Source organism: Neomonachus schauinslandi, chromosome 4 (genome assembly GCF_002201575.2).
Source record: "Neomonachus schauinslandi chromosome 4, ASM220157v2, whole genome shotgun sequence".
NCBI lineage: Eukaryota > Metazoa > Chordata > Mammalia > Carnivora > Phocidae > Neomonachus > Neomonachus schauinslandi.
Window position 1 is genome coordinate 35,948,242 of NC_058406.1, and position 69,552 is coordinate 36,017,793.

Here is a 69,552-nt window from a genome sequence, read left to right on the forward strand (position 1 = left end):
GTTCCAGAGCTGCTCAGAGCTGAGAGAGCACTTCCCCCGCTAACACGACCCCCCACGCCACCCTGCCCACTTGGCCCAACATCACCTTCCAAAGCATGGGTGTGGAGAAGGCGTGAGCTCCACATGGACCACTCCTGTGACCAGGTTGAGGGGGCGGGGGGGTTGGGGTGGAGATACACTTGGGAGGATGCATCTGGACATTCACTTAGGCTGGAGGGAAGGAGGTCTCAGGGGTCTAGTTCCAAGGGCCTTTTGAACCCCTACCTAGTTCTTCCCCAGTGGACATAGCCCTTGCCTTTTTATGTGTTCATGCCTCAGGTTATTCTGCTCTGATCCCCTACACCATTCTGTGCTGGGCTCTGCCAGTCAGTGAAGATACCAAAGCCCTGCCTTGGGGAGATCACGCTGGGGGAGGGTTGGTGGTAGGCCAAGGGGTCCCACCCTCCCCACAGCTCAGACCCCACTTCCCCCATTCCCACCCCTTCCATCCTTGGGCATCGTTCTGGGGTGCTTCAGGTGAGGATTGAAGATGGGCAGGAGGAAGGGTTTCCTTACTGATCAAGGGGGGCCCCCAGGCCCGAGTTATGCACTGATAACGCTGCTGAGGGAACGGAGAAGGGGCAGCGAGCAGGCGGGATGGGGGGCGGAGAGGAGGGAAGTGCAAGGGGGGGGTACTTCCCTCAGGCTGGAGGAACCACAGGCTTCATGACTAGCCAGCATTCATGAGTGGAGGACTGTCGCACTGTGGCCAGGGGCTTGGTCCCTGTGCAGAGCACAGCAGCGGATAGGGGCTCTGGTGGGGAGACAGAGGAGCCCTGGATACAAGGCCTGTCCCTCCAACCTCTCACCGCAGGACTCGATGAGTCCCTTTCTCTGGAGGGCCTCAGCTTTCCCATCTGTACAATGACATGGTCTCTGCCACTTTTGGTTTGGTTTTACAACATTCACTGGGTACCTGTGGGCCTGGTCCTCTGGCCCGGGCTCTCGAGAGGAGGAAGTAGACAGGGACCACTCAGAGTGATGTGAGCTCTAATGGACAGAAGCACTGGGGCTGGGGGAGCACAGCGAAGTCAGGGGAGGCTTCTGAGAGGAGGTGTCATCTGCACTGATCCTTGAAGAATGAGACTCTTCCCAGCTTGTCCTCTGCTCAGAAACCAGGACAGAAGCCTCATGGAGCAGATGGTTCTGTGGAGGTCAGACCCTGCTCCACCCTGAGGGTGTAGGTGAGTGAGGAGGGGCGTGGAGGGCGTAGCCACGTCTTCTGCACAGCCACACACACCTGGGCCAGGTCCTCCTTGCCCCAAACCCTGTGGGTACATGGGTCTTGACGTGGATCTCCAGGGAAAGATTGGGGATTGTCTTTCCATTAAATTTAAGCCACTAACAGCTTTTTAAAAGAATTTTTTTGACACAGAGAGAGAGTGAGAGAGCGAGCACAAGCAGGGGGAAGGGGCAGAGGGAGAAGCAGGCTTCCCGCGAAGCAGGGAGCCCAATGCGGGGCTCGATCCCAGGACCCCAGGATCATGACCTGAGCTGAAGGCAGACGCTTAACCGACTGAGCCACCCAGGCGCCCCTAAGCCGCTGACATTTATTGAGCACCTACTGTGTGCCCTGACAGTGACCAGAAAAGGGCAACGTACAGTAGGTTTTAGTAGGATTAGTAATTGTTCTGTGAAAAAGAAGCCTTCAGCTTGCCTGGCCACTGTGGAGAGAGGGAGGCACAGACAAAGGAAGGGGATGAGGAGGGTGTTGTGTTAAGGGGATCCTTGGAACTGCGCCTTTCAAGGTGGGGGCTTTTTTTTTTTTTTAAGATTTTATTTATTCATTTTTGAGAGAGAGAGAGCACGGAAAGGGTAAGGGGCAGAGGGAGAAGCTGGCTCCCCGCTGAGCAGGGAGCCCGATGCGGAGCTTGATCACCGGGATCATGACCTGAACTGAAGATGGACACTTAACCAACTGAGCCCCTGAGGTGGGCAGAGAGGAATGGGAGGCCTCCAAGAGAACACAAGCCAAAGCTTGGAGGCTGGAATGTTTGAGATTGTTCAGGAGCAGTGAGAGGGCGGGGGTGAAGAGGGAAGGCTGGCGTCTTGTCTGGAGTCAGATCACCAAAAGCCTTGAAGAGTGGAGTCACATACAAGAGTCAGGACAGGACTCAGCTCAGGAGCCACCTCCTCCTGGAAGCCTCTGGGTCGGTGCCTCAACTGGCCTCTGCGTCATGGCAGTGACCATTTTGTCTGTCCAGGCCATGCTCCTATCCGGTTCACTGCTGCCAAGAGCCTGTCCCTGAGGAGTTGCCCAGAGTTTTTACGAACCTGAAAAAATCTGGTCCAGCCCCTCCACCTAGCCAGTGAGCTCTAGAGGCCCAGGGCCAGGCCTTAAGGGCTGAGGGATCCCATCTGTGGTTGCTGTGGGCCTGTGGTTCATTTCTGTGGCCAGCCTGGAGCAAGAGACTGAGATATCTCTGGCCCCAAATTCCAGAGAAACCAGTCAGTAGATCAAAAAGGGAAGGACGCTGAGCTGCAGTCCAGAGAGAAAAAAACAGGTCAAAATCCTGATACAAGGCCCCCCTGTGGAACGTCCAGCGGTACCCCGCTTCAGGCCCTGCCCAATGCTGCTGCATGGAATCCATTTGCAAGAGCTTTGCCCAAGCGAATGCAGGGCTGGTGTCTCCAGGGCCCGGTTCACCTCTGGTTTGGACCCAGGAGGGCTGTGAGATCAGGGCAGCAGGCAGGGAGGGCAGGGTGTAGCCCCTCAGCCCCTGCCTCAGCCCTCCCCAGTCCCCCGGGCCCCTGGCTTTAGCTTCTCCAGTGTTCTGCTCACCGTGGACAGGCTGCTGCGGGTTCCTGGGGGAGAGACCAGGACAGGGCCGCCTGAGCAGACAGACTCCGGAGCAGAGCAACCCAGGGGGACCACGGGGGAGAGAGGGGCATCCCAGGGGACCGTTTCTGCTGAATTTAAAGAGGCACAGATGGTCAGAATGGCCCTTCAAGAGGACAGCAGCATGGTGGGGGTGGTTAGAGAGAGGACTCTGGGGCCAAATACCTGGTTTCAGGTCTGGCCCCACCACTTCCTAGTTGCCTTACTTAATCTCCCTGTGCCTCAGTTGCCCCACATATAAAGTGGGCCTAATTACAGTACCTTCCTTATGTGGTTGTTTTGAGAATGGAACAAACTAACATACGTAAGTGTTTGGAGCAGGGTCTGGAAGGGGACCTTTTGCTGGGATTAGGCATCCTCCACAGGTGGTAGACGCTGTGGGCTGGGGCCATCTTTGAGAAACTCCTGCCCTAGAATTTTCCGGTGTGTGGAGATGGGAGAGGAGGAAGATGTTCCATTTCAGGTACCAGCTCTGAGAGTTGGATTCTGTCATTGGAGAAGAGAGTGAAAACGTAAACTGGGGCATGGGACCTAGGGACGGTCCCAGTGTCCATGGTGGGCATGATGGAGAAGGCCTGAAGTCAAACAAGAGGAGCCCGGCTCAGCTTGGAGCAAGAGGGGTTTTGACCAAACACATGGCAGAACTGCCTGATATGCTGGCTCCCAGTGACTGGGGACGTCCCTTCTGCGTGCCCCTCAAGGCTTCTCCCAGGGTCTCACAGAGCTGCTCAGCCAAAGAGCAAAGATGGAAGATGGACTGGAATTTTTAGAACTTACCCTCTTTATTGCCATTGGCACTGGATCTTCCCTCCGCATGGTCTGGCCCTGGGTGGGGGTGGATTCTCAGGCTCCCTGTGGGATAAGACCACCCCAGGCCCCATGGTTACTAAGCCATTCTCAGATCAAGTCTTGCTTTGGGAAGGGAAGTCCTTCCTGCTGTCTCATCTCCATCCCTGCTGCTGTCTTTGCTCCACCACATTCCTTGAGGTGTCCCACATGATTAGGGAGTGGAGTTGGAAGAAACGGGCCCTTGAAGGGGAGGAGGGCAGACTTTTTAAGGAGGTGGGCGTCATGGGGAGAACTAGGAATATATAAAGCCCCCCAGGATTGATGGAGATGGTAGCATGTATGTGGGGGGCAGAGATGAGTTAAGGAGCTATACAGGGGTCCTGAGGTCTTAGGAGTGGTAGAGGGTGTTTATGGGGGCTCACAGAATGAAATGGGCTTATCTGGAGATCTTGGAGGCTTTGGGGGAGTTGGAAACTCTCTCGGGGGGAGATGGGAGTTCTGGGTGCTCTGAGCTGGCTGAGGCACATTTGTAGCAACAGGCTGGAGTCCGCTGCACGGTAGTCATGGCAACGCCCGCACACCGCACCTTGTGCGCCCGCGCGCGCGCGTGCACACACACACACACACACACAGAGCCAGGAGCAGTCACACACATGGGCTCGGCTCCACCGCACAGTGTGCCACAGACTTACACACAATGGGTCTCACCCAGCGGTCCCTGGAAGAGGGCTCTGCTGGGGGCTGGGGGGAGGACTCACCTATGGTGGGCAGAATGTGGTCCAGGTTGAACCGAGCCTTTAGGAACGGGTAGGCCAAGATGAGGAGCCCTGAGAAGAGAGACAGAGGGGTTCTGTGATGGGGAAGGGGCCTGGTTAGTGCCGGCTGCATGAAGCTGTGGGTAGGCTGTGAGCCTGGGGGTGTTTTCTGAGGGGGATATGGGTGTGCGTGGGAGGAGCATGAGTGTGTAGGTTGGGACTGTGGGTGCGTAAATGTGAGCCTGTGAGTGTTGGGAGGGGGCGGCCCCCCAACACCCAGCCCTAAGGGGGGGCAGGGAGTCGTGCCTATCTGGGGAAGGGGCTCCAGGCTGTGAAGGCCCAGGCTCCTGGCTCCAGCCTGCCCAGGTGATTAGCATGGTTGGCTTCCTTCCTTCTCGGCCGGCTGGAAGTAGGCCCAGTGGACATCACCACCGACTCTCCTTTGCCCCACCCTCCCGTAGGGCAGGACTGGGAGCTCCTGAGCAGGCTCCTTCCCACCCAGACCTGGGGAGGGCTTAGCAGAAGAGTGGATGGTGCCCTACCCACCCCCATTTTATCCCCAGACCAAGTATTTGTGGCCTGTGGCAGGAGTTTGCAGGTCCAGATGCCAAGAACCCACCAGCTGGGTGCTTCTGGCTCTGCTTTTGCCCCAGTGTGGTGGAGTGGGGAGAGGGATGGTACTCAGCATCATTGTGGGGATATCAGTGGCACTGGCCCAGATAGACAGATGGTCAGATGCCTGGAGAGACAGACAGAAGCCCTGCCAAGGTATACCAGGAAAGTTGGATCTTATCTTGGCTCACAGAGTGTCCCGTTGGGACCTCTGAACTCTTTTACCTGCCCCCTGTCAACCCACCCCCAACAGGCTGATGAATTCCACCAAAAACCCAAGGGCCCAGAGCTTGGACCTAGAGGACCAGAGGGGGAGCAGCCAAAGAGGAGTGTGGCAGCCAGCTCCCTTCTCCACAGTGTCCTTATCCCTGGCAGAAGGAACCTCACCCCAACCCTCCTCTGCCTCCCCGCGCCCCGACAGCTGCCTTGCTCACACCTCTAGCTTCCGTCCTCCCCAACCAATTCCTGTTGAACCAGCCCTTCCCTCCATTTCTCATTCACCGCACCATGCCCCTGCTCCCTCTCTGGGCCCGGCACCTGCTCACCCAGACCGGCGGCGCCAATAAAGATGCCACCCACGGCAGCTGCAGCTTGGGACACGGACACACCAATGATGATGCTGCCGGCCACCAGGCCGAGGGCCACACAGGCCAGCTGTAGGCAGCGGAAGTCTCTGCTGCTGATGGGGATGTCCATGCAGGCCTGCCCAGGGTACTGTCTGCAGCCGGTGGCGCCTGTCCCCAGGAAAGCCCTGGAGGGCTCGGTTCTCTTGGATGTGTCGTTGTTGGAGCTCCACCTTCAGAGTGGGAATTTCTGGGCAGGAAGATTCGGGGCTAGTAACCCTATCCCACCGCTCCCCTAGGGACCCCCAGCCGCACCTTGACCTAGAATCCCTGCCAGGTCACGCCAGCCTACTCTTCCTCTCGTGAAGGCCCCTGAATCTGGAGGCCACTCTTGGGACTTTTGCCTGATCACATCCTGCCTTGGCTGTCAGAGTCCTGGGGAGCCTTCCTGCCCCACCGGGTCCCCCCTGTTAGCTTCCTCTCAGGAGGGCTTAGCCTGAGCTCCTCTGCCCAGGACATCCTGCCCTTGCTGTCTGGAGCCTGCTCGGCTGCCACTGGGCCTTGGCCTATTAAAGTTTAAAGCAGTGGAGGAGGTTGGTCCAGGGGCCACGGGTTCCTCGGAGATGCAGGCAGCTGGGAGGTCCTGAGTTATTCATGAGGCTGCAATGTGAGCTGCTGCCTGCCCCAGAGGCCAGCTGGGGCTCTCAGCCCAGGTTCCGCTGCTGGTTCCTGAGGGGTCAGGATAGACTGGCGGCTTCCCGTGCGGCTTCGCAGCCAGGGATGTGAGGAGACTCCCTGGCCACATGCTCAGGGCCCACTCTGCGCTCTTCTGCCATTTGGCACACGGGGCTTCTGCTAGGGACTCAGAGGCGGGCAGGGGAGGGGACCTGGAGGAGGCTCAGTGACTGGAACAGGAGAGACAGGAACAGTGACTGGGACAGGAGGAGAGAAAGAGGTATTCCACTGAGTTCGTGCTCTTCCCCTTGCCCCTCTGCCAGCCTGTCAACCTCCGGTCTCCTACAGGGAGCAGGGCTGAGGGGTCCTGGTTTGAGGCTGATTTCAGGGGACCTCCTTCTCCTCGGGTAGGCTTGGTATCCACCCCCTTAGTTGCCAGTGGGCTGAGAGGGCGAGCCCCCCAGCCCTCCTGGGATCCCTGGCAGGGGGCTGAGAAGGAAGAGCAGGAAGCAGATGGGAGACGGGGAGGAGATGGGGTAGGAGGAAACAAATATGGGGAGAAGGATTGGCAGGGACTGAGTGCCAGTGGCCAGGGGACATGGCTAGCACCTCCCGTCTAACGTACTTGCAGGACCCACCAATTCAAGGCTGGGCAGTGGTAGCCCAGCCCAGCCCTAACCCATCCCCAGACCCGGCCCTCGCCACCTACTGCATTCTCTGGCCCTTGAAGGATAAGGGCCTCCCTGATCCCCGAATCTGGACCTGGTCCTATGCCTGCACTTAGGCATCTGGGCCCTCTTCCCAGGGTCCCATCACCAGCCCCACTGGCCTCTGTGCGTGCCTCTGTCTCCCCACGATGTCTGCCACCCAACATAGCCAGGCCACGGCCCTCCGCCTCCACAGGGACCCCTGCCCCTCGCTCCGCCCCTTCTCTGCTGCCGCCCTTCTGCTGAGTGTCTGCTCGGCCAGCCCCAAGTCTGTAAAGCCATTCCTGATGGTGCCTGAGTGGGTGGGCTGCCTACCACTGCTCCCCCATCATCTGTCCTGTTCTCTGTCTCCTCTGTAGACTGTGAGCCCCTCATGGGCCGGTTCAGGGAGTGAGCCCCACAGAATGCCCCGAGAGGACCTGGCTTCTGAACACAAGGCAGAGCTCAGGGAGCGCCTGGGCCCGCAGGACCACCTCAGGCCAGCAGGGAGGAGGACCATGGGCCCCGTGGGACCTCTGTCTCTAACAAGGGGCTTTCCTTGGGCAGGGGTGGGGGCCTGAGAAGGCCAGGGTCACTGGACTGAGCTTCAGCGGAGGTAAGGCACTGCCGGGAGGCTGGAGAGGGGCCTGGGCAAGGACAGGTGTGAACTCAAAGGTACACAGAGAGGAGGGGGACTGCAGAGCGCCAGTGGCCCCCTGGCTGTGTTCTGGGCCCCCATAAGAGGAAGCCCCCGGAGGTGGGGATTCCCCAGCTACAGCGGCTGCGGTCAACGTCCCCTGTGCCACTCTCCAGGATGAGGTCTGATTATTCCTCTAATTAGGCATCAAATGACAGCCCATGTTTCTGTCACACGTAATTGATCCCCCACTGACTAGTTTTAGAAGGAGCTGTCAAAATAATTGTCTATGACAATGTGTTCCTGAGATGTTGAGCTCTGGGAATCTCAACACCTCACCCCCAGTAAGTGTTTGCATAACTAGCTGGGCAGGGGCGTAAGGCTGAGGGCGGCCCCCACACCGTCAGCAGGACAGGGCACCTCACACTGTGGGACCTGGGCCAGCCGCTCACCTCCTGAACCTCACTTTGCCCACCTGGTGAAGGCGGATGCCGATGGCAGAGGCTGGAGGCAGGGAGGCCTGTGCATTGTGAGTTTCAGATCCCAGAAGAACACTCTAACCTCTAAAAACGAGACCAAATTCGAAATTAGAGGGTTTTGTTTTTGGTTTTGGTTTTGTTTTGACCTTGTAAATCCCTCAGGGCCCAGAGACATAAGAGGAAGTATGGAGGAGAGACACAGTAAAGCATTATCAGTTACAAGATCACAGAACTACAAACCCATCCAAGCTCCTTATGGAATAGATGGGGAAAATGAGACATGGGGAGTGGAAGGATGGCCCCAGAGTCCTTGAGAGAACTTCGGTGTCCAGATTCCATGCTCAGCTGGGAAGTAGCATTTCTCTGTCCCTGAATTTCTAACTTGTCCTATTTGAGGTGGGAGGAATTGGCAACCATACCGTCAGAGGGAGACATTGTGTTCAGTCAAGGCCTCCATCTTTTCCCTCTTGACAGGGGAGTGTCATTAAAGGCTACTTGAAACCTTTGTGATGCCTGCTCTCCTGTTGATTGGAAATGTAGAGAGGGAGGCTTGCTTATTCTTTCCTTAATACAGGCTGTTTCATCTGCGAGAAAGAAAACACAAGCTTGTCCTTGGGTGATGTGCTTCCTATCATAGGTAAAGGAGGTGGAAGCCCGAGTCACTAGAGGATGATTGCCCCACCTGTTCCCCACCTCGCAAGCCTCAGAGCCCTCCTCGCTGAAGCCTGGGTCCCCAAGGCCTCTGGATCCGGGACGGCGCGTTGGAGGTGCGTAGGCCCCAGGTCACAGCTGAGTTCTGCCACAGAATCTGTTTCCCGGCGAGGTCCGGGCCGGAGTGCGTGCCTATGCTCTTTCCTCCCCAGAGGTGCCGAGTCCAAGGCTGGCATGGGCTGGGGAGGAGGAGGGGGTGAAAAGGCCTCGGTGTGGTTTAGTTCCGTTTATTTTCCTTGAGGGGTGAGGACCCTGGAAAAGAGCGTGATTAATGCCCCGGTCCCCTGGGGGACGGGCCGCTTTCCCAGACTGTTCAGATTCTGAACTCGGGGAAGTGGCTTCCAAGGCAACTGCTACCATGGCAACAAGAGTGCCAGCTGAGGGGGGACCTGGCTCCTGGCTCCGGGGAGCTGGCACGGGACCAGGGCACTGCTGTTCGGGAGCGGGGCCTGGTGAGAGGCATTCGGCTGGCAGGGAGAAGCGGCCCCCAAGAGCTCAGGCGGGTGGACATCTGGAGGGAGGAAGGCTTGGCTCCTGTGCCCAGGCCCCCAGACAGGGGTTAGACAGGAGTCCTGCTAACTGGGTTAGAGGCAGGAGGCCTGAGGTCTGGAACACGCCGGCTGGCTGGGACCAGCTTCCTCCTAAGGCCCGGTCCACACCTGAGCCCTAGAGCCAAGGGACTGGCCGCCACAGTTCCAGGCCCCAGAGCCTCCCTCAGTGGGTCTGCCATACCTCCCCCTGCCTAGTAGAGCCAGGCACATGGCCTGGGCCTCAAAAAGGGCAGGGGACTTCCCAAGGTCACCCAGTGAAGAGTGGCAGGACTAGAACCCAGGACCCCCGATCCCCAAACGCAGACAGCTGCCCCTTGGGGACAGGGACCGCAGCCCAGAGGGGCAGAGCACCCTGTCGGCAGGAGAACCCCACAAAGGGCCAGAGGCCGGGCCCATCTGGAAAGCGCAGATCCATCTCCACACACGCCAAGGAAAGGGGGGGAAACTGGTCTCCGTCGCTGGCTCCGAGTAGAGGGACTGTGCCCTGTGCTGAGGAGACGGCAGTAGGAAGGACCATAACTGCCGGAGCCAACCCTGGCCCGCGCGCTGGCCGTGCGCGCCCGGAACTGCTCTAACCACTCGACATTTAATCCTCATTTCACAACAGGACCAGGAGGTAAGCCCTAGCAGCCCCAATTTTTGGTTGAAGGAACTGCCGCCCTCAGAGACTGAGTCGCTTGCCCAGGGCTCACAGCTAGTTAAGTGGCAGAGCTGGCATCTGAAGCTGGGCAGCACGGCTGTGTCCCACGTCTCTCTGCGGAGAATCCCAGTCTGTCTTCCTACCTGTACATCAAGGTCTTTCTTTCTCCGATCAGTTCTAAGTGGGGTGACGTAATGGTACCTCACCTCACACGACGGCTCTGAAAATTAAAGGAGATAATGCCTGGACATTTCTCCGCCAGCGGCTGTTGCTTAGCGCATGACAACACGAACAAAACCGAAGGAGGCGCCGTAGCATTGAAGCGGAGCCAGGAAGGATGACAGGGGCCTCGCCAGGTGGACCAGGGTGGGGAGGCGGGCTGGTAGAGGGCAGCGCCTGAGCAAAGGCACGGAGGCCTGAGAGCTGGCTGGAGCTCTACCCAGAACGAGCCCAGGAAGCCCCTGGAAATCACCTCTCAGCTGGCCAACCCGAAGGACTGATGGGCTGGGGCTGGAGTCGGGACAAAACTCATACCCTGGTTCTGAGTCCCCAGGGACTGGGAGACTTTGGGCCAAAAGGCTTAGATTCTGCAGGCCTGTTTTTCCAGCCCATCCGCCTCCAGCGAAAAGCAGGGATGTGAGGGTGCTGACAGTTGCTGCAAAGGGAAGACTGTCAGCAGAAAGGATGTCAGCGTCAAGACGGAGGCACTGATGCTGTCGGATGGCCCCTAGACTGAGGAGCCGCTGACCCCATCTCCCCTCTCCCCAGGGAGAGAAGCTGCCGCAGCACCTTGTCCGCTGCCCTGGCATTCAGACCTCCCTCCTGCTCCGGCTTGGGAACTTCTAAAGCCCCTTCCCACCCCAGCCCTCTCCAGTGTGGTTCTGAGGGTGACACAGGACAAAGCACACGAAAGCCCTTTGCATGGTGAACACGAGAGCTGCGGACGTGAGGCACCATTTTTCTTTGTTCTAACTCTGGCAAGTCCTGGGCACACAACAGATCCTCAAGAAAGGCTTAGTGCTGCTCCAGACTGAGGGGACCTTCGCTCCTGCTTGGGCGCGTGGCTGGCCTGGGCACGTGGCACACCCATTAAGGCGTTGTTTGAAGCCGGTTTGTGTGACGGTTGCTGATGCCTCGTCTTCCACCTGATAGGGAGACCCTACAGGACAGAGGCTGTTTCTCACTCCTCTCTGGGTCCTGGCACAGAATAGGAGACTGACCAATGTTGAGGAACTTCATTTCCTCGCCTAAAAAAGAAAAGCAATGATCTCTCCTTCACCTTGTTTTGTGGATCCAGTGAGGGGCTAGATTTAGAGGTCCCAATTAGGGGCACCTTCTCCCCACTGGGCTGGACTCGGCCCCGCTCCAGAAGGCCTGTCTCCCTCTCAGGTTCACAGGGGAGGAAAGGACCACCAGAAAGGCCACAGCTAGAATTTAAAACAGTTTTATTAAAACAAGCACACTGTATAATAGCACTGCTGTGTGTCTGTCTGACTTGTACAGATCCATTTTCTTTAGGCAGCTGGGCAACTCGGCTTCTCGGGAGACCAGATGCGCCCTCAGGCTCTCTGGCAGCAGGCCGGCACATGGCTCGGACCAGGGCTGCCTGCGATCTGGTGCTACATCGGGCACGGAGCCCCTTCTAACTGGCCTGGACTGGTGCTGCCCTCCAGCAGACACAGCCTCTAAGTCACTCGTCTTCTTAACAGCTTAAAACCAATTAGAATAACAGGAAACAGCTGAATAAAACCTTCCACATGCATGGACATTCAAGGAAGAGCACGCCATGACATGTTCTGGAAAATCTGGAAAATCCGCCGGCTTGCAGTGGGAGTTTAAAGTCCCATCTTTGCTGGAAGTGCATGGTTAAAAAAACAAACTTTTTTTTAAACGAAATAATACGGACTTCAGCAGCAATCCCAAACAAGGAAGAGGATGATAAATGAGGGACACGTTTTGGTCCCAGCAAATAAAGATTATGTGCTTCTCCCGTACCACAGACTGGAAGACTGATCTGGCCTCCTGAACGCGGAAGGCTCCCTGCCCTTTCCTGAATTGAAGGGATGGCTTCACTCAGCCGAGGGGAGGACATCCGGAGGACAAAGGAAGGACCAGCGGGGGGTAGGGGGGGGCAGTGACAGTGTAGGGAGAGTAAAGAGCCTCTGTCAACTGCCGCTTCTCAATCCTGGCTCCCTGAAGGCCGCAGCCCCAGCCCGCTGCTGCCCGCCCGCCCAGGAGAGCAGGCGGATCCTGGATCTGCAGGCGGGTGAGCAGGTGGGCGGGAGCCCGGCAGAGATGTCCCTGCCGCAGGCGATTATGCAAAGTGACAAGTGATTGCTTTCCTTTTCAAAGACAACCCCTCCGGATGGAGCTTTTTCCTTGAGGACTCCGGGGAGATGGGGGGTTGGGTGGGAACCTCAGGGCCTTGGCCAGGACGGGGGGCCACGGAGCAGCTTCCTCTGCGTGCTCTGCAGACTTTGGCTGCGCTGGGCGGGCCGAGGTCCGGGAAGCCGTGGCCGGAGTGGGTCAGAGTGCGGCGGGAGTTGGGCACGGTTCCGGGTCGCCGCTGCGGCCTGCCTGGGCCAGGGCCCTCCGGCGGGCCAGGCGCGACTTGCAGGGAGGGGAGAGCCTCACAGAGCAGAGGCCCTCGACCAGGGACTCGGACTCCTCTGCCAGCTCGTCTTCCTCGCGCTGAGAAAGCTGGCGGTTAAGGGCGATGGCCTCAGCTGCGAAGAGCGTCAGGTCCATCGTGCTGCTATTTCTACAGGGGCGGGCAGCACAGAGCAGAGGGAAGCGGGGCTCAGCGCCCTGGCCAGCCCACTCCCGCCCCCCCCCCCCCCGAGGCTTTTTCTGGGCTGCTCCTCCCTCCCCCGCACCCCACCCCCTCAAAGTCGTTCTTGCCCAGGTTTGCAATCTGATTTCACTGAGGCTGGAATGGCTTTGACCCTCAACTACAGACCTTGGACTTAGGAGTTGGGACAAATGTCCCCTTCTGTTCAGAGCACCCTCCTCCGCGCTCCCACGCTCTGCACCCAGCTCTCCCAGAGGAAGGGCCTGGCACATGAAGCGCGCACCCATGTATCCCCCTCCCCCGTCAGGGTGGGGAGCTCCAAGAGCAGGGGCTGTGCCCTTGTGTCTGTATCCCCGGGGCCCAGCCGGGCTAGCATACAGCAGGCACGTGGGTCTGCTGGATACATCTTCTAAGGTGGACCACAGGTTCGGAGCCTCAAGGCACCTGGACGCAGCTCCAGAGAATCAGGCCGGCCCACCCCCGGCAGCAGCATTCTGGCTCACTCCAATGGCGATTACGGTGATGTAAGACTTCCCGTGTGACTCCCAGCACCTGGTCATGAGGTGGCTCCCTGGAGGGCTTCCCACAGTGTGGTAGCCCTGGCCCTTTGGGAATAGGGCAGTGCTCACTAGGAACACGGTCTGGTGTTAAAAGGCACCAGAGTCGGGCGCCTGGGTGGCTCAGTTGGTTAAGCGACTGCCTTCGGCTCAGGTCATGATCCTGGAGTCCCTGGATTGAGTCCCGCATCGGGCTCCCTGCTTGGCAGCGGGTCTGCTTCTCCCTCTGACCCTCCCCCCTCTCATGTACTCGCTCGCTCTCTCATTCTCTCTCTCTCAAGTAAATAAATAAAATCTTTAAAAAAATAAAAATAAAAAATAAAAAAAATAAAAGGCATCAGAGTCAAACGATCCAGGTTCAAAGTCCAACTCCCCAAGGCAACTGTGTGGCCCTGAGTGAGTTACCTCAATCTCTGTTCTTGGTTTTCTCATCCATAAAATGGGGTAATAGGAACACCTTTCCTTTAAATTTATCCTAAAGATTATGAATAGAATCTCTGTAACGCCCTTAGCACCATATCCTGCGTGTGGTATGCATTTACTATAGCGTGGTCATTACTATTACTGTGTCTAGTGGTGACAGGACAACTGGTCCTACTGCCTCACAGTGCCCCGTCCTGCTACTGTCACCAACCCGCAGCTGAGGGAGGGAACCTTGGGGTGAATAACCTACAGATAAGGTCTTTGGGCTATAAATGGTGATTTCTAGTTAGATGCAAGCAGACATGGAAACAGTTTTTTCTCCTGCAAACAGCACCTGAGGGGCCTTGAAGGAGCTGGAGGGCAGGGGAGGCCGTCAGGTGGCAGCAGAGAAGAGGGGAAAGAGGGCAGGCCGGGGAGCCCCTTCAGGAGGATGACATCTGAGCCTAGAGCTAGGCTCCCTACCCCACCTCCACCCCAACGTGGCTGAGAGTTTGAGGGAAAGTCAAAGCCAAAGAAAGAAGGGCATCAGGTGTGGTTGGAGCATTTACCTCTGGAGGACTTGCGGCGTGGGGAGTCCCCTTTCTGGAGCTTGCTAGAATGGGAAGGACAGACGTGGAGGTAAGCACTGCTCCCTCCTTTAAGAGCTGCCCGACCCACACCAGTGCAGAGTGGGTAGGCCACTACAGACTCCTGGCCCAGCACAGACACTTGGCCAAGCTTGCCTGCAGGGTCAGACCTTCCAAGGAGAGAGCAAGAAAGGACAGCTTGAACCCAGCTGATTCTGCATGGAGATTCACTCCCTTTGCCTGGCAAAGTCTTCTTTATCCTCCAAGACCCAGCTCAAGGGTCACTTCCCCTGAGAAGCATTCATTCTCCCACCCCTGCCACCTCCCTACCCCTGTCCAAGCAGAGGTGGAACCTCGTCCTTTTGTGCCCCTAGCACTTTTGATAAGCATTTGTTACACGATCCCGTAATTTATTCCCTTGTCTCCCCCTCCCCACTAGAGTAAGAAGACAGGGATTGGTCTTACTCATCCCAGTATCACCAGAGTCTGGCATGGGGTAGGTGCTCAGTAAATTTAGCAACTCTTGGGTGGCTAGGAATCAGCCACTCAGAAATTCTTAGATTGGGTCCCCCCTATAACATGGGGCTGGCAATGTTTGTTTCTTTCCACTGGAAGGGCCACCGAGGCTGCTGAGGGCCTGGCAGACCAATGACACGGTAAATCACAGGAGGTCTGGCAGACCCCTTGGAGGGGCAGAAGTCAGGTAACATGCCTAACTGAGGAGGATGGTTAAAAATGTTTTCTGGTAAAGACCTAGATCCTTTGTTTGAGGAAAACACCGCCATTTGCCTTTTAGGCAAGCTGCACCCCAGGACCACGAGGAGAACCTTTGTGCCCCGAATGCATCCTCACTGCAAGCAGGGAAGCAAGGTCCTGCTTCTGAGCGTTCTCAGCTCATGACGTGTCTGTCTAAGGGGAGGGTGCCACAGGCCCCAAACGCCAACACCAGGCTGCTTCCGAGACTGTGTGCCTCTGCCAGTGGTAGATGCGTGTGCCAAATCCCCCAGAGGCCTCTGCTCATTCCTGAGAGGCAAGGCTCAGTTAGGAGCCTAGTCCGAGGCCAAGGTTAGAGCCAAGTCTATGACCAGTAAGGGGCTCCTTCCGGGGCTACGTCAGTGGCCACTTCACTCCACATGGGCAGGGACTGAAGCTGGTCTCCCTCCAGCTGAGGTCAGCCACCTGGGCTGCTGTCCAGTACTCGCTACTCTAAAAGCTTCCTCACGGCCATGCTACAGGCCTCAGGAGGTGGACTGCCGCCCCTCCCCGGGTTACTCACCCCCTGCAGCCAAGGGTGCTGCAGAACTTGGGCAGCACTCAGTCTCTGCTTTGCATCTCGAACCAGGAGCTTGGAGATGAGGTCTTTGGCCTCGCTGGAGATGTGTGCCCAGTCCTTGTCAGGAAACTCATACTTGCCTTCTTGGATGCTCTCGAACAGCTTGTTCTGGGTAAAGAAGATTCCTCCTGAGGCCACGCTACCAGGGAATAAGCGGAATGTGCCTGCCATTGATTTGGTCACCCTGGGTCCCCTTGGCTTTAGCTGAAGCTGCAGCTCGTGGCCTGGGGATGCTACAGGCCAGGGCCCTCCCTGGCTCCCCATCCCTGCTAAGTCATCACACCACACAGAATGCCCCTGTCGGGCAGAGATGGCTAGGCTACTTGGAGGGCTGGGCAGGTGACACCTGGGGAATGCCAACTAGGGAACACAGCCCAAATTCCTCGGCCCTTCATATGGGGCCCCCACAAATGGGCCCCTGGCAATCTGTCCAGTTATAGCTCCCCCCACTGCCAACCTTACACTTCTACTCTTCTTCCCCCATACACATGCAGCTGTCTCACTCCTCCATGTCTTGGCTGGTACTGCCACTCCTGCTTCTATTTCTTGGGCAAGACTCATGTATGAAGGCTCAGCTCAGGTATGGTCTGCTCTAACAGCTCTCCCCTGAACTCCCAGCTAAGCCTGTCTCTCTCTCACCCTGTCGCGGGCCCTTGGACAGAAGGGGAAAGAGGCACTAGAGACCCCCTTCCGGAGCAGGAACACCTCCCAGCCCAGTCCTGTTGGGCATGCCCCAACCACGCTGACCCCCTGGCAGGCCCCGTGCAGCAGGTCCCTGAGCTGTGCTCACCTGGCACACCCTGCAGACCTCTCCCCGGTCCCAGCCACAGTCGGTCCCACAGTGCCCTACGAAGGGGGGGTAGCCGCTCAGCATGATGTAGAGGACCACGCCCAGGCTCCACAGGTCACAGCGCTTGTCGTAAAAGGTGGCCTCGTCCCTGAAGACCTCCACCACCTCCGGGGCCATGTACTCTGCAGAGCCACACTGTGGGGGCCAAGGTTGGGAGGGGAAATGGCAGAGAAGAGAGAGGCTTAGTCACAGGGAGAGGAGATGGCAAAGAGTAGAATGTCATGGACTTCAGCAGGAGGATGGCACCGAAGAGCAAGGAGTTGCCAGGAAAGCCGGGCAGAGGGCTCACCTGATACCACCAAGGCACCTGGAAAAGCTGGGCTAACTGAGCGTTTGTAAACGGAGTCCTAGGGTTCCCCATGATCCACATGACCAGTTCCAGGTCACCTTCCATCTTTCCAGGTCCTTCTCCAGGAGGCAGAGGCACCTGGTCAAGAAGCTGCTCAGCTCTCTGCAGACAGTCACCTAATGTACAGGTACTTCAATGTACCAGGGGCACGGGTCCGGGAGGGGGTCTCTGGACATCCAGTCCCATAAAGCGAGTAGTTCTTTTTTTTTCTTTCTTTCTTTTTCTTCTTCTTCATTTTTTTTTTTTAAATTTTAAGTAGGCTCCACGCTCAGCACAGGGCTTGAACTCACGACCCTGAGATTAAGATCTGAGCTGAGATCAAGAGTTGGACACTTAACTGACTGAGCCACCCAGGCGCCCCCATAAGACAAGGAGTTCTTAAAGTTAAGTCCCTGCCAAGCTTCTCTGCCAGCTTAGACCAAGGAGGTATAAGAATTCAGAATTAAGAGTCCATCCAAGCTGGGAAAGCTCTTAGAACAAATCCAATCTCCCCACTTCTCCCATTTATAGATGGGAAAACAAAGGACGAGGAGGGGGCAGGGATTTGGTTTCAAATCCCAGTACAAGAATTCGGGATTCTTTCCTTCCATCCTTGCATATAAGATGCTGATAAAAACAAAACAAATTCTTTTTGCTCCCCTCTCCCTTACTGCAGCCTTGCCAAGAGATGCCTCCCTGGCCCCCAACACACACAACTAATTAGATGGGAAGACAGGAAGTGGAGAAAGGACATTTTCCATATTATTGGCAATTAGAGTTAATGACTTTGAGAACAAGGTAGCTCAGTGTAGTAGAAGCTAATACAGAAACATTTCTAATAATGTCAATTAGAGTAAGATACAAGCACATTGAAATGCATGTCTTAAAAAAGGTTATTAGGAAAAATCACTTATGAAACATGCAAATCTCAAAAGACTCATAATAATTATAGTACATTGGGTATGTACAAGAGATGTCTAAGGAAGAACAGCTCCCAGCTGCACATCTGGGCATGAAATGTGAAGTGAAGAAAGCAACAGGATAACTCAGGCAAATGATCCTACATGCGGAGAGCTGGGACCTCTCAGTTCTGGCCACAGAGAGACCACATTGCCCCTCCTCCATCACAGGGGGATGTGCTGAGATGCTGCCAGGGAGAGTGGGACTCAGAGATACCGTGTGCTCAGGTGCAAAGGGCTGGCCTGGGCTAGTGTCTGTCTTTTCCTGGGTCAGGAGTCAGCCCTCAGCCTGTTCCCACAGATACAATTTGTCTCATCATTGGCAGAGGACCTGCCCCAAACAAAAAGCTCCCATGTCAGTTTCATTAGCAACTAAGCCCTGATGGGGTGGGTGGGGGTGGCTCACAAAGTGGCCAAATGACAACTCAGGCAGAAACACTAGGTTTTCCTTCCTTAGCTCTCTGTTCTGGACTCCAGCTTTGGGTTGGGGGTACTCCAAGGGTACAGGAGTCCTGAAGGAGGTGGTACAGGGTGCCCAGCCATACGTACTGGAGTGGTCAGCTCTGGTGTGGTTATGGGGGTGCAGGAGTTGTTCAACTTCACCCCACTGCCCAAGTCAAAGTCACAGATTTTCACTGGAGACACCTGAAAAGGAACGCAAAAAGCAAAGGTTACAAATATAAGAAACCCAAGGACACAGGAGACCAATGTGACTATGACACAGTCACTCACCCTCCCTCACTCCTTCCCCTCTCACTCGCTGGCTCTAACTATTGCACACACACACTCTCTCTCTCTCTCTCTCTACGGCTGCCATGCCAAAGCCCAGCTTTTTCTGCCACGTCATGTTACTGTCCTTGGGTTAGAAATCACCTGAGAGGGGCGCCTGGGTGGCTCAGATGGTTAAGCGTCTGCCTTTGGCTCAGTGCATGATCCCAGGGTCCTGGGATCGAGCCCCGCATCAGGCTCCTTGCTCAGCGGGAAGCCTGCTTCTCCCTCTCCTTCTACTGCTCCCCCTGCTTGTGCTCTCTCGCTCTATTTAAATAAATAAAATCTTAAAAAAAAAAAAAAAATCACCTGAGAATTTATCCTGAGGTGTCCTCTGCCCCACGCTCTTTCCTCACTTCCTAAGAGAAAATGTGCGTGCTACGTGGTGCCAGGCTGCTGCGCACTTAGTAAAACGAGCAGCAAACCTACGGAAATCTTGCCCACAAATGACAAATGATGGTGTAGGCTGCAGAATCAGAGAAGTAAATATGTATTCCTGAAAGGCTCTTTGTGGCCCATTCAGTGGAGGGTACCACCTCAGGTGGCTTGCGGTGACCAACTCATCTTTGCTTGCTTGGGATTTTGTTGGTTGCAGCACTGAAAGCTGTGTATCCTGGGAAACCCCTCGGGCCCGAGCAAACTGGGAGGGCTGGTCACCCAAACTGGATGTTGCCCCTGAAACCACAGACAGCGTGAGTCATCTCCAGAGCTGACCAGGAGGGCACCTCGCGTGCATGCAGGAGAATGGCCTGCGTGGTGGAAGCAGCACAGTGAGCCCCTCAGAAATGCTGGTTGTGGGAGTCCCAGCTCAGCCGCTGACCTGCTAGGGAAGCCGAAAGTCTCTCAACTTCCCTTCCTCCCTTCCTTTCTTTCCTCTCCCCTCCCTTCCTCCTCCTCCTCTGTTATACCCTTCTTTTTCACTTAACCTCTCTTTTTTTATTGTGATAAAACATATATAAAATAAAATAATCCACTTTAGCCATTTTTGAATGTATAATTCAGTGGCACTAATTACAGCCACACTGTTATTCAACCATCCCCAGGATCTGTTTCCAAAAGTTTTCCATCATCCCAAACAGAAACCATCAGGTAGAAACTCCCCATTCCCCCCTCTCCCCAGTAAATATCTCATCTACTTTCTGTCTGTATGAATTTGGCTATTTCAGATGTTTCATTAACTGGAATCACACAATATCTGCCTTTTTGTGTCTGGCTTATTTCACTTAGCATACTGCTTTCAAGGTTCGTCCATGGTGTAGTGTGGATCAGAACTTCTACTGTTGGGTGGCTGAACAATATTCCATTGTATGGAGGGACAACATTTTGTTTATCCATTTACCTACTGATGGACACTTGGGTTGTTTCCAGCTTTGGCTGTTGTGAATAATGCTCCAATGAACACTGATGTTCAAGTTCAAACCTCTGTATTCAATTCTTTTGGGTATATACATAGGTGTGGAACTGCTGAGTGGTATGGTAATCCTGTTTAGCTTGATGAGGAACTGCCATGCTGCTTTCCACCGTGGCCACACCATTTCCTGTTCCCACTGGCCATGGGTTCCAATTTCTCCACAGCCTCATCAGCATTTGCTCTTCTCTGGTTTTTTCTTCTTTTTAAAATTCTAACCATCCTAGCAGCTGTGAGGTGGTGTCTAATGTTTTTTTTTTTTAAGATTTTATTTATTTATTTGAGAGAGAGAGAGGGAGCATGAGCGGGAGGAGGAGCAGAGAGAGAAGGAGAAGCACAGTCCCGCTGAGCAGGGAGCCCCATGTGGGGCCTGATCCCAGGACTCTGGGATCATGACCTGAGCTGAAGGCAGATGCTTAACCAACTGAGCCACTCAGGTGCCCCTAATGGTGGTTTTGATCAACATTTCCCTAATGACCAAGGATGTTGAGCATCTTTTCATACGCTATTGGCCATCTGTGTACTTTTTGGGGGAAATGTCTATTCAAGTTCTTTGCCCATTTTTAAAATTGGGTTGTCTTTTTGATGTTGAGTTTTAGAAGTTCTTTATATTTTGGATATTAAACCCTTATCATATATATGCTTTGCAAATATTTTCTCCCATTCTCGGCTTATCTTTTCATTTTCTGGATAATGTCTTTTGATGCTTGGGTTGCTCTTAGTTTTAGTTTTTCAACCATAGAAAAGGGACAGTAATCCTGAGCCATCAAGATCAAATGAAAGGACAAAAGCCATGAAAGCATATTGTGAACTGGAGGCAAGAGAGTAGATCAGAGTGTCTGTGGAGTTCTGGGGCCAGATTGACTACCTTAGTTTTAATCTATATACCCTACTACTTACCAGCTGAGTGACTTTGGGCAGGCTTCTTAATCTACCTGAGCTTCAGTTTCATCATCCATACAATGAGAATAGTAATAGTACCTACACCTCATGAGATTTTACAAATACTTAATAAGTGCCTGGCACAATGTAAGTACTCAAGAAATGTTAACTATAATTATTATTAATAATCATAATGATAATGGTGACAAATTATAAAGTCTTATGCCAGAGCCACTGACAGGAAATCACAAGATCTTATTTGAGGTAATGTATTACTACTCCCCACAAAAGAGCTGTAAGGAGCAGCTTACACTCACCACATTCTCTTGCAGCCGTTTCTGTTTATGGGCTATCCCTTAATTCAGACTGACAATGTGTGTTCATACATACGCACCCATATACATACACACAGAGCCATGAATGTGTGCCAGCAAAACCACCAGGGCCTCAATCCCTCCAAACAAACACAGAATCTGTCAAATTCTTATATGCTTACGGAAGTGCAAACACTTCCATTTACTGGTAGGTTAAGGTAAAGTTTAAAATAGGATGCATCTGTTCAACACCCAATCTATATGTTTGCTTTTTAATGGGCATCTTTGGAAATAAAAATGGAAACAGAAACCCTTTTCAGGAACTTGCTTCCTAATTAGTACTTCAAGTGGTGGGCACTAGCTGGCATACACCGTAGCATAAACATCCTTTCTAGGCAAAGATTGGCTTCACAGAAGATTGAGTTGTTTATGGCTTACACCAGCTGCTCTAAAGACAGGTGCACTGGGCTAGAAAACATTCATTTCGTGCAGAGTTTTACAAACTCTCAGGTGTAAGTCAATCACACTGTTGATAAAGAGCAAAGAAGAGACAGGGATTAACCCGATTTAGAATGCAGAAACACTACATATTTGGTCTAACATTCTCATGTGTCCATAGTAATCAGTGCAGGTTGGTACCTGAGGCTGAGAGAACTGCTAACGACCCAACTGAAAATAGAGGTGGCTTCCCCACTTCAGTGTAAACTGTGACCCCCAACAAGTCAGCCCTAAGTACCTTTTCTGGAGACTCACACAGTATATTTTCCGGCTTCAGATCGCGGTGAGCGATGCCTGAAATGACAAGAGCAAAGAAATGGTTAACATATGCACATAATTATCAAACATTCCACACACAATTAATTTTTTCCAAATGCTGTTGTTCGCAGATTAATTCCCAATTATGGTACATTAAAAAATCAACGAGCTGCAGGAGGCAGAAGTAACCAGAGACGAACCCAAAGCACAGTTGATTCTGCAAGTTCTTTTGAAGCCGAAGCTTTAGAAGTCCGGCAGGGATAAGAAGGGGGCTAAATGAATCCCAGCTAGCCTACCTCTCAGCACTGCAGTGACAACCAAGAATAAGAAGCCTAATATGAAGCAGAGCAAAGAGCCCTGCAAATGGCCATGCTTGAAACCGCGATGCAGAAATAATCATTGCCTTGTTTAAGAGCATCTCAGGGGGCTGAAGCTGCTCTACCTCATTTCTTCTTGTGTGGCTGACTTAAAAAAAAATGATTCCCTAGGTGGGACTCCCTGCATGTTCAGAGGACCAAGTGTTAGTTAACAAATCTTCCAAAGCTTGTCCAATCCCCTTCTCACCTGCTCTGCATGTCCAAGACAGTCCTGTCGGAAGCACAGCAAGGACTGCTTTGGCTCGAGGGTACTGTTCTTAAGAGACACCTCCCTCCTCTGCATTTTGGCGAGACTTCCTGAAGGAGACACAGGTAGCAGCTTACTCCATGAGGGGTTAAAAGCTGCTGACCTGGCCAAGAAGGCACGTGGGGAAGAACCACCTTCTGACCAAAGACAGGGACAGAGAACCAACTCATAGGGCGTGGTGGACACAGAAACTCCATCTCTCTTTCCTTCTGCAGAATGCACAATGCAGAGACAGAAGGGCTGGAAGGTTGAGCAAGAGCCAAAGAGCTGGTGCTCAGAAGTACTGGAAAGTAGCAGAGGATTCACGGAGTCATAGGAAAAAGCAGAATCTGCTTTCCTAAAACTCCCTTGATGACCAACTTCTCAGGCCGCCCTCCGATTTCCCGCTAGGAGGCAGAGGCCCAGCCCACCCGAGGCACTTCACCAGGGAGGGAAAACCTGAGCTCCAGCAGGCTAAGTAACTTCATCAGTCACCTAATTGAATGAGAACCCAGAGCAACTCAGTCCAGGCTGTACAAATTGAGTCGGGCTACAGCTTGCCGCACTAAAAGTGAAAGATATTTTCCATTACAGCAAGTGCTCCCACAGAAGGATCACGAGCCACACATGGAGCCTTGCTCTCCAAATGGGTGCCGATGGCCCAGTCATCCCCCAGCCTGAGAGCTGAGCGCCATGCCGGAATAATGGACCTGCCTCTGTGAACACGCCGGCCATCGAGCTGCTCTGCTTCATTTCCCAGAGGTTAAGCTGCAGCATGTCCAGTATTTAAAAGTGCGGAACTTGTTTCCGGGCTGACCCATTCCTGCCCAATCCATCTTCCCAGTGTGAAGTTATTTAGAAAACAGCCAAGTTCAGCTAGAAATTGTTTTTCACCCCAACTTCAAGTCACACGGGCAGCGGGTCCGCTAGATGTTAGCAAGCACTTCAGAACTCCTAACACCACACCAACTCTGTTCCCTTTACTGCCTCAAAATAAATAAATAAAAAATCAAACCGCCTCTGCCCCCCTCTAAGGTATGGGTCTTGCAAAAAGCGTGACCCAGTTTTGCAATCTGCAGAGGCAGCTTGGGGAACAGTTGTAAATCTTTGTCAAGCAGGTGTTACCTACATGCATCCCGGCTTTCAGAAACAGAACTAGTGCTATTCATCATGCTGGGGAAAGTACAGCCACCCCTTCTAGGAACTTGCGTCCCATGTGCCAGTCAGGCGTCCAACGTGGCCACTGTCAGTGTGGAGATCTCCCTTCAGCCACAGGAGGAAACGAGGTAGGACCAGCGAGGCTGAACTCCCTGCACACATGCCTCCAGCATGCACTGAGCTGCTGGCACAAGGTGGGATGTGTGCCCAGAGCGCCTAGAAGTGGCCTGGGGCTCTCACAACCTATGTGGCCAGCCAATATCCACAATGGGGAAGGGAGCAGAGCTAAGTTACCAACTATTCAATCCACCCCCTCCCGTCACCAGACAGATGGCTTTATTTTAAGGGAATTAATATTAGGAATGGAAATGCTTTCTGTCTGGCGGCGGATCAGGGTGGAGGAAGGAACACTCTTGCAGAACTACTACATGCCGGGCACTGTGCCCCAACTGTGTTATACATACACGATTCAGACACAGGCCCACACCGCTCTGTAAGCGAGCGAGAATAGTGCCGCACGCTAACCAGAGCAGCGTTTAACTACTGTTGATGAAGTAATTACCTCTCTTCTCACTGTAATTCTGCGGGAAGACATCATTACTGAGAGAGCACATAGCTGGTAAAAAGGTAACACTAGAATTCGTTTTTCCATGGCACTGCTGTTAGGCACGTTTTAAAAATGTAACCATCAGACATATTTATGGAAATACAAAAACAATTTGTAAAAAGATTTAATTCACTATCAAAGTTCTTAAACGATCAGTCTTAGATAAGGGACTGTAAACTGAAGTGTAATTCAGACAACAGCAACCTGCAATTTACCATCACGTTCAACAGATACCTCAAACTTAACCACGTTAGTAGAAAAATGCATTTTCCATTTATTGTGAACAAGATATAAAACTAGATATATACTATCATGCTGATTTTGAAAAGAGAGATACAGGTGACATATTTTAAAAGACTAGAAGGGTGTGCCTGGGTGGCTTAATTGGTTAAGAGATCTCAGCTCAGATCTTAATCACAGGGTCCTGAGTTAAAAAAAACAAAACAAAACGAGAAGGGGCACCTGGGTGGCTCAGTTGGTTAAGCGACTGCCTTCGGCTCAGGTCATGATCTCAGGGTCCTGGGATCGAGCCCCGCATCGGGCTCCCTGCTCGGCAGGAAGCCTGCTTCTCCCTTTCCCACTCCCCCTGCTTGTGTTCCCTCTCTCGCTGTCTCTCTCTGTGTCAAGTAAATAAATAAAATTTTTAAAAACAAAAACTAGAAAACACCCAAATATTTATACTAGAATAGTATTATGATGAGGCTTGCATCCTTCTAGGACAGGAAAAGGAGATCATCCATACCCACACACTCATACATCTTATTCATCATGAAATTTAGTCTTTTTTCCCCCGTTCTTTCTCCCGTGTCTCTACCCTTCTTAATAGCACCACATCTGCCTGCCATCCAAATCCAAAGCCCAGCACCATCCTGGCTCACTCCCTTACCCTCATGCGTGGGGCTGTGAGCTGCACTAGCTCCTGGCCTAGTTCTCTGCCTGATCTGCCCCTCCCCTTCTGTCCCCAGAGGCTGGCCAGTCCAACCCAATCACCGAGGCAAAGGCCTGGTTCACCTTTGGTGTGCAGGAAGTCAAGCGCAGTGGCCACATCCCGTACCACTCGGCTGGCTTCTCGCTCATTGAAGTGCTTCTGCTTCTGGATGTGGGCCAGGATGGAGCCTGGGGAGCAGAAGAGACACACAGGTATGACGTTTCGGGCTCTAGGAAGTATAAGTTCTCAGAGGTCAAGTCTGCACAAGTTTGGGGTGGGGACACAGCCTTATTCATCACTAAATGTCCAGCACCAAGTGTGGTACTTGGCACAGAGGAGGTACCAGCACAAAACTGGACTGAACATGGGGCGCCAGGATGGCTCAGTTGGTTAAGCAACTGCCTTCGGCTCAGGTCGTGATCCCAGAGTCCTGGGATCGAGCGCCGCATTGGCCTCCCTGCTCAGCGGGAAGCCTGCTTCTCCCTCTCCCTCTGCCTGCCGCTCCCCCTGCTTGTGCTCTCTCTCTATCTCTCTGTGTCAAATAATAAAATCTTAAAAAAAAACTGGACTGAACAGAACTGGACTGCCATCTTCTGTGCCTGCCCATGATGAGCACAGAAGGGAGAGAAAACAACTATTTGCATGACCAAAAATATTAATGCCATTGAGGCAGATCTGGCTTCTGAAATAAGAAAGAACTAAAAGTGAATACACATGAGGTTGGGGGGCCTCTCCATAGGAACATTTCCTCCTCTGCATCTGATCTCAGATCCAAACAAGAGCACAAGCCTTCAAACAGAAATGCCACACCCTCAACAGATATGTAAAGGTCTAGAAAGTCTAGAAAAAGGGGGAAAAGTGCTTTCCCTCTGACTTTCCTATTTATTATTAATATTATTTTTTGTTGGCAACGGCTAACATTTATTGAGTAGTTACGATGTGCCAGGCACTATGTAGTAGTCTTCAAATAGATTATCTTAGCCTTAACCACAACTGTGCAAATTGTACAAAATATAGTTATCTCTGTTTTATAGATGGGGAACCTGAAGCCAAGAATGGCTAAGCAACTTGCTCAAGATGACACACCAGTAAGTGGAGGCATCAGGACTTAAGCCCAGTAAGTCTGGCCTTAGAACCTGTATAGACTGCCCCTCAACTGGATGTGTAGTCTGACTGGTGGGGGCATGGGCTGCCCTGAATCAACCAGTCTCCTTACCTACTGCAGTGGCTCTGGCCTCAGCAGGGCTGCACTCTAAGCAATACATTTACAGATGATCCCCAGCATTTTAAATGTAATGTCTTGGTGGTGCTGAGCAGGGCAAGGGCATGAGCACATGGCCTGGCTCCATGTGCTCTGTGCTCATGACTGGAAGTCAGTATTTCTGGGCTGGAGGGGTTATCTCTGCATCTTAAAAATGGCACAGGGGCGCCTGGGTGGCTCAGTCGGTTGAGCATCCAACTCTTGATTTTGGCTCAGGTCATGATCTCAGGGTTCTGAGATGGAGCTCTGTGCCCAGCGTGGAGTCTGCTTGAGATTCTCTCTCTCTTCCTCTCCCTCTGCCCCTCCCCCTGCTCACTCTCTCTCAAATAAATAAATCTTTTTAAAAAATGGCACATATTTACTTATTGCTGGGTTTTGGCATAGGGAAGGGATAAAAGATCTTTCACTTGTCAGATTAAACAATGAAAGGATCCCGGCATGCTAGGGAACATTCCCAGATAACTGGCTCCTGGCTAGTCTCATATTTGCTCTACTGTAGTGAGTCTCTTGCTTCCAAATTTGTTAAAAGGGCAGATAGACAGTAATATGCTACCCACTTCTAAGATAGCCTTTGGCATACCCAATTGTTTTAATAATATTAATAGCTGACATTTATTGGACCCTTAGTGCCCATAGGGCACTGTGCCAAGCATGTCACATGAATGATCTCACTGCATCTTCAGAGCTACTGAAAGAGGTAAGTGCTGTCATGATCCCTATTTTATAGATGAGAACAATGTTTAGAAAGGTTATGTGACTTGCCCAAAGTCACACAGCTAGTAAGTGATGGAGCTACACTTAAATCCAGCTTTGCTGGGTCTAGAGCATGCTCCCTTAACCACCAAACCCCTCCACATGGCCCCCCACTCAGCTCCAGATATCCTCCCTAACCTGCACCCTGCAAATCTGTCCTCAGGCTGGGTGAGTGATGGTGAGGGCAAGGGCTGCTCTATCCCATTCTCTATGTCAGAAAAGCAACCTGAGTACACGTTCCAGTGATTGTGGGTGTGGGTGATGGCAGCAATGGTGACGGTCAAGAGTGGCATCTTTCCATCTGAAGGATACAGATCCTCAGGCCTCCTCTCTATCCTGGGTCTACTTCCTAAGCCATGGGACCCTCCTCTCCTCTGGTGAGCCTTTCTGGACTTCACAACGTATGCAAGAGTTTCCACCCCATAATTAGTTTAAATAGTGAACACATCAAAACAATGGATTGATAAATTGATGCCTAAATGTATCTATATATGAGTCCTATTACAATGAGAAGGCATTTATAGAATGTCCACACAGGTGACATTCTAGGCTCTGCAAAATGCTAATTAACATCCTTCCCTCCGGCCTCCCTTCTCCCAAATCAAGGGCAGTTTTAAGTCCTTCATCCTTTTTATTAGCTTGACTCATTTTAGAAGTCTCTGGGATTCATGATGGATGATCACCACCCTGGGTCTTAATCAGAAGTCCAAACACATACTCAACAGTAAGTACCTCCTTGCAATTTCTCAAAGACCAAGTAAAACCTTGTGTCATCTTCAAAGAACTCAATCAGCTCCAAAATGTTCCTTAAATAGGAAAAAACAGGAGGAAAGGGAAAAAAAGGGAAATGGTATTATATATTAAAGCCCACTTACAAATATACAATGAAAAAAATATACAATGCCCTGTAGCAGGGCAGAAATCAACCTGAAATCAGAATGCTTATTAAAGACCCATGTTTGAGAAGTAGCCAATGGTGTTAGCAAGACTCAGGTCACCTTATCTTTCCATAATGTTCAGTCTCTGGTGTTTTCACCAAGTCTGTGCTGTCAAACCCCAACCCTAAAACCCACTAGGTAGAGTTATAAAAAAGTCCCGGTCACATTAAACTGAATAAAATCTGCAGCCGACTGGAAGCAATTGCGGCTAATAACACTGAATAGTAGGTGTGTGTCCTGGAGGCAAGCAGCAAATAATTACTTGCCCTCCCTCCTGCCCATAAATCACAGGGCAGTATTTACATTGCCTGGAGAAAATGGAAACATCTGTCAAATAGACTTGGGGCCTAACGTGGGCACCGCTAGACCCTAACTGCTAAGCGCTGCTTAATGAAACGGCCGCGTTCCCGGCCGCCGTAGCACTTGTGGCCTTCCCCGGTGAGCACTCTCTGTCGGCCTGAGCATTACCCTGCGCCGCCAACAAGGTCGTCTCGGAACTCAGGAGGAAAGCCGCCGGCCTAGATATCGGACGTGTTGGGGGCTTTTTTTCTTTTAAAGAACGAAATAAACCAACTAGAGGCTCTAATGCTGAACTCAGAAGCTGCAGGGCTGAAAATAAAAATCTGTCCCTCATCAAAAAATGCTGACCACTTTGGGAGACACCAGGCTTTCACTAGTGTGAAGACTTCTAAATAAGATGACTAAAATGGCCTGATTTGAAAGAAGATTGTAGAAGCAGCGCCTGGAGTTAAATCAACAGCAGCCCCCATCCTCCAAGCTTAATGACAAAGCCATCAATACCTGGTCACTGGCTCCCCGCTGACCCTGCTGTGCAGGGAAGAGGGGGGAAGCAGAGTCTTAGAGGTGACCCTGATTTAAAGCCACCACGGGAGAAGCACTCATTTGGAGCTGGTGGTGAGCGGGCTGAGGCGGGGGCGGAGACCACCTTGGCCCAGCTGGCCCGCAGAGTGCTAGGCAGGCGCCCGGAGCCTGAGCGGCGGCCGCACACACGCTAACATGCTGGGTACGGAACACGGTGGTATTCGTACTAGCTCTCATTGTCCTCATCTAGTCATGAAAGCTGGGCCCTCACGGTGTGTGCCGGGCGACACTCGGTCAGCCTTGTTCCCACAGGCACTTGAAGGAGGGAACCCCATCTTCTCCCAGCCCCTTATTCGGATCGCTCTCTCTTCCAGCTTGCCTGGGTTGTTATTTACAGTACTTCAGCCTGAACGGAAGCAAAGGCTCCTGCCGCGTCTCCTCTCCCCTCTCTCTCTTAAACACGGAAAGGCAGAAGGAATCCTCTGCAGTTGTGGCCAAGGCATGTGAGCTAAATGCTGGGGTCAGGAGGTGGTAAGAAATGACCTTTTCTACAGCTAAGCATCCTCCCAAGAGAAGCAGCAAGTAACCCAAGACTGTACTCACTTGTTTCCTTGACACTGATAGAGCGTCTCCACCTCTCGAAATACCCTACTCCGGCTATGCCCTGCTTGTTTTTCGATGATCTATGGAAAGAATAAAATCTGTCATACCCATCTGACCTTGAAACACCTCTCAGCAGGAGCCCTCTGGGAGAATGCAAGGCCCAATTCAGCCCACATCCAGTTTCAAGCGCGAGCGTGGAGTAGGTCTTGGTGACACAGGTACCGTGACTCCGCCAGCAACACACGAGACCGGCCCAAGCTTTCCAGCCTGGCTGGGGCCTATTTTGACTCTGGCCAAGCAAATACTGTGGAAGCCTATGGGGACACTGAGGCAGCCAGCAAGAAGATAAAGAGCTACCTCTACCCAGGTCCTACCTCAAGGGCATCTCTTCCTGTCTTAAGGGTGAGATTTACAACCTCCACTGAAGGATCTTCCAGGGTTGGAGGAAGAGCAAGGGGGCTGGAGGACGCAGTGGAGAGGAACTAAAGCTCCAAGGCCCAGCTCAGACTCTACACCTGCAGTTCTGCAGAGAACGTGCCCTTTGGCAGTAACTCAGGTACACAGTCTGTTAGTTCTTACAGCGCAATCCCAAAAGACAGGAAGAGGTCAAACATTTTGTCCACAGCTCTGATAAGTGGTAAAAGTGTTGGCACTCAAGTCCAGAGCTGCCTCCAAAGCCCTTGCTATCCTATCCCTGTCTATGTCCCATGCAGTTTCTCTCAAGGAACCTAGAGACACTGTCTCTGCCACCTATACCTGGAGATGCTTGGCAAGTAGGAACTGAAGGCATGGGTGAGCCAATAGATGAGCACGTGGTTTAAGCAGGGACTGGCTAACTCTGAACATCTCCACAGACCCATCAAGAGCCCCAAACCACTGCGAGTAGAGCCTGGGGGAAAGCCTTCTGCAGAGCTGGCTCTGCCTTACGGTCCCACGTATGGAGTGGGCAGCACAGATGGTAACACCCTGCTCCTTCATTCCCAGACCGCTGCGTAGAATACTTCAAACCACTCCCGTGTGTTATAGCACAAACACCCAGGACCAGGTGTAATATTCTATACAAGTCCACATCTGGTAGTAAACCACAGTGGGCCCACATTCCAAGCAGTCAGAGAGGTGCAGTGCTGGGGCACAGAAGCTATTTAACTCACTCATTTACCTAGCATTTCAGATCAAAGTCAGGAAGAATCTTCTAGCAGCAAGCTATTCAGCAATGGTATTATTTTCTCTGCAGAAGTAACGGGCTCCTGCTATCAGAGGTTAGGGCGCAGAACATGGACAATTATTTGAGGAGTTATGGAAGAAATTCAGGACCAGATTATCCTGAAACTCCGTTTCAACCCTGAGACTCTAGGATTCATCATTAGGATGCCTATAGGGAAGCCCTAATAAAACCCAATGTTGTGGGGCCATGCTGGGAGAAGTAGCCCATCTCTAGGGAGCTTCCAAGGGATAGGAGAGATATGAGATGTGGGTCGAACTGCTCAAACCAAAGAATTACCAAGCCAGGGTTCACTCAGTGTTTGCACCAAAGATGCCCAGGGGCACAGAGGGCCGGGTTTCTAGCTTGGAGCTGGGTCTCTGTGCTATTAGCTCTCTTTATGATCCAACCCTGAAGAAAAAGGTCTGGATGGATGCATAAATGTCCCCAAACCTTTGAAAATCAACTTATATTTGTGGCTTATTACCACACTTAAGCATATTTTTAAAAAATTACTTGTAATTTATACTGATGTTTCCAAAAAGGAATTGAGGTAGTACTTTTGTTACCATATGAAGCAACACTCCAATAAAAGGGAATGTGGCTTAAGCAGAAGTGTTCGCCTTTATTAACCCGCAGCTGGGACTATGGCCAGTTGGTCACAGGAAGAAACACTTCTCTCAGGAGCCAATTTGGCTGGGTTTGCCTGTATGAGGCAGCACTTAGACCTGAGGGCTCAGGTGGATGATGTGAAATACATCTGAATTGCCCCCTTGGATTTAATGAGACCTTGTTTCTAGATCCGTGGTTCCCAAACTCTGGTGGGTATAAGAATCACCTGGGGAATGGCGTAAAAAATACAAAGACCCAGGCCCTATCCTCTACCAAGAAAACTGGGTCTCTGTGCTATTAGCTCTCCAGATGATTCTGCTCCACACTGAATGTAAAACAGCCCTATATCAGGGCTTTCCGAACTTCAGCAAGTATCAGAACCACTTGGAGACCTGGCTAAAATCCTATTGCTGGGCCCACCCCTGGTTTCTGACTTAGTAGGTCTAGGATAGGGCCAGATAATTTGTATTTCTGACAAGTACCCAGGCAATGCTGATACTGCTCATGCAGGAACTACACTTTGAGAACCAATGCTCCAGATCCATCCCTTCTTCCATCTAGAGCTGGCAAATGGAAGCACCGAGGGGTAGGGTGAGTCACCACAAGGTCATGTAGCAAGGAGCCATCTCTCCTGCCCCAGAGCTGAGTGCTCAGTCCTCATTATGATGATACCGTGCATCACTTTATAGCATTGTGTAATTGGTAGTGTTTCTACTTCCAGTTCATTTTTATTTTCATCTTCATAACCACTCCGTTGAGACAGGAAGGCCGGGTGTTGTTATCCTCATTTTAGAGATGTGGGAACTGAGGCTAAAGGAGGTTCAGCGACTTGCCCAAAGTCAAGTAGTAGTTTGGTAAAACAGAGATTCGGATTGGCCTTCTAATTCCAAATCTGGTTGTCTACTCCGTGAAGTTTGCTCCATTTTTCAGAAAAAGAAGCAGCAGCTAGACATTGTTCTAAGCACTTTACACATATTCTATCCCCACATCAATACTCTATAGTTCCCATGATTACACCCATTTTACAGAGACGGAAACCAAAGGACAGAAGTGTTAAGTAACTTGCCTAATGTTACACGGCAAGTAAGTAGAGAAACAAAGAGTTGAATCCAGTGAGTCCCGCTTTGGAGTTGCCATACTGCAGAATATGAAATGTATCTGGCTTAGGCCCAGCTAGGACTGACTGCATGGGAAGTCAAGTCTGGCATCCAGATGAGACACTCACTTTGACCGCATACTCTTTGCCATTCTGCAGGCTCACAGCACCTTGAACTTTGGCATAGGCTCCCTCTCCAAGCAATTCAGAGGTCAGCTTGTACATATCTAGAGGTAAAATGGATGAGAGGAATAACGATAAGTCACGCCTTTGCAAGTTCAGATGGAGGAAGAGCTTTTGTCACTCCGCTTCCCTGGTGTGACAGCATGGGCACACACAGGGACTCTGTAGTGCTCAGTGGCAGGGAAGACCATTAACTCTCCAGCCATTGCAGGACTCAGTTTCTCAACAACCAGACCACATCGAAGGCATCCTATTCCTCATTTTAAAGATGAGGTCAGTGAAAGAGTTTCAATTCGGCCCATGCTCCCTGAGTACCTACTATGTGCCACACAACATATTAAATTCGTAATAGGGACAGAGTGAGGAATAAAATATAGTCCCTGCCCTTTGAGGGTCACAGTCCAGTGGGGAAGACAGACATGCAGACAAGTGACTCCAGAATAAACCAGGCACTAGTAAGTACTATCATAAAAGGACAAGACACAGTTTAAAAAAAAAAAAAAGCAGGGGGAGGGAAAGGTTAAATCTGTGTAGGGAAACTAGGGGATCCTCAGAGAAGGAGTGTGATTTCAGTGGACATCATTCATTCATTTCCTTATTTGTTGAGCACCTGCTCTGTGTCCAGCGCTGTGCTAGGCACTGGTGATACAAAGGGGAATGAAGCACTGTTTTACTGTATACCACACACAGAAGTCACTGGAGGTTTCTGAGAAGTTTCCAGAAGTCACCCACAGGAAACAGGAGACAGAAGTAGGATGCAAACGGACACCTTGAGGTTTTTAGGGTGCTGACTCAGGGCGGTTCTAACAGAGTAATAGGCCTGGGGTGAAAGAACATTTAGGTGACCTGCCCAAGCTCACAAATAGCACAGACTCTTTGAGCCCCTTTCAAAGGAAGCCACAGCTCCATCATGGCCTCTGCTGAGCTGACCTCCTCCTCCCTTGACCTCCATTCTTCAGTTTTTCCTCTTGAGGCAGCCCAGCATTTAAACCCACAGGGTGAGCAAAACACTTTTAAACCATGAAATTAGATTTTATCACTCCTAGCATGAGAGGCCTATAATTGTACAAGCCATCCTCGAATAACGGAAATACTCTTGTGTTCACAGAAAGAACAAGACCTGTTGATTTGGAAACTATTCTAAAAACCTCGAGACTTTTGTCCACCCCACCCCTTTACACATATATCTACAGTTTAAGTTAAAGACAAACAAATAGACAAACCCTACACTAAGGACCTTCTCCAGTCCAACACGGCATGGTCTTGCAGCTGTTTATAAGCATGCACACTGTTGTTTCTAAGTATTTTAAATGACATGCTTCTCTCACAAAGGATACGTTGGTATTAGCCTTTCGTGCATGTCAGGATAGGTTGGTCGTTGGAAGTCCAATATCCCTGATTCATAAAGGGCTTGTTATTAGAACCACTCTACAAAACAATCAATTCACTAGTCTATCTGCCACGTTGGAAAGAGGGACCATGAGGGGAAGCTATTTCAGGTCTCACAATGAAAGAAACATAATAGGTGAAGGGGGCACGTCACTCCTGGAGTAGCTACTGACCCTCCAGTCCTTTGCAAAATTGTACAATGATTCACCTCATGCCATTGCATGCCCAGCGATGACAGGACCAGCACTGAGCCTGTGCCTCACACAGTGTTCAAAATCTTTGATGATCCAACACCGTATCCCCTGAACACAGCATGTGCTCTTAAAATGGAGTCAAGGGGCACCTGGGTGGTTCAGTCGTTGAGCGTCTGCCTTCTGCTCAGGTCATGATCCCAGGGTCCTGGGATTGAGCCCCGCGTTGGGCTCCCTGCTCGGCGGGAAGCCTGCTTCTCCCTCTCCCACTCCCCCTGCTTGTGTTCCCTCTCTAGCTGTGTCTCTGTCTGTCAAATAAATAAATAAAATCTTTAAAAAAAAAAAATGGAGTCAAACGCATACAGCACAAGTAGCTGTGATCTCTAGGAGTCAACTCCTCTGTTTCTAGAAGATTTAACTTTCATTTGGAGCCATGGCCCTTGGTGTTCTCTCATCCTTTTACACAGTGGTTCTACCTCTCAGCAGCTCCTCCAGGAACAGCCGGGACAAAGATCACATCAGAAAAGGGCCGAACTGCACCAAGCAATCTCACTCCATATCCAAAGTGACGGATTGGTCTTTCTATCCCCTGGTGAAGTGCTGAAACCATTCAGAGTGCACCATCCGAGAGCTCTGTCATCCCACCTTTCATCTCTGTCACACAGATAAGCACAAGCTGACTCTCAGATGACGCATGCTCTGATCTAGACCTATGGGCCATTTATTGCAAAAACATTACTATCTCTGGATGCTCCTCCCATGCTCGGGGAGCCACAGGCCCAGATCTGAGGAGTCGTGTGACCAACCTTCAAACTTCCCTGGTAAGGAGTCAGTGGCCCGGGCCTTCCGCTTCTTCTTTTTCCTCTTGTCACCCTCTGCAATGGGAAGGGGTTCACTGCTGCCCATCTCTGGGGAAAAAGAGATATAAGGGAAATATCACTATACCGGTCAAGTCATAAGTTCACCCAGAAGGGAAAAAAAGGGGGGCGGGGGGACCCAGGAGCTTTACACTGATGGTTTTTAAATATCTGTGAGAACTATTGATTTGTTTGACCCAGGAGGCAAAACTAAAGGCAAAGCCATTATTGGAGATCATTAACTGTGGAAAGGAACTTAGAGAGACAGGCTAGATTAAAAGAGGATAGCAGAGCCTGCTTTAACCAAGCTCATTAGTATATGGATTTAGATCTGCCACCAGTCAAACTGTAGTTCCCAACAAAAACAATGAAGCCATAAGCAGAATCGCACCTGTGACGTCCTCCTGCCTCAGCACCAGAAAGGCAAGACCCAGGGAGCTAAGCAAGGGCATGGGCTTGGGAGGGGCCCATGCAAATGAAATCATATGCTCAGGGACATCCGAGTCGATGTGCACAGGGATTCACAGGCCTTCGGTGGAGGTACAACAGGGCAGGGGATGGCTTTGAGCATGGCCCTAAATTACTTCAGGTCTAGGAACACAGACCTGAGTACCTGTGGAAGCCCGAGCATCCTCTTATTCGAGAGGATGCAGTTAGGGTCTATTCAGAAGTCTGAGAAGTCTGCAGTTGACAGGTCTACACCGGGCTGCTGGATAAGGTCATTTATTGCAAAAACATTACTATCTCTCACTGGCCAGCAGGTTAAAGGGAGGCTCCCCATGTTAAAGGGCAGATTTGTGAGGCAGACATTTCGACACTGGGCACACCAGGCAGGAAAGGGTAGGGATGGAAAGAATAAACAGGAGACTGAGAGGGGGAAAGAGAAAGGAGGAACAGGGAACCAGGGCCCAATCAGGGCACTGTTTCTAAGACACTCTAGTAAGGGCCTTCCCCTGTTAAAGATAAATTACTTATAGAACATGTCATGCCCCTGATCCAGAGTGAGCCTTAATACTCTTTGCCTGCAGTTAGAAATAATAAGATTTCTCTGAAGTCTCTGGGTCTAAATCCCCACTAGGGTGATTAAACCTTTACATCTTTCTAAAATAGAGGCACTTGGGTGCTGGTGGGGCATGCAGTGTGAGAGACTTTTAGACCAACCTTCAATAAACACAGGCTCTGGCTTGTTGGATTTTTTTTTTTTTCTAAGAGATTTTGAAATGGAAGCTGGCTCTTTGCCCATCAAGGGGAAAGGCCCACTTTCTTCTCAGAGGACCCTGGCTGAACACGGTCAGAAAAATGGCAAGTCTGCTTGGGAAGATTGATTAGGGCCGAAGCACGTCTCTATATTGTTCTCAGAAGCAAGTACACAACATCCATTAGGAGAGAGCACACAGAACGATGGCACTTTCCGCACCATAATCTGGAAAGTATGGTTAGGCAGCCAAGTGTCTGACAGCTCAGTTTAGGTGCATTCTTCCTCTCATTTTTGGATCTGATGACAGCAGATTTTCAATTATACTTTAGAGAACAAATAAGCACGTGGATAAAAGGAATCCACAGAGGATCTCAAAATATTACTCTGGCCAATAGTTTCAAACACAAGATCTATCTGGGGACGGCAACACACTATGAATTCAAAGAATCCAACTTAAATATCAGCACCCAATATCCACCCTCACTAAGGTAAGTTAAAGGGAAAAAGCTGCCCAACACAGTGAGAAATTCTACAGAAATGAAACCCAGGGGGCTCTTCAGGAGCCCAGGGAGGGGCACTGGCCACTGGGACAGCAGGCTGAGGAGGAGGGGCCACTGTCCCTCTCGCCCTGCCGTTGTGTGCAGTCCAGTGCCAATCCGTTTTCTTCTCAGTGCTGCGAGGCAAGTGCAGACTGGACCGATTCTGGATTCCCTTCTCTTTCTCCTTCCTCTGCCTGCACTCAGACAGAGGGCCTAAGGACAAGCAAAACAGCCAAAAGGTAGGCAATGCAGAGGAGTAGCAAGAGAGCTGGAAGCATTATAATTCACAGGGGATGCTCAGACATACTTACGACTCTAGCTAGAAAACCCTGTTAGAGGCAATTTATACTTGGTTTTTACCACAGCAGGGCTGAGGGAGCGTTTTGTGGAAGAATCATACCTCTGAGCACCGCCGCATATTCAATATCAGATTTTATGGCTTCACACACAAAAAAATAGAGTACCTGGTCTATTCTGCATGGATTTCAATGGAAGAGGGTACGCCAGAAGGGACAAATGGTTAAGATTTTCCTTGGAAACAGAACTTGTTGAAGGAGAGTTGTTTTTGAAACTAGGAAGAAAAAAATGTAGGAAGGCAGTGAAGTGGAAAAAAAAAACAACCATGCTTAACTTCCCTGTTTATATGGGGGGAGGGGAGAGGGAGCGGTGTCATAATCTTACCAAGGGGTTGATAGGTTCCCCATCTGGAGCCTGTCCATAATCTCTATTCTATTGCAGACAGTCCACTGGCAGGGTCTGTGGGACCTTAATTTATTAAGCATGCAAACACTGGATGAAAGCTTCCTCAGGGGGTGCCTGGGTGGCTCAGTCGTTAAGCGTCTGCCTTCAGCTCAGGTCATGATCCCAGAGTCCCAGGATTGAGTCCCGCATCGGGCTCCCTGCTCTGGGGGGAAGCCTGCTTCTCCCTCTCCCACTCCCCCTGCTTGTGTTCCCTCTCTCGCTGTCTCTCTCTGTCAAATAAATAAATAAAATCTTAAAAAAAAAAAAAAAGCTTCCTCGGGGCATAAGGCTCCACAATCAAGCTGGTCCTCGGCTCACCTCCTTCCCTTGGCCAGAGACTTCCTCTCACTGCAACCACTACAACCCAGCTCAAAAGTCTCTGCTCCCCCACCCCCAGTCTCCACCCCTTTGAACGAGTTCAGTTTGGACAAACACTTTGGAAATCAGTTAGGTACCAGGCAAATAGATGGCTTCACTGCACAGAACTAATAGTGCTCCTCCTCTGCTCCTAAATACCCTGCTAGAAGTACCATTAGAGCACTGGTGGGATCTGGCCTTGAGCTCTCTCTCCCCAGTGTTCCTAAAGGCCAGGACTGTTGCCTGTTCATCTCTGCATCTCCTATAAGCCATGGCACAGTGTCAGATACATACCAACCCTCAGGAAATGTGCACTGAAATGAAATGATAGGAAATGCTGCACATACTTAGTGTTAGTTGCAGTGCATGTCACCCAGGCCCTTTAGGTAACAAGTGCATGCACCGAAAGAAATGTGGGTCCACCTCTGCCCTACAGACTGCAGAGTGAGGCTATTCTGTTCTATGAGTTCTCTGACAAACTCTTCCTAAGAAAAAGCCCTGTGGCCCTTGACTTTCTAGCCAGAAGCCTGGTCTCTGCTATAGAATTGGGCAATGTGTTTGTGATTTCAGAGGAGGAAACGAGCACTTCCTTTAAGTCTTCAGACAGACTCCAGCTGGTGTGCAGGCTCCCAGTACTTCTTCTACCTCTAGCCCTTACCTTCCCCTTGGTCAGGACTCGGTGGTCTACCATCCGTGTACTGGTGGAGGTGGAGCTGGAAAGGAAGCACACTGTTGACAGGGAAGGACATGAGCTTGGCAACAGGAGACCAAAGTGAAAATCCTGCCTCAGATATTAGCGGACATGGCACCAAGGCTATGCCAAGTTACTTTGCCTCTTAGAGTCTCAGCCTTCTCATCTACAGAACAGGTTTTAAAATAATATCCGCCCTTTTCAGCAACCCTGTGAGGACCCAATGACATACCTGATATAAATGTGCAGGAGAAACATATATGTATGGGTCACCTGGGTGTCTCTGTTGGTTAAGCGTCCGACTCTTGATTTCAGCTCAGATCATGATCTCAGGGTCGTGAGCCCGAGCCCCGCACTGGGTTCCATGCTCAGCGGGGAGTTTGCTGGGGATTCTCTTTCTCCCTCTCCCTCTGCCCCTCCCCACCCTACTCGCTTGCTCTCCCTAAAATAAATGAATACATCTTAAAAATTATGAGTATGCACAGGTATGTAGACATACTAGACAGAAATACACAAAAATGTTAATACTACTACAACTTGAAAGAGTGCCTAATATATGCCAGGCACCATGCTACGTATTTTACATACATTATAATAATTCTAATTCTTACAATAATCCCACAAGGTAAATATTTTGTTATATTTCAGGTGAGGAAACCGAGGCTCAGAGGTTAAACAATCTACTAAACACCAAACATCTGGTTAGTGCCAGTGGTTTAACTGGGATTCAAGCTCAATGCTACCTTTTGCATCCAGGACATTTCTAATCTATAGTAGTTTTCTCCATGTGATGGGGTGATTTTTATTTTCTGCTTTATATTTTTCAGCATTCTCCAAATTTGATACAATGAAATGTGTTACTTTTTAATGCTATTATTATTTTAGCCAAGTTTTATTTTCAATAAAATACACAATAATTTTTCTCCAATAGACACTGGAATTTAGAATCTGAATATACAGTATTTAAAATCATATCTAGATTTCTCTCTACTGAAATCCAATGATCAGTGAGGAAAAAACATTTCAGGAATATTGGTGCCTTGAAAACAACAAACACTATTTTAATTTTAATTTTTTTAAATGCTATTTTTTTTAAAGGAAAAACTTTGTAAAAAAACAAAATGATGTAATGAGCATTTGAGCCTGCAAGATACCAGTTTAAATCCTGGCTCCCCACCACTGTGTGCACTCTGGCGGCTTGCTTAGCTTCTCTAAGTATCAGTTTCTTGATATATCAAAAGAGGTCAGAGGCCTGGGCTGCCTGCACCACGAGGCTGTGGTGAGGGTCAAAGAAGACATGATGTGAAAGCACTGATGAGTTACTCATTCAACAAATACTGTATTTATTGGGCATCTATGGATTGTCCAGTGCTAGACAGTAAGAATACAAGAGAAGACAGTCTCTCTGCCCTTAGAAATTTAAATCCACTGACATATAAAACAATTTCAGTAGAGTGGGACAAGTGCCTTGTGACCGGCAAGTACCAGGTGCTGTGGAGCAGAAGACAGGCATCAAATTCAGTTTAGTAACTAGAGGAAGGGACAGCTAAGCTGCCATCTGAAGGATGAGTGGGAACTGGCCAGGGCGAGGCCTGGGGAGAAGGACAGAGAAAGAGCGTGTGCTAAGGCTGAAGAGAGGCAGCATGGCCGGTCAGTGTGAATTCGAGAGGACTCCCAGAGCCGTTGAGGAGGGGCCGAGGAGTCTCACCTATCGCAGTGGGACTGCAATAGCAACAGATATTCCCAACACATCAAGTACCCTTCATCCACTGTTCTCCCCACCGGTGACCCCAAGGCCCACCTCTGAAAGAACTGTCACTTCTCCAAAAAGTCTTATGAGCCACACTGCCCCCCAAAGCAGCAGATCTGTTCTCCATGTTTTGGTGGAGCCTATAGAGAACTGAGCAGCTCCTGCATCTGGCATGTGATACCCAAGATGATCATTTTCCCCCTAAGAACACAACTTTGCTGGCTAACTCAGCTCAGCAAATGTACTTCATGCTCCTCTCCTGAGTCCTCCAGAGTTCTTTTCAAAGTCTATGGTTCACTCCTTTTCCCAACCTATAAGAGTTATTTCCCTCAGTCACAAGGGCTTTCCAGAGAAGGAAGAGTGGTGAGAACAACCTAAGGAGTACAATTATCTGTTGTGTCACCTCCTCAGTCGCCAGCTGGTGGAGGCCCCCAAACAATGGAGACCTGACAAAATCAAAGGAAGGGGGCAGACACTCTTAAGGAAGAGCCAAGACTGAGAAATGGGAGGCTGAGGAGGAGGCAATGAGGAGGGGCCTGGGAAGACGGAGCCCAGACATTTACTTCTCTCTTTTCTTTAAAATTTTATTATGTTAGTCACCATACAGTATATCATTAGTTTTTGATATAGTGTTCCATGATTCATTGTTTGGGTATAATACCCAATGCTCCATGCAATATGTGCCCTCCTTAATACCCATCACTGGGCTAACCAATCCCCCCTCCCCCCTCCCCTCTAAAACCCTGTTTGTTTCCCAGAGTCCATAGTCTCTCATGGTTCATCTCTCCCTCCGATTTCCCTCCCTTCATTTTTCCCTTCCTTCTCCTAATGTCCTCCATGCTATTCCTTATGTTCCACATATAAGTGAAACCATATGATAATTGACTTTCTCTGCTTGACTTATTTCACTTAGCATAATCCCCTCCAGTTCCATCCATGTCAATACAAATTGTGGGTATTCATCCTTTCTGATGGCTAAGTAATATTCCATTGTATATATGGACCACATCTTCTTTATTGATTTGTCCGTTGAAGGGCATCTGGGCTCATTCCACAGTTTGGCTATTGTGGACATTGCTGCTTTGAACATTGGGGTGCATATGGCCCTTCTTTTCACTACATCTGTGTCTTTGGGGTAAATACCCAGTAGTGCAATTGCTGGGTCATAGGGTAGCTCTATTTTTAACTTTTTGAGGAACCTCCATACTGTTTTCCAAAGTGGCTGTACCAACTTGCATTCCCACCAACAGTTTAAGAGGGTTCCCCTTTCTCCACATCCTCTCCAACATTTGTTGTTTCTTGCCTTGTCAATTTGACAAGGAAAACAAAAGCGAAAATGAACTTTTGGGACTTCATCAAGATAAAAAGCTTCTGCACAGCAAAGGAAACAGTCAACAAAACAAAGAGGCAACCCACGGAATGGGAGAAGATATTTGCAAATGACACTACAGACAAAGTGCTGATTTCCAAGATCTATGAAGGACTTCTCAAACTCAACACCCAAAAAACAAATAAGTCAAAAAATGGGCAGAAGACACGAACAGACACTTCTCCAAAGAAGACATACAAATGGTTAACAGACACATGAAAAAATGTTCAACATCATTAGCCACCAGGGAAGTTCAAATCAAAACCACACTGAGATACCACCTTACACCAGTTCGAATGGCAACAAATAGACATTTACTTCTCTGAAGGAGCAGTGCACAGTGCTACCAGCTCCAGCACACACACACAGGGCTCACCAGATGCCAATGTCCCAAGCATTTGACAAACACATTTTTTTTAAAGTTTTTTTTTTAATTTATTTGACACAGAGAGAGACACAGCGAGAGAGGGAACACAAGCAGGGGGAGTGGGAGACGGAGAAGCAAGCTTCCCGCCGAGCGGGGAGCCCGATGCGGGGCTCGACCCCAGGACCCTGGGATCATGACCTGAGCCGAAGGCAGACGCTTAATGACTCAGCTGTCCAGGCGCCCCTACAAACACATTTTACATATCCTAACTTCTTTCATCTTCACAACCCTATGAGATATTTTTACATTTTACAGATGAAGAAATTGAGGTACAAAGAGATTAAGTAATTAATTTGCCCAGAGTCACAAAGCTAGTTAGTGGCAGAGCTAGGATTTAAATCTAGACAGACTGGCTTAAAATTCAAGCTTTTAACTATTACGTTACTAGTAGTATATTTAATATTACTAATATTATTTCATATATCAACTATTATTAATATTATATTGAGGCATTCATGCTGAAAGGCAGGAGGGGTAGCCAGTCAGAATTAGCCAGGCACCAACAAGAATGCTTTTAATTAGAAGCCTCAGCACAGAGTTTCCCTACTGATGTGCTGTGAATGAGATACTGATCCCCTCATGGGGCTGAAGAATATAATTTTCTGTGTGTGCTATGATGTCAAGAAGGCTGGGCAGCCCTGCTCTAGCTTACACAATTACAAAGGCATTATCACCACATTACCATTATTATATTAATCTGAAATCTGATTTATCAGAACTTTCTTTGTCTTACTTGGAGATAACTCTGTATTTTGTGTTTTGGCATATTATGGAGGATGAGCTACAAACCAGTCCAACCACGTTATTTCACGGCAGTTCTGGTATCAGGTACAAGGCTACATTCTTCTTCTATCTGACCTATTGGTTGGTTGGTGTCGTTTCTGATGGTATCATTACTACGTAGGGGACAAGGTCAAGGAAAAAGTATACTCAAACAGAAGCTAGTCAACTTTAAGGCATGAGAGATGAAAGGAGCCACCTGTGCAATCAGCTCACTCAAAAGACAGTCTGTGAGTGTGATTCCAGGGGGCTAGGCTATTTCACAGGTTTTTCCCAAGAGTCCTGTGTGTAGGCAGGCTAGCCAGAATGAGGCAGACTGCAGTATCTCACACAGCTACAGTGAGAGTTGGCAGTCTGAGGCCCACAAGGGTGCCGGCAGGGTGGTGATTCACAACAGGCCTCAGACAGGGCTGGGATAGCAAGATTTCCAGAGGGAAAAAGTCTGGAGTCAGGCCCATCTTCTTCCTCTGTTCTGACTCTTCAGAGCTGTCAGCACATCTCCTGGCAGAAGGAATGATCAGAGGAAGGACAGAGCGGGAAAAGAAGTATGTGCTTTAGAAAGAGCAAGCAAGAGGGAAGGACTGTATTTGTGTGAGCAGGACAGTATAAAAAGATGAAAAAGGGGTGCCTGGGTGGCTCAGTTGGTTAAGCGACTGCCTTCGGCTCAGGTCATGATCCTGGAGTCCCTGGATCGAGTCCCGCATCGGGCTCCCTGCTCGCAGGGAGTCTGCTTCTCCCTCTGACCCTCCCCCCTCTCATGTGCTTGCTCTCTCTCTCATTCTCTCTCTCTCAAATAAATAAATAAAATCGTTAAAAAAAAAAAAAAAAAGATGAAAAAGGCAGGCTGAAGTCAGATCACCCAACCTTATTAATGTGGCCACAAGGCCCTCCAACATCTGGTCCCTATCTGCTCTGCAGCCTCACCAAGCCTCAGTCATTATTTCAAGTAAAAATGAAGAGTGGCTAGTTCAGCTTGTAATTCAAACAATCCCACAAACGCTTTTCGTTGAGACAACCACCGTACCTCGGTATGCACACAAGTGCTTTATGAGCATTTCCACTTTGTCACACAGAATATAAAAGATGTGTACTCAAGGGTTGAGATTCACTAAAATTAGCAATTTTTACTGCTTCATAAGGACCTTCTTTAAAAAAAAAAAACAAAAAAACTAAGAGTATAGCAATGAGGAATACAATGACTGCAAGGACAGTTCCAGGCCACTGCCTTGATTCATGCTAAGGCACCAGCAGTTCTACCCACTATTGCTCTGCAACAACAAATAACATCTTAGTGCTGTTACAAAAACAGTTTTGACCTGGTAGATACCCTGAAAAGGTTTCAAGGACCCCCACGTCCGCACAGCCCACTTGTGAACCACCATTCTAGACAGTGGGGAGGGACTAGGCCGTGAAACCGGCTGTGATGTGCAGAACCAATGGGCAGCTGGCTGGGGACTGGGAGAGCAAGGAGAGGCTGCTGTGGCTGGGAGGAAGGCAAGGCAGGCCTGTAACTAAGGCAGGGATGGGAAGGAAGAGAAAGAGATGAGGGGATGAAGCCGCAGAGGCAGAACTGGTCTTAGTCCTGCCGAGCGACTGGAGATGGTGGGGGAGTCAGAGATGTCCATCTTCTTTGAAGGCAGGGACGGGGCCTCTTATCTCTCTGTCCCCTCTGCCCAGCAGGGAGCTAGCACAGAGGGGGACCTCAATATATGTTTATGAACTAAAATCAAAGAAGGAGAATTCAGGAAGGGGAGCTAGTTAGGAATGGGGAGAGGGGAAGATGGCGTGTCACTGGGAAGCTTCAAATGAAGAAGGGTGACACACAGCAGCAAAGGAGTAAAAAAGCTCACAGATCAGACTCAAACCATCCTCGCCCAACCCTCATCTGACCCAACCTACAACTAAGGCATTATTTCTAACCTGCCAGGCATGATGGAGCCTCAGGCATTCAAGAACACTTCAAAAGAGCATCATATATGTCACAAATACGACAAGTTAAAAAAAACCTGGAAAGATACATCTCAAGCCATTATTAACAATGGTTACTTTGGGAGAACGAAACTTGGTAGGTACAGAATTATACTTTTCATACCTCTGTTGTATTTGATTTTGTTATTTATGGCACAGCTGTTTTACTTTTATAATTACAAGTAAATATATATGTTTTACTTACTGCACGGTTTCCCTTACGACCTTCTCTCCCATTGTGTTCTGGTAGAAATGTGCTCATCCCTACTACATAACTGTCTTAGGCACACCAGGCAGCCCAGCTAATCCTAGCTGCCTACTGCATACCGAAATCTCCCACCCACCCTTTCCTCTGGAAGTATCAGATAATTTCAACCCAAAGCAATCTAAAATGTTAAACAAAATATGCATCCAATCTTACCTTGCCCAACTTCTGAGAAGTAAATCCTCTGTAAACTGAAATGAAATAATGAGATAATGCTCCTGTCGGAGGGCTGCTGTCTTCCAGCTCCAGGAAGAGTTTCAATAGTCTCTGGAGGTAGCAGGCATTCTTCACTTCCCCACTGGCTGTTGCTTCATCTGGCATGAAAATCTTAAAAAAGTAGAAATAGAAAAGATACAAAAATCTGACTTCTTTAAAATGACCAGCGAAGGTAAAGATCACCCTACATGTCCCCCAAACCTATGTGTCACACAGTAAGTAGATATACACAAGACCATCACAGATTTCCCGTCTTTAAAATCAGGTATTTGAGCATTTGAAAATGCTGATACTAAGCATCTGAAGATTTAACGAGGGTCTGAGTAAAAGTTTTCAGATTCTGTTTCCGCTGTGGGAGTCCAGACTTGGACCTGGAGGACAGATCTGGACAGCTCTGTTCACTGAGGAGTGTCCTGCAGAAGGTAAAAGCTGACATTCTCTGTCATCGACATTTTTATTTTTTTTAAGATTTTATTTATGGGCGCCTGGGTGGCTCAGTCGTTAAGCGTCTGCCTTCGGCTCAGGTCATGGTCCCGGGGTCCTAGGATTAAGTCCTGCATCAGACTCCTTGCTCAGCTGGGAGCCTGCTTCTCCCTCTGCCTGCTTATGCTCTTTCTCCCCATCTCTCTCTGACAAATAAATAAATAAATACAATCTTTAAAAACAGGGGTGCCTGGGTGGCTCAGTCGTTAAGCGTCTGCCTTCGGCTCAGGTCATGGTCCCGGGGTCCTGGGATCGAGCCCCGCATCAGGCTCCCTGCTCAGTGGGAAGCCTACTTCTCCCTCTCCCGCTCCCCCTGCTTGTGTTCCCTCTCTCGCTGTGTCTCTCTCTGTCAAATAAATAAATAAAATCTTAAAAAAAAATAAAATAAAGATTTTATTTATTTGAGAGAGAGTGCGTGCACATAAGCAGGGGGAGGGGCGGAGGGGGGAGAAGCAGGCTCCCCTCCCCGACGCAGGGCTCAATCCCAGGACCCTGGGATCATGACCTGAGCAGAAGGCAGACACTTATCCGACTGAGCCACCCAGGCACCCCTGTCATCCATGTTTTTAGAGATGAATGAACTCTGGCTCCATCTCTTAGTGGCCAGGTCCAGGTCTCATAGGCAGGAGGCAACAGAGCCAGAAAGATAAAGTAGATGCTAAGAACAGCAGGTGGTATAAACACGAACAAGGTTTTAGGCCCAATGCATAATTATTGCTAGTTTTCCATGTGATAACTTCATTTTCTATGTGTCCACTGTAATTTTCAATCTTTCGACTCTAGCTATCATATGTCAAAGGTGATTTGCCAATTACCCTACAAAAGGAGTACCTATTTCTCTTTTCCCCAGTGGAAAAGCTCTGAACATGCAGTTTAAATCTGAGTTCTGGGGCACCTGGGTGGCTCAATCAGTTAAGCATCTGACTTTGGCTCAGGTCAGGTCATGATCTCAGGGTCCTGGGATGAAGCCCCATGTCCATGCTCAGCGGGGAATCTGCTTGTCCCTCTCCCTCTGCCCCTCCCCCTGCTCATGCTCTTTCTGTCTCTCTCTCAAATGAATAAATAAAATCTTGAAAAAAAAAATCTGAATTCTGGGCCCTTGTGCTAACATTTCTAAACTGGTTTTCTAACTGGAAGCCGGATATGTTTCACCATGACCTCAAATCATGTGTCCCAAACTCGACTTGTCCCAACCCTCATCCTTCCTCCTTTCCCTTCTTCTCCATCAGATTATATCACCCTGCCAGGGGCCCAGCCACAGGTCGTTTGAATCATTTCCACTGTCTCTTTCTCCTCCAACCTCGTCGTTCCAAATGCTTACACGGTCTGGCTTTCCCTCAGCCTGGTATGCTGCTTCTTGAAAAGAACACCTATTCATCCTTCAGGGCCCCTCACGAATTACTGAAAGTGATCCCACAAATTACAGCAGTCCTTGACTTTTTTCTACTTCACCCAGCATTTCATCACATCCATGGCATGCTATGATAATACACAGAGCTGGGTATTCACACACATACGTGGCTTGTCCACTAGGCCGTAAGCTCCTCAAAGGCAGGGACGGATCTTTTTCATGTTTGTATTTCTAGTATCTAACAGAGTATCTGGCTCAAAAAGGGCTCTAGTAGATATCTGACTACATTACTTCATCCATAAAATGTTTCTTTATTGTCCAATAGAGAGTGTTAGCATACAAAATTATTTTTCCTATTGTGCTTTTTATTCGCCAACAAATCTCTGTGGCCCAGTGAAACTATTTCCAGGGCCCAAAGAAGCTCAGGTTACACTCCCTCTCCTTATGGCCACATCTCCAGGGACAACCTTGAACACCTTTGAGCTTTAACTCTTTGCCTTTAGTCTTGCCACAGGTTCCTTCTTGTTGCCTATAGTAGGAGTTGGCCAATTTTTTTTTTCTACAAAGAGCCTGATAGTAAATATTTTAGGCTTTCTATGTTGCATGATCTCTATTGTGACTACTTAATTTTGCCTTTGTAGAGTGAAAGCAGCCATAGACAATATGTAAATGAATGATTGTGGCTATGTTTCTATATGGATTTTATTTATTTATTTTTAAAGATTTTATTTATTTGCTTTAGGGACAGAAAGAGACAGCACGAGTGGCGTGAGGAACAGAGGGAGAGAGACAAGCAGACTCCACGCTGCAACCACAGGGCTTGATCCCACAACACTGAGATCATGACCTGAGCTGAAATCAAGAGTCGGATGCTTAACAGACTGAACCACCCAGGCGCCCCTTTAATTAATCAGAGAGAGAGAGAAAAGAGAGCAAGCACATGAGGGGGGGAGGGGCAGAGGGAGAGGGAGAGGATCTCAAGCAGACTCCCTGCTGAGCATGCAGCTCAATGAGGGGCTCAATCTCAGGACCCTGAGATCATGACCTGAGCTGAAAGCAAGACTTGGATGCTTAACCAGCTGAGCCACCCAGGCGCCCCTGGAATTTGGATTTTAGATAATTTTCCCATCACAAATATTAATCTTCTCTTGAATTTTCCCCCCAACCATTTAGAAATGTAAGAAGTATTCTTAGCTTGCAGTTCATACAAAACAGGTGGTAAGCCAGATACAGCCTGTAGGCCAACCCAGATTATTTCCCCTCCTCACCAACTCCATGAACATACACACACGAACGCACCTCTTTTCACTTCCACCTCTAGCAGGCCTGTAGTAAAAATAACCTTCAGAATTTATTTATGGATTTTGTGTTATTCTGTTGTTTGGAACTACTCAAGGGCTGGGGAGGTAGAAAGTGCATGGGATTTTGAGCCATGAGGGCCTAGAATCAGATTCTGGCCTTCCTATTCACTAATGAGGTTGTCTTGGACATAATACTTAACTGCTCTGCTTCACCATCATCATCTATAAAATGGGGGCAAGAACACCTATGCTGCAGGGTTATTGTGAGAATTAAATGAGCTAATGTATTCCAAGTTCATGGCACAATGGCACATAGAGTAGGCACTCAATAAATAGCAATTATGACTCTAGCTTGAGATATGGCTTCCCCAGATCAGCGCGGCCCTGGAACGCACTCTATAAACCAAAACTGGGCACCAGAAGGAATAAACTGACAGCAAAGTACAAAGGCAGAGAGAGAGAATTTGGAGGTTTTCAGATTCATGACCCAGGATTCTAAGTGCCTGATTGGCCCTGATTCCTTCTGGTACCATTTCAAATTCCTCTGGGTCTGTTTTCCTCCTTAGAAAGAACTTCTGACTCTCACACTGCCTAAATCTTCTCAGCATTGCTTACCAAATACCCCAATGAGCACTGGAGCCCTCTTCTTCCTGGACCTCTTCCTGGGATACGGCTGGGAAAGGATGAATGTGGCCAGACCACACCTACACACAGCGGCCTGCCACTGGGCCTTATATAGGCTGGGAACCCAGTTTCCTCTCATTTCTTCTGAACTTCCTGCCTGTATATGGAATGAAATTTTTCCAGAGTTCAAGAACTAGTTTTTCTATAGAAGTTTTAGAGCAAAAAAGCCTGTATACAAACAAGGCATCCATCATATTATTTTCAAATAATATGAAAATATCCGTGAAGGGCAGATAAGACTAAGGCTTGTGGTATCTCTGTCCTTGGTCCAAAAAAGCCTGTCACTGCCTTGCTCCAACACTTCTAATAGGTGTTCACTCCCCTGGAATAACCAAGCCCCTATGCTATCACTCAGGGCCTCCACAACCTTGCCCCAGATTACCCCTCCTGCATTATGTCCTACCATTCCTCTACAGAAATCCTGACCTACAGTCCAGGCCGAATGGATGATCTGTTTCTACCTAATTGCCCTCGACAATTTCCAGCTCTCCACACTTGTGCATAGTCCAATCACAGCATCTGTAACACGTGATTGCACATCTCCCCTTAGCCTATGAGCCGGGGAGATCAGACTATGTCTGATTCCTCTCTGGATACCTTACACCTAGCACAGTGCCTGGCACGGGGCAAACACTCAATAAATGTTAATGAATGAATGAAAACACCTGAAGTTATTCTTCCCTTAAACTGTTTTAGCTGGACTCTTATTAGCAGACTAAGCAGTCTGGGTCACTGCCAAGAAATAGAAAAACCAAAAAGAAAGAAAAGAAGCATGACCAATGTGATCGAAGCAACGGAAAATAGGTTTTAAGAGTGAGGTAAAAGAAACCAAGGCTGCTTAGCCTGGAGAAGAGAAGAGGAGGCCTAACTCGATTCTGGCTTTAAGTACACAAAAGGTTCTCATGAGAAAATCTTGATCTCATCCTGCCTTTATAATCAGAAGGAAATTTTCCATATTAATGGAAAATGGAACAAGAAGAAATGGCTTAAGTTAAGGTCAGAGGGGTTTAAGCTGGAGAGAAAGAAGAACCAAATTAGGCACCATTTTTCCAGAGATACTGTTATTGTACTTTTTGGCAAGTGAATTGGAGGGGTCTTACTTAGCACTTTTGTTGAAGGCTGTGCAAAAGGGAATTAAGTATGCTGCTCTGTTCCTGTTTACTATGGAGAGAGGTGAGTGAAAACACAAGTCAGGTAAGATTTTCTAATGAGCCACTGACTCTTTTTTTTTTTTTTTAAGATTTTTTATTTATTCATTTGACAGAGATAGATATAGCGAGAGAGGGAACACAAGCAGGGGGAGTGGGAGAGGGAGAAGCAGGCCTCCCGCAGAGCGAGGAGCCCGATGCGGGGCTCGATCCCAGGACCCTGGGATCATGACCTGAGCTGAAGGCAGATGCTTAACGACTGAGCCACCCAGGCGCCCCGAGCCACTGACTCTTAACTGACCCTTTTCCTGCAGGCACTTTCTGTCATGTTACACTTTGCAGCTCTGTGATAGAACAATGTATTATTTCAAAGTTTCCTGATGAAGCAATGGAAGGCAAGAGAAGGCAGCGATAGAGTAAGACAGTAGGGAAAACTGCCCAAATAAATATACCTTCTATAAAAACAACAGCTAATGGGGCATTAATAATAATTGTTAATATGATTACTATTAAAGCTAACTTTCATTGAGCACCTACTATGTGCTGGGCCCTGTGCTAAGTGTTTGACATAAGTTATATCAATTCTCATAACAACGCTATGTGGTAGGTAATATTTGTACCCCCATTGTACAGATAAAGAAACTGAGACCCAGGAAGGTTAAATAATTTGCCCCAATCACACAGCTAGCAAGTGGTAGAGCCAGGACTCAAACCTAGCCAGTCCAACTCTGGAGTCTATATATAACCTAGCTACTGTCAATCCAGAAGAAGGATGAGAGGCTGGAATTTAAAGCCTAATCTCTCAGAATCCAAGGTGCATATTCCCAGCCACTTCCTTACACTACCCCAAGCCAGGAAGAGCAAAGCAACGCATGACATTAGCAAGAGAAGAGATCTCAGAAGTGAACCCATATAGACCTAATATTACAGAGAAAGAAACTGAGATCAAGGACTCACAGATGATAATGATTAGAACCAGGACTTGAATGAACCAGCCTAGTAACTCCAAGTGTGGATCTCTTTCCTCAATTATAGATTCTTGTTGAATTTGAGGGTGAGAAAATGAAGGAATGGTATCTACCAAATGAGTTCTTTCCCCAGATCCTTCTGTAATGAACTGCTAATCTCGATTAGAACTTATGCCTGAAACACAAGGATGCCAGCAGCCTCTGTAAACTGATTCTGAAATTCTACTAGCAAAAGATGGCAATGCACTTGGTTGATGGTGCTACAGCAGCTGCCAAAAATGCTCACACATTAAACCAATCAAGCACACCTGGGCCAGGCAGCCTCCATATTAGGCTGGTGGTTCACAGTTTAAGCCTTAACTGGACTATTCCAACAGCTTCCTCGTTGATGTCCTTCTTCTGGGACTTTTTTGCTCCAGACTGGCCTCCATTATGCAGCCAGAGTAAACAGAGTCCTAGTCATGGTATTAGGAGCCTTGCAGCATAATGGAAAGAACATAGGTCTTTGAAATCCAACACCCCTAAGTTTGGACCAAGCTCTGCCACTTACTTACTACCTGACCTTGGGCAAGTCACTTTAATCCTGCTGAGGTCTGGCTTCTTCATCTTTAAATTGGGCAAAAATATCCCCATATTGTGGGATAGTAAGGATTAAATAAATCGTAGTGTGCAAAGCATCTAACATATTGTAAGCCACAATGCAGAGCAGACCCTCAATAAATGTTAATGTTTTCCTCCCAGCCCCCCTCTACATTTTGGCCACAACCTACCATTTCAGCTTATTTCCTCTCCTTACCAAGTCCATTCCTCTCCTACACACACACACACACACACCTGCTCCATTCCTCTCCACACACACACACACACACACACACCTGCTCCATTCCTCTCCTACACACACACACCTGCTCCATTCCTCTCCTACACACACACACACACACACACACACCTGCTCCTTTCCACCTCTAGACCACTGCTCAGACTGCAGCTTCTCATAGGAATGAGCTTCTTCCAAAGCCCAGCAAAATTTCCATCTTCAGGAATCCTTTTCTAGACTCCCTTTGGTCATGCTGGGATTGATTTCTCCTTTTCCCAAACTCCCACTTTGTTTATATTCCTTACCACAGTCAGTCTGATTTCAGTTATTTATGTGCTTCTCTATCTTCCCAACTACACTGGAGGGAGAAGGCTCTGAGAAGACAATTACTTATTGGAGGGCAGGAAATGTGTTGTTTTCCTGTGTGTATATTTCTCAATACCAGGGTTTTGTACATACCAAGAGCTCAATATGTGTTTATTGAATTGAATCTTGTCACCCTTGACTGGGAATCTTTACAGAAAGATCCTGGACTAAGTTTATTCTAAAACTGCATTTGATAAACACGATAAACTAATACTCACTGGCTTGCTTCATTTTTTTCATCCATTCTTTCAATGCACTCCAGATTCCTCTCAAGACATCTCCCCAGGTTACAGGGGGACATTGCCAGGAGGACATCTCTTACTCACAGAGGTAGCATGATCTGGGAGCAAGCTCTCTGGAGAACTGTTCCCACCCACTGGTTAGGAGATGACTGCCATTTCCACCATATTAAAAATCAGAGTTGTGGAATCAGAAAGTAGATCTGAATGATTTCTATCTGCCTCAGTTTCCAAGTCTACAAACAGAGTTTTAAGGTGTTACATATAAAGCATGAAAACAGCATCTGCTGTATAGTAAGTGCTCAATAAATGTTAGATATTATATTAAAAAGGTAGTGGACTGGAAAAAACAGTCAGGACTTTCACTTTTAGTACTATCTCACTTTTAGTACTATCTCCACCATTGACTGATTCCTTGTGCAGTCTTAATCAAGTCCTTCCCCTCTTGGGGCCTCTCCCCATCTGTAAAATCAGAGGTAGAACCAGATGGTTCCCAAGCTCCTTCTACTATCAACGATGTGTATTTCTCTATGATCATCAAAGAACCTTCTGTTCCACATGCTGAAGCTGTTGGCAAGGAAAAATGTGAATTCGTAGTTGCAGGTTCCCAAATGAGAAGGACCAGGGCCAATACCAAGGCCAAAGGCAGAACAACAGATTAATAAACCACCTGTGAGTTTTCCCCTGCATGAACTGTATCACACTCAGTTCAGGTCCTTGAACAGAGCACAACCTTCCTTCCAACAAAACTCACAGCAAAGGCAAGAGAAGAGTAACAGCAATGAAGAATCTTGCCTTGTACAGAATTCCTGCACTTTCTTGCCTTTGATGCCTGTAATCAGGGCATCATCAATCTAAACTAGGGCTCTCCTTAGGCACAAAGAGAAGGAAAAACACAAAGGCCCACTCTGAACCTGAAAGCTCATAAAACAAAGACCAAAGCGAGTAAATAAAAAATGTTAATGACTCATTCAACCACAAACACTGCAAAGGCCTACTATGTGCCAGGAAGAGGGGGGATGAAACAGACATGGTCCCTTAGCCAGTGTACTCAGAGTACACATGGGGTAGCCTACCCCCAGGTAGACAGTCATCAGAGCTATATTCGAAGTTCAGCGCCCCCTACAGAAAATGGGATGGAGGGCAACTAATCCAGCAAGGGGATCAGAAAAGCTTCACTGAGAAGGTCACATGAGACACTGACCTTGAAAGAGGGGAAGGAAGAGGGAATGTCAGGAAGAGAGTGCAAGCAAAGGAACATGGAGGGAGTGTTTAAGGAACAAAAACTGGTTTATTTTGACTGAGGCACAGGGCAGGTTTGGGAGAACAAAGGGAAACAAGGCAGGAGAGATGTCTGGGAACAGATTATGGGGGAACTTGTCTATGCGGCTGAGGAGTCCAGACTCTATATAGTAGGCAAGGAAGCCTGCCAAGGTTTCTGAGCAGAGACATAACATGATGAGAACATTGTCTAAGAAAGATCACATGGGCACCCATGAAAAGGATGCAAAAGGAACCAAATTACTAGATTACTATGAGACCACATAACAGGAGACCACATACACTTCCTAAGCGTGTGCTGGAATCCAACAGGTCCTGTTCACAGAGCTTCTCTCTGCCAAGGTTCAGCTTCATGCAATCTAAGTTTAAGAGGTGCTCTCTTGCCAGCCCTCTAACCATCAAAATCTGCTACAGCACAAGAGTAACAGGTTTCCCAAAGTCAAGAACCCAAGTGACTCTGGGATCACAGAAAGGGAAGAGCTGAGGTGGGAGAAACTGGGAAAGGGGACACCAAAGTCTCCAGCTTGGTTCAGCTCCATATGAAAACCCAATCCTGGGTCTCCTCTACATCACTTCCAGCCTTGTCCTTTTCAGAGGGGCTGAAGCAAAGGGCAGTGAGACTGAAAGCACCAGGCCGATGGCTGGTGCTGAGGCCGATGGCCGATGGCTGAGGATCCAGTGCGACAGTATACATCAACGGGCCAGTGCAGTGCTTGGCACATGAGCCATGGGCAATAAGCACTAGTTCCCTTCCCATTCTGCAAGGTAAGTTCCAACTATAAAGTCCAAGGAGGCTTCAAGACTTAGGGCACCTCAACTCTTCCCCAGGGGCCTCTCTAAAGTACTCCCATCCAAAATGACCTAGTTCCTAGAAATCACACCTGCCATGTCTTCGACACACATTTTGTGATGGGTGCCATACTAGGTGACCCATGTAATCCTAGTCAACCTTCACAATGACCTTATTATGCCCTTTTTTTTTTTTTAAGATTTTATTTATTTGACAGAGAGAGACAGCGAGAGAGGGGAACACAAGCAGGGGGAGTGGGAGAGGGAGGAGCAGGCTTCCCGCCGAGCAGGGAGCCCGATGCGGGGCTCGATCCCAGGACCCTGGAATCATGACCTGAGCCGAAGGCAGACGCTTAACGACTGAGCCACCCAGGCGCCCCTTATTATGCCCTTTTTATACAAGACAAACCGAAGCTCTGAGAGGGGAAATGACTCAAGGGCACACAGCTAGGAAGTGGCAGAGGTGAGAGCTAAACCCGGGACTACCTAACACAAAGTCAAGCACGTCCAACATTTCATTCGTGTCACCTGCGCAGGGCTCTAATCTGCCACTGACCATCTGACAGGTAACCTGGAAACTCCCTAAGAAGAGAATACACCCAGCATCATCTCTCCTCACTGTACAGCAAACCCACACATGTCAAGAGCTTTTGGATGAAAACAGTTAACTTTAAAATAAGGTAATGCACATAGATGATAAACTCCTCATGTGAAAATCTATTCGTGATGTTGGACTTTGTGAGCCTTGAGCCCAGCCATACAGCATGGTAAGGACTGAGTTTCACACTGGCCACTGACTGAGCTCTGACCTCGGACACCTGTCACAACCTAATCCTGACCCCAGGTACCGGCTGAGCCCCGGCCGGGGGCATCACGCCGCGTCCTGAGCTCGCCACAGACGGAACCCCGCCAGGTCACAGACGGGGTCCCTGAGGAGAGCCCTAAAGAAGCGTTCCCTTCGACGGTCACTCCGCAGCACGATCGGATCGTGACCTCGGGCCACTCTGAAGGCCCTGACTGCCCTGTCCCGGGCACTCCGACTCGTTCACAGACCCCCGCCCCATTTTGCTCGGAGGGATACCTCGCTGCGTCGTCTTTACCTCACCTGCGGGACCGGTCGCGCGCACCCACCAGCAGGTCGCTCCGAGGACGCGGAAGAGGCGGTACTAGACCCGAGGGGCGGGCCCAACCGGAGAGGGGCGGAGTTGCGCATGCGCCCTGATGGCTACGCCGCGAGAAAGGGTGGGGGCGAGCTAAGTAAACTGAGAAGACGCGCTAGAGAGGGGCGGGAAGATTGCTGGGGCGGAGGGTGGAGCTTCGCTTCTCTCCGCGCTGTTTGTTTTCCGAGTGAAGGTCGGGAAGTCGGGGAAGGGCCAGGAGGGAGGCGGCCAAGCGGCGGCAGGTGTAATTACCCTTTACTGAGAGTTTCTGAGAGCTTCCGTGTGCCAGGATGGAATTTTTAAAGTGCCTTTTGCATATGGGGAAATGCTGCCAGTCTTTTCTAAAACGAGGGCTAATTCCGTAAAATTTCTTCAGACGTTTGTGTACCTATCATTTTACTTTTTTTATTTATTATTTTTTTAATTTATTTATTTGACAGAGAGACAGCACAAGTAGGCAGAGCGGCAGGCAGAGGGAAAGGGAGAAGCAGGCTCTCTGCTGAGCAGGGAGCCCGATGCGGGGCTCGATCCCAGGACCCTGGGATCATGACCTGAGCCGAAGGCAGACGCTTAACGACTGAGCCACATAGGCGCTCCGTTTGTGTACCTATCATTTTACCCTAAGAGTTTTCCTTAAGCAAAGCGTTACCCCCAGTAGTTCAAAATTAAACACTTAAAAGTTCATTTCTTGGAGAAAACCAGCTGTGTTTAAATTGATATTTCAACCAGCCCCCTGCCGCTGCTTGGCGGCCTACTTCCTGGCAGCCGAAGCCTACAAGTGTAATGAGGGAATGGGAGTGCTGCCTTGGGTTTAATTCAGGTCCTGACTTTGAGTGTGTTTCCTCCTTGGTGAAATGGAAGTAAAATATCCCTTCCCTGTCTGTCTCAAGATTGTTGTGTGAGTCTGGTGAGCACTGCTAGTTAAGAGCCTCTTAGACTTCCATCCCACCATCCTGATGAATGTTTGTTCTTTTCCCCTTCTGGGCTCACTCTTCGCATCTGTATGATGGAAGAAGGTCTGGAACCTGAGAGAACATTCAGGGATTTGCTGCATTTCTCACTCTGGGTGAAGGCTGGAGAGGGGGCCTTCTCCCAAGCTTCTGTGTTGAGTCACTTACAGAATCCCTCAGTCCAGCCCGAAGGCCCCTGTATATCCTGACCTTTCCCACCCATCACCTTCTAGGCCCACTCAAACTTCATGTCTTCAGTGCCCACGCTGGCCTGTTCCTCTCTCTGTTCCCTGAATATCTAAATAGCCAGCTGGTCCTGAGTCTCTCAGGCCCATGTTTCAATCCAGGTTCTCAAAATTGTTATGTCTCTATGTACATGGTTCAGTTAATACTAGATGAGGGCTCTGGAGGATTCAGAGAAGGAAGGGCTCCAGGAGGGCTCCCCCAAATCAGGTGGACCTCCAGCTGTACTTTGGCTCCCTTCACCATGCACTACATATAGCTTCTGGGGGTGGGAGAGTGGGAATGGCAACAGGAAACCTCAAAGAAGCTACAATGTTCACCAGGGCCAAGGGTGGTGGGGTATCCTTTATTCAAAGGTAGATGCTCTGCCCCAAAATGGGGAGAGTGCCTTGCTTCCACCTCATTCCCTGCTCTAAATATTTTTATGGATCTTGAACAAACAGGAAAACAAAGCCTTCTGCAGTGACTGCCCAACCAAACTGTCTCTCTACCCCCAACACATTGCCCCTCACAGGACCTTCTCCTGCCAAGTTTTGCCCTATGGGGTGGGGGAAATGCTGCTTGCTTTCCTCTGGCTTGCTGAAGCCCTAGCTCTCTCTTCTATACCCTTTTTCTTTACCTCTGCTCAGTCTTCTCTGAGAATCCCTCTCTGAATTTTTTTTCCTCTCTGAATTTCTCAAAGCAGTTTTGTGATGTCTTCCTGATGTAATCAGACATTCCCATGTTAAGGCCACACAGTTCTGAGATAATTTACCTTCTCTGCTGCAGTGTATTCCAAAACAAATATGAACGCAGAGCCTGAACTTTGAGTCTGAGCTGTCCAGTCATTGAGGAGGTAGTGGTGACCTGTCATAGGAGGTATGCAAGCAGGGCCACCTTTTAGGATGCTGGGCTGGGCCTCCTCTGGTGAGCCTGGAGAAGGAACAGCAGAGTGGAAGGCCTTCCAGACATTAAAGCAGTGAAAGCAGGAATACTGGGCACTAGGAAGGGAGCCAGGCAGCCAGCCAAAGACAAACCTGATTTGGTAAGCTATTACATGTCAAGCATTTAGAACTGTGCCTGACACTCAGTGAGTATTAGCTATTACTGTTGTGATTGTGAATGATCCACAGACTGTGAGTAATGAAGGAGCTCAGAGATAAGTCAGTCCCTCGCTCCCACACCTGCTCATGAAATGGACTGGGAAATCGAGGTCTAGAGGGGAAAGAGGCCCACCATTGTACCTTAGGGGCTGGGCTGGGACTAGACCTCAGGACTCTACCTCCCAGGAGAGCCACTGCACAAAGCCAGCTGGTCTCCTTCTCAGGGAGAGGAAAGAGCTCTAGATGGCCCTTTGCTGACTCTTGTCTGGGCAGCTGGTGGGTAAGGGATAGTGGAATCATAGCAAGACTTGAGCTAAGGGGCTCAGATGTATCCTGAGGAATAAGCTCAGAAGTCAGCCCCATGTCTTGCCACCCCCACTTTGAGCTCTAGCCAGCACCCAACAAACAGCCTTTTCTTGAGAAAGGCTTCCTTTGCTGTCATTAGGGTTAGGACTATAGTTCTGCTCTGTCCCTTGACCCATTCGCTCCAATAAACCACACAGACTAAGGGGGTGGGATGAGAATAGCCATGCCAGGGAACCTGAGCTGAAACAAGGAAAGACTCCCAAGAGACTGAATTTCCCAAAGGCAAGGGCCAGCCCTCCCTACTCCTGGACTAGGCCAGAAATTCTGGGTCCAGAATTCCTAGAGCCCTGGGAAAACCTTGGTGTCTCCACCCTGGAGAGCTAGGCCAGACATGACCACACCAGCCGGCCCTCCACATGGCCTGGGATCTCAGGACAAAAAGCCCTCCCTTCTCCATTCTGGCCCAGTTCCCTCCACAGCCTGCCCAGGAGCCATGTGGCACCCAGACCACAGTTTCCCACCAGTGCTGCTTTAGTTTGCCTCCTTTATTTTACCAAAAATAACAATAATAAACTCTTCCCTCTGTTTCACAAAAATAGATTTCCCGTCTCCCCACCCCCTCCACAGTCAGCACTGGCCACAGCCTAGAACCCATCTTCCAATCCACAGTCCTCCCTGAGGGAATCTCTGATCCCCCCGGACCTCACCCCACCCCAGAGCCTCTGGCAAAGCTGCTGGGTCAGTGTTTCCCTCGGGAACTTCTCCAGAGGCAGCGGTCTGGGGTCCAGATGGGGGCCCCAGGAGCCCCATCTGCTTTCTCAGAGATCAGGCAGCTGCTGGGCCACGGAGAGGGGCATAATTTTGGAGGCTTGGCTCAGCATACAGCCCCAGCAGACCTGCGAGGCAGTGGGCACTCTGGCATTCACTAGAAATCCTTGCTCAAAGCAGGAACAATTATGCTCTAAAGAGGGGCTGTCAAACCCTCTTTCCACGTGCAACTCATCTCCCTATGTAGCAATCCACAGGCCTTGGGGTGGGAGTCAGGACCCCTGTTTGCTAGTCTAGCTCCACAAAAGCCTCTCTGTGAGGCCTTGGACAGTTTCTCTCTCCTTTCTTCCTGGCTTCAGCTTCCTCCTACATACGTAGATGATTCTGGGAGACTGGATGATCCTCAGGCCCTTTCTGGCTCTCCATCCTGGCCTCCCAGTGTAGAGGCTCTGGGAGGGAGGGCCCTGTCCCTGCCTCAGCTTCCCCACCGGTGGGTCTGGGCACAGGGCTAGGCATGGCGGTATAGAGTAATGGAGTGTCGAATAAACATGCCAGGTTCTCTGTGGATAGCTATCCAACCAGCTGGAATGTCTCACGGATGGCTGGGCAGGAGGCAGGTCCTTGCAGGATGGGGGCTTTCCAAGCCTGGAAAAGTCCATTCACTAGCAATACGTCTTCACTGGCCGGGGATGGGAAACGAGTCTCCAGGGTTTCTGAATTCAAGTTCCACTAGCTCCTTGGGTTGGAGGATTATCTTGCACTGGGCTTCAGATCCTGACAGCCAAGTCTATAGATTCTGGGAGCTAGATTGGAGTGTATGATTCCCAATTTAAGGACCAGAGGACCTTTGTGGACATGAGGGATCGCTCCCAGCCCTCAGGAGGCTGTCTATAATCAGGCTTTCCTCGAGGCAGAGGGATGAGTGAAATGACAGTTCCTGGGCATCTCTGGCTGAGCAGATCAGAACCTGTGTCTGTGGTGGGCCAAGGGTTCAGGTACTCAGGGCGACTGACTCCCTTCTTAAGTCCCTACGGCTCCCCAGAACTCATGCTTATGGAAGCTGGTAGCCTGAAGGTTCAAATAAAGAACTACGTCTACAGTCATATTTTGTGCACTTACACACATGGTTAGACCACTGACCTGTCATCACTCCCCCAGGGGTCATGGTCTGGTGGTCCCTATCCCTACTTCCTTCCCTCCTTCCTTCTGTTCATTCATTTACCTAGCATTTATGGAGGGTCTTCTATGTGCCAGGGAGTGTCTAAGGCAGCTAGCTCTTACAGACACACCCCACAGTGAAAATCACACACTCACACACACTCACGCAGAGTCATCTCTGCTTTTTCACACACAGCTTACTTACACTCTTGTACCTTTCTCGCTATCACTCAGCCATATCCACATTCCCCACATGGGCACGGGAACCACCATGGAAGGGTCAAGGACTGGAGCAGAAACCTAGCCTATTCCACCCTAGACTTCATGTGAAGATGTAGCTCCTTCTTTCCTTCTGTTTGCCCACTTTTAAGCTCTCCCCTTCTCCACTGATAAGCAGTCAGGGGGCATGTGGGCAGACTCTTGAGAACCACAAGTCCAGGGGCTTTGTGTGTGTGGAGGGATCCCAGAGACTTTAGGTTCCTCTGCCACCAGATTCCTGAGGGTCTTCTCCTCAGCCACTCTGTGTTCAGATGGTCCACCTGACAGGAACAACTCTAGGCTTGGGCTCAGTGACAGATCCGCTCTGTCATCTCCCTCTGCAGAGACAGAAGGTAGGTAGGGGTCAGTCAGAGCTCAACCCACCAGGCAGCCCCTTCCCAAACCACGGGGCCTGGCTGTTCTTCTGCCTGAATCTGGCCCCTTCCTGCACCCCCCCACCCCAACTCCAGGCTGTAGATCTGAGTCTATAAACTGAGACTAGAATGAATTCTCTATTAAGTACAGAATCCACTGTTCAATGAATTGCCTTCCCCTAATTTATCCACGTGGGGATTGGATTTTCTGAAAGTAGGTAGCCTTTGGATCTGAAAACTCCAAGGTTAGCCCTGGGAGGGGAGGGCGGCAGGGGCCTGGCCTCACCAGCGGCTCCAGCTCCCGCTGGTCCACCAGGCTGAACTCACGGATGAAGTAGTAGAAGTGTTTGTAGCAGGTGTTGACGTGTGCTTCAGCCCCCATGCTGAGGATGCTGTCGAAGTGGTGGATGTAGACATGGACGAAGACCCGGAAGAGGCGAGTCAGGATCTTGGTGCAGACCTGCTGGAAGTTCTTGGGGAAGGGAACTCCTAGCGGGCGGGGATGGGCAGAAGTGGGGGGATCAGCAGCTGGGGTAGAACCGCTGCCCAACCCTGCCCTCCCCACCACAGGCAGCCTTCACCCAGGATGGCCACTTCCTTGCAGGGGACGGAGAGACCAGGGCCCGCTTTTTCCCCACTTCCCCTTTAAACAAAGCACAGGTCTCACTGTGCCTCTCCCCTGCTGAACTACGAATCATCTCCCACATTTCCCCATCACCCAGAGCCAGACTGCAACCATGCTGGGGCCACTGACCAACCCTTCTTCGACTACGATGGAAGTTACGCCCAGATTCCCACAGAAATATGTGTGTGTGTGCAGGTACTGCCCCGTGATATCTTGGATGTAATTCCAAGGTGAGTTTATCAACATCTCTAGTCCATTTTTAAAAACACAGGACTTCGGGATTAAGTTCTAACTTCGCAGCATGGTGCCTGCTCAAAGCCTTTCATGATCTGACCCCAACCTCCTTCGCCAGCCCCACCCCAACTCCTTCCTCTTCATAACATTCACACAGCAGGCCCCAGATCCTGCATCCTGAGAATTACAAAATCCTCAAGAACTAGTTCAGATACCTCTCATTGCTTCAACTATTCAATGACACAAAGAACCTTCCATCTTTGAGCTGGGCCCTGTGCTGGGTCCTCTGCACCTTTTGCCCCCTGTGATATGGGTACGGTAGCCCTTCTAGACCTGATAAAGTAGAGGTGCATGATGGCGACCCCACTCGCCCAAGGCGATACTAGCAATTAGTACAGACTGGAGGCAGGATTCAAACCTGTGGGCACTGCCCTGCAGCGACCTGCAGAGACAAACGTCACACCCCCTGCCTGAGAGAGGCTCCGGCACCTGTAAAAAAGGTGTAATTTTGCCACAGTCCCCCCGCGCTGAGGGCAGAGATCTTGGCGACTACGCCTTCTTCCCCGCTGTGGCAGAGCCATCCCCAGGGTTAAGGCACAGACAGTGGGGTATCCCAGGCCTGGGGGTTAAGCCTAGAAGGGAATAAGAGCCCAGACATGGGCCCATACTGGTCCACCCTGCTCCATCCGGGTCCTCATGGCTCTCAGGTGGGGTGGAGCCTGCCTCCTTGTGAGCCCTTGCAGGCCCAGCCCAGGTTCCTCAGACTTGTCCTGCCCATCTAGACTTGGGGGCCTGGACCCCAAGAGACCTGAGGTGCAGTTCTGAATCCCTGATTCAGTGCACTGTCCCTCTCTGTTGGCTTCAGTTCCTCCTATGTGAAATGCAGATGCCCACTGCTGGGCATGATAATGCAGGAAATGACAGGCCCCCAGATGGGGAGGGGCTGTGAGCCCTGAATTGTGACTCAGTGCCCAGCCTCCCTCAGTATTCAGACTTCTCCCCTCTGGGCTTGCCCACCCTGCCCCACCCATCTCTGATTCCCATAGCCTTAACGTGGAGAACAGCAGGCCAGGTGGGGGTGGTGATGCTGTGATGAATACAGTGTCATGCTTGCTTGGCTCCTGGGCCGACACCCGCTCTTGCTGCCCTTGGGTGGGGAAGCAGGGCCAGTGTGACTTCACTCATCTCCTCTCACCACCCTCACCAGGCTGCCCAGCTGAGATAAGAAAAGGCCCCAGAGCTTGGGCCTGACAAGGGAGAATTCTGCCCTTAGACCCCTCTGAGGTACAGATACAATCTGGCCCTCCCAATCCCCACCCCCTTCCCTTTCCTGAAGGGAAGAGTCAGAAGTAACAGGCGACTGCAAGTCCGTCAGCCCAGGCAGGGTGACGGGCTAGGAGCACCTAGAGGCATTCTCTTCAAGAAGGTTCCAAAAATCACAGTGGTCTTGCCAGGGTGGCTCCTGGAGGGACATTTAAGCTTCAGATAAGAAGAGTCCCAAGCTGAGAGTCAGGCAGTCCTAGCTCTAGATGCCTGATCTTGGCAGACACTTAAACTTTCTGGGCCTCAGTTTCCTCTTCTACAAAATGGGGATGAAAATCATGTCCCGCCGCCCCCCACCCCCCCCCCGTTACAGAACTGCTATGTCAAACTAAACGCCCATCTACAGAACGGGCTCTGGCGGCTCCCTTCCTCCCCGGCCGGGTGTGACTCGCCTGCCGGGAGGCACTCACCAACACGAGTGGGAAAGACGTCCTCGTCATTGATGAGGCCCTCAATCCAGTCCATGAGCAAGGCCATGTAGTGCGGGGCCGAGAGCTTGGCGGGCCGCCGGTACCGGCGCTCATCCTGCCAGCGGTACTCATAGCGGGGCCCGCCGGCCATGACCGGGCAGCTGGTCTCGCTGCAGCGCTCAGCCATGGTGCCGTAGATGAGGTTGATGCGATTGAAGAAGTCCACCACGTGCACGGCAATCCAGTCGTCGATGTTCTCCCCCGGCGGCAGCCTCACCACGCTGCGCAGGTCCAGGCCCGACTTCAGCGATGCTTGCGCCTTCTTATACAGCTCGAAGCGCTGTGTGCCTGGCTCGAAGCGCTTCCGAGGCCGGAACGTCTTGTCCTTGGCGAACACCTGCTTCAGGCACAGCGCCATGGCCGGCTGGGCGGAGGGCCAGGTGTCCAGGGGCAGGACCTGTGGATGCCCTGCCAGGGCCAAGGGCACGGAGGGAGTGTGGTGGTCAGGTCCTCACCAAAAGGCTTTGACTTCCCAACACATCATTTCCCTCACACCCTCAGCTTTTGGCCAGCCTCTGCAGCCTTCGCCTGGAGTCTAAATCCCCCGCATCCCCTAGGGCCAGGGCCCCTGCCCGGTCTCCAGGCTACCCTCGCTCCCCCAGCCAAGCGGCCTCAGCCCTCCTAGCTCATTTTGTTTCCTCTCCCCTCTCACTGCGTCTCACAGAGCTCTGGGCTGGGCTCCAAAAAGGTGCTCATCTGACTTCTTGTTGACCATTAGAGAGGTGGCGGAGGCTTCCTGCAGGCTCGCCAGGAGGCAGGAGCCTGGATGAAATGACCTCGGGGGCGCCCTGTGGGCCAGCCGGTGCAGCGTGGGAGAGCCTGGCTGCATTGTGCTGGGGGTCAGGGTAGGGGCAAGGCCCCGCCTTCAGCTTCCTCTGGGATATCCCGTAGTCCATCCGGCCACCGGGGATTCCCAGGGAGCAGGAGGGACTTTTCTACCAAAAATGTACTTTCCTTTTATTACCCTGGAAGGGGACAGGGCCCTCATATGGCCAGCTGGGTGACTTCTGAGTGTGGCTGCAGGCGCTGGAGGAGAGGGGGATGTGGCGGGTCCGGATGGGGGCCACTTCCTCTGACAGCGGCTAGAGATCCTTCCCCCGCCGAGCCAGCCTCCTCCTGCCCCAAAGCAAAACAAGCCACTGGCCTCTCCCCCTGCACCTGACATACATGTTCTGTGAGTACCTACTACGTGCCTGGCACCGGGAGGTAGGAGAATGCAGTCAGGTCTACCCAGCTGGGCCTTTCTAGAATTCAGACAAATTTGCTTTACCTCTCAAATGGAGGGATCCCAGACTCAGAACAGACTTTGGGACAGCAGAGCCCCAGGCTTGGGGGCAGGAGTCCTGGATTCTAGTTTCAGCTCCACCATGGCTGGTGACCGCCAGAGCAAGCACGAGTGTGACCCATACAATGTCCTGGGTCACACAGGCATAGGCCAGGTGTCTGGGACTCACGTGGTAGTCATTTCACCTCCCCTAGGGGTGCGTGAGTCCTCGGGAAACGTGGACCCAGGTACCTGCTGAGACCAGAATTTAGCCACAGACTACGCTAAGGCTGAGCGTAGGCTAAGCTCAGCCACTGAGCTGTGGCTCCCGGCTGACCTCTGACCTGGCCCTGATCCCGGTCAATCTGAGTCCTGACTCTACCCCGAGACTGAGGCTGACTACAGCCACAAACAAAGCCTCGCCTTAACCTCAGAGCTGACACAGGAGCACTTAACCTTCTCACATCTCTCATAATGCTGGGGCGGGATGGGGGAAGGAACGAGGCAACGGATGGAGGGAGGTGCATGTCAGACAACAAGTCAGACTAGTGGAGAAGTCTGGAACAATGATTCTTCCTTGTACCCACAACAAGCAGGCCAGGATGGGGATGGTCAAGTTAATGACAGGCGTTTGGGGAGTAGGGGCAGGTCTCCCAGCAGGACCTTGTCCTCTTGAAAAAATCCCTCAAAGATGTGGAAAGACATCTCATCCATTCCTTGATCCTCGACTTCTACCCAAAGAAGTGTGGATCCTGGGTTTCCTGATCCCAGAGGAGGAATTTCCACACTTCACATGCCACCTGTATTCCACACTCTGCTCGGGGCAGGTGCTTCCAAAATCATTCCTACTGCAGTTAGGTGGGGTTCCTGGTTCTCCTCCTTTGCACAGCCCCCTTTACTGACAGTTACCAACATTCATCACCTCACCCTATCTTTCCTGCCCACTTCCCTCTGCCATCCCCCCGCCCCAACCTTGGCGCTGCTGCGTGATCCCTGAACCTATCCCCACCCTCCTGCCTCTGTGTGTTTTCTCACACCAGTCTCTTTGTCTGACTATACATGGTCAGGTTGAATGCTATCTCCTCCCACAGCCCCCTCTACTGAACCCAGATGTCTTTCTCCTGGGTGGGGAGAAGGCTGCTCTTTGGCCACTGTTGTTCCCCCCCAGTCCTCCCGCCCCTCCCCCTGCCTAGGGCAGGGCCTGGCACATAGTTGATGCGCAGGCTTTAAGTAAAGCTTAGAGTTTCAAGAGCCCTGAGAAATCAACTGACCAACCCACTTCTTGCACAGATGGGGAAACTGAGGCCCTCTTTCTGAGGAGCCGCCATTCACACAGCAGTTACTGACAGGGGATCTCCAAAGGCAGAACTGGGAACTGGGATAAGGTGGGGCTCAGCCCATCACAATGAGTAAAGGGCCATTTTCTTGTGCTGGCTGGTCACTGTTCTGGTGGAGGTAAGGGGAAAAGAGGGAAGTGGAGGGAGAGGGGAAGCATGTTCCCACCAATCAGACCAACCTAATTCCTGTTCCCCCAACATGCTGGACCTCCCCCATTCCCCCACAGCACCTGAGTGTCCTGATCAGTGAGCTAGACTCCCATCGTCTGGATATTTCAAGACCTGGGTCTTTTCCCAGGAAAATGTAAGCTTCAGGAAGGGCAGGGGAGAATCTATACAAGCCACTTGTCACTTGTCTCTTCCCTTTCCACTCCCATGCCCTTATTGGGTCTCCTTGCCTCACAGAACCTCTGTCCCCTCCCGGAACTATGGCCATTTCTGCCTCTTAGCCCCCCTTTCCTAACTCTGGGTGTCCTTTTACTCCTAAAGTGCCCAGTGATGGCTCACTCCCTGGGTGGGCATCTGGGCTTCCCAAATGAAGACCACAGAGTGGCCCTGCCTGTTTCTGACATTTAGCCCCCTGCCAGGGCCACACCTGCCACTCCCCAAGCCTGGCCCAGGATCTTGGCAGGGGGCTGGCCCCAGTTTGAAACCAGAATGCTGCCTCTGCCTGGGCCAAGTGTGTATGTCTGTGTGTGCGCGCGCGCGGGCGCCCTGAAGGCAGAGATCCAAGAGAAAAGTAAAGGCGGGACTCTGCCCAGCGGCGCTCGGTCCCCCGTGTCCACCCCTAGGCCGCCCCCGGACCCCCTAACCCCACTCGTCCAGATGCCGGGACACACCGGTCGTAGGACCCAGAGGCGCAGGCCTGACGTTTCCGCGCCTGAAGACACGCCCCCCTCTAGCACCGCCACCCCCGAACCCCGACTTTCGCAGCTCGGAGCCTCGGACCCCGGACAGAGCGCTGCGGCCAGCCTGCCTGGGGGCGGAGGTCGCCTCCGGACGGAGCCACGCCGGGACAGCCGCAGAAATGAAAGTGGCAGCGAGGCTGGGCCGTGCGCCGGCGGGGGCGCGGGCGCTCACTCACGGGGACCGCCTCGGTCCTCCTCTGGCCGCAGGGTCACATCCCCGGCGCGCCGGGTCGCCTCCTGCTCCGGTCCTCCGGCTGGGCCGGTTCTCTCGCTTGTGCGCCCGCCCGCCCGGCCGGGCCGCGGTCGCCCTCCGCCCCCGCGGCGTCGCCAGCTCCGCCCCCGCCCTCGCGGGCCCCGCCGCGCCGCGGCCTCCGGGCGGGGAAGGGGCGGGGAAAGGGGACCCCCTCCCAGTGCACAGACGCACTCCGCCTTTCCGGAAAGTCCGAAGCGCGCTCCCAGCTTCCCTCTGGGCGGAGGACTGACTGAGCAGCTGGCCCTGGCAGCAAAGTCCTTGGGCTTTGCCACAGAGGCAGCCTCAGCTTCCTCGACTGTGAAATGGGGACAGACCCAGCCTCTGTGTGGAGCAGAAACAAAGGGGCTGCTAGGTAATGGTGGTTTCCTTGTCCTCCTAGAATCATCTGTGTCCCAGTTGTCCCTGAGCTCAATCAGGCATGGGGCTGCCCTCTCCATTCTCCTACCCCAAGTTCCTGGCAAAGTGCCTGGCACATAGCAGACACTTAATGCCCATTTTCTGGGTAAATGAATGCTTTGGGAAACACAAGCTGAGTCCCTCACCCAGCACTGAAAGGACTGGCCCTGAGGAATGCTCAGGTGACAGACGTTCACCTCCCCGACCGACCAAGGCTGGGGTCTTTGCTCAGGCTAGGCAGATTCTCCTCACTCCTCACCCAAAGTCACCCCATTTCCCCCCACAAGACCTTTGTTCCAGCTCTGCCCAGTTTGGAATATCTTCTTTACCTCCTTTCTTCCAGCCAAATCCAAACCTTTAAGACCTGACGTGCTCTCTCTGCTTTTCAGCTTAGGTTCCTCCCCTGAGGGCAGACAGATACCCCATAGCAGTACTCAAGGCACTATGGCCCCCAGGCCCAGAGATCAGTTGGCTGACTCTGTTCTGGGATGGGAGGGAAGGTTGGAGACCTTCTAGGATGGGAGGACCAAGACCGAGAGATGGGCTACAGAATTCACTCTGGAGGGGTGCAGAAGATGAGCAGGTGGGGGGGGGGGTAGGCATTTACTACTGCACTGATGCCCCACTGGGCTCTCCTTGTGTCTGGATCTTCTGTTTGCTTGATGGCAGGACAACAGACTGAATCCTTAAGAATCCCAGCTCATAGAACTGAAGATTCATTCTTTTGTTAAGCACCTATTTTTGCCCCAGTCTAAAGTTCTTTTTTTTCTTGATGTCTGAGTCTTCACTCTGTCCCAAATCCCCTACAAGCAAACAATCACACGCTCTCATGTATGCAGAAGGAATTCTAATTTAGTCCTTCATTTGTTTGATATCCTAATCAATACCCTTTCTGTGCCCTGAGAGTAGACCAGGTGATGAAGCTGACCCTGTTGCTGACCTCAGGTGCTGACAAGTTAGCAGTAGGGACAACCCAGAGAGGGATAATACAAGGTCAGAGCTCAGTCATCCAGAAGTGAGAACACGGTTAGGGACTGCTGGCGAGCATTTTAAAAGCATGGGGTTATTCACAGGAAGCACATGGAACACTCAAATTGGGCCCTTTGAGGAGAATTTAAGGAAAGCACTATTTAGAGGTGTAGTTGGGGTGCAGGGAAACCACAGGGTGGCATATCACTGAAGGGCTAGCAAGAGCAGCCTTTTGCTATCTACCCTAGGCCGAAGCTGTGCCCTGAGCTGAAGGGGTGCTGGGAGGGAGTGGTGAAAGTGGGAACTATGAGGAGGGGGCGACTGACAGGAGCTGCGGCCTAAGCTTGACAGGCATACCCAGCTCAGAGCAATCATGGTGCAAAGCACTGGGGGTAAATCCTACGGAAGCCCTGGACAACGGAATGTCTATGCAGCCCATAGAGGTGGGCACTCCGGAGCCTAGAGCTGGAGGGAGGAGGGTGCAGAGTGTAGCCGGAGAGGCAACGGAAGATAAATGCTTGGCACATGGGCCCAGAGACTGTGACTTCACAAAGGAAACAGAAACTGCTTATGCTTTCCTTATCATTCAGTTCTAAATATTTTGAAATTTCATTGTCATTTCCTCTTTAACTC

General features: G+C 50.5%; 3 protein-coding genes across 7 annotated transcripts; all 3 read right to left on the reverse strand.

Moving 5' to 3' along the window:
* Positions 1–2,764: 2,764 nt before the first annotated feature.
* Positions 2,765–5,730, reverse strand: KNCN (kinocilin). The gene is made up of 4 exons (XM_021684444.1): positions 5,580–5,730; positions 4,426–4,494; positions 3,656–3,730; positions 2,765–2,844 (listed from the first exon to the last, which is right to left on the reverse strand). Exons 1-4 carry the CDS (start codon positions 5,728–5,730, stop codon positions 2,765–2,767), a joined length of 375 nt encoding a protein of 124 aa, XP_021540119.1.
* A 5,680-nt stretch (positions 5,731–11,410) lies between these two features.
* On the reverse strand, positions 11,411–37,330 carry MKNK1 (MAPK interacting serine/threonine kinase 1). 5 transcript variants are annotated; one of them, XM_044914021.1, is made up of 12 exons: positions 37,315–37,330; positions 35,063–35,164; positions 32,623–32,720; positions 29,585–29,664; positions 27,954–28,027; positions 25,291–25,395; positions 21,892–21,947; positions 18,333–18,428; positions 16,437–16,631; positions 15,590–15,754; positions 14,296–14,339; positions 11,411–12,737 (listed from the first exon to the last, which is right to left on the reverse strand). In XM_044914021.1, exons 1-12 carry the CDS (start codon positions 37,328–37,330, stop codon positions 12,503–12,505), a joined length of 1,266 nt encoding a protein of 421 aa, XP_044769956.1. In that variant the 3' UTR covers positions 11,411–12,502. The 5 variants fall into 5 exon arrangements, with proteins under 5 accessions (XP_044769956.1, XP_021539550.1, XP_021539549.1 ...); XM_021683875.1 differs by lacking the exon at positions 37,315–37,330 and having other exon boundaries at positions 35,063–35,298; XM_021683874.1 differs by lacking the exon at positions 37,315–37,330 and having other exon boundaries at positions 27,945–28,027; positions 35,063–35,298.
* Positions 37,331–60,596: 23,266 nt separating this feature from the next.
* Positions 60,597–64,200, reverse strand: MOB3C (MOB kinase activator 3C). The gene is made up of 3 exons (XM_021683877.2): positions 63,733–64,200; positions 61,427–61,629; positions 60,597–61,104 (listed from the first exon to the last, which is right to left on the reverse strand). Exons 1-3 carry the CDS (start codon positions 64,148–64,150, stop codon positions 61,075–61,077), a joined length of 651 nt encoding a protein of 216 aa, XP_021539552.1. The 5' UTR covers positions 64,151–64,200; the 3' UTR covers positions 60,597–61,074.
* Positions 64,201–69,552: the final 5,352 nt, after the last annotated feature.

What these genes read in the sequence shown, in the direction of transcription:
- KNCN (XM_021684444.1), bottom strand. Translation starts at nt 5,730, where the DNA reads ATGGACATCCCCATCAGCAGCAGAGACTTCCGCTGCCTACAGCTGGCC. An exon ending in TATTGGCGCCGCCGGTCTGG is followed by an intron (nt 4,495 to 5,579) that starts GTGAGCAGGTGC and finishes CTCTCTTCTCAG; the next exon opens with GGCTCCTCATCTTGGCCTAC. An exon ending in TGCCAATGGCAATAAAGAGG is followed by an intron (nt 2,845 to 3,655) that starts GTAAGTTCTAAA and finishes TCTCTCCCCCAG; the next exon opens with GAACCCGCAGCAGCCTGTCC.
- MKNK1 (XM_044914021.1), bottom strand. An exon ending in CTTTGAGAAATTGCAAGGAG is followed by an intron (nt 25,396 to 27,953) that starts GTACTTACTGTT and finishes TCTGCTCCCCAG; the next exon opens with GCTCCATCCTGGCCCACATC. An exon ending in AGCACCCTTGGCTGCAGGGG is followed by an intron (nt 14,340 to 15,589) that starts GTGAGTAACCCG and finishes TTCCCATTCTAG; the next exon opens with CAAGCTCCAGAAAGGGGACT.
- MOB3C (XM_021683877.2), bottom strand. Translation starts at nt 64,150, where the DNA reads ATGGCGCTGTGCCTGAAGCAGGTGTTCGCCAAGGACAAGACGTTCCGG. An exon ending in CGTCTTTCCCACTCGTGTTG is followed by an intron (nt 61,630 to 63,732) that starts GTGAGTGCCTCC and finishes CCCGCCCGCTAG; the next exon opens with GAGTTCCCTTCCCCAAGAAC. An exon ending in AGCGGGAGCTGGAGCCGCTG is followed by an intron (nt 61,105 to 61,426) that starts GTGAGGCCAGGC and finishes CTGTCTCTGCAG; the next exon opens with AGGGAGATGACAGAGCGGAT.